Source organism: Podarcis raffonei, chromosome W, assembly GCF_027172205.1.
Source record: "Podarcis raffonei isolate rPodRaf1 chromosome W, rPodRaf1.pri, whole genome shotgun sequence".
In the NCBI taxonomy this organism is placed as follows: domain Eukaryota; kingdom Metazoa; phylum Chordata; class Lepidosauria; order Squamata; family Lacertidae; genus Podarcis; species Podarcis raffonei.
The window spans coordinates 30,448,198-30,520,286 of record NC_070620.1 but is presented as its reverse complement, the minus strand read 5'-3'; the positions used below and the strand labels follow the sequence as shown (position 1 = coordinate 30,520,286).

Genomic DNA, 72,089 nt, shown 5'->3' with positions numbered 1-72,089 from the left:
CATTACAAAGCCAGCCAGCAAATATCTCCCGCTTCTCTCAAAAAGGGGGGAATTCTCATTTTTCCGTTCTGCGTCATATTAGCAAGCGCTGTCTTGTTTCTTCTTTCATCTTTATCAAGTCTTTCAAGTCTAAGTAAAGCTGTGCAATTGAATACTTAATTATAAATAGAAGTCCATCTGTACTTTTTTTTTTAAAGTTTCTTAATGAGGCTTGGCATTGAAAACCAACTGTAGATGTTAAGAAGAGAAAAAAGACACACCAAACACCTCCGTAATCCACACGCCATGATGAGAATCTCTTTGAAGAATCTCTTAAACACCAGGAACTGTACAGTTCTGCAGATTTTTCTTTAGTCTTCTTCAGTGCAGGCTATGTCTGTTTATTGTCCAATTCCAATCATTTTATCGAACAGATATTTCCGGCTATGAGAATGACATCGGAGAGTGCCAGCCGTGTCGTGCTCTGGGACCCAGTGTCCTGCCGCTTGCACCTTGATGCAAGCTGACAATCTCAGATGCGGCAGTTTTGGTGGCCGTGGGTGCCTGAGGACGTCAAGGAGTAGGTTCACGCCTGCAAAACCTGTCAGCGTGCCAAGTGGCCACAAGAAGCCCTGATGGGGCTACTGCAACCCCTGCCTACATCGCAGGGGCCCTGGGAGACCATAGCCATGGACTTCATTACTGAACTGCTGTCCTCGTGACAGCAGACTGTGATCTGGGTGGTGGTGGACCTGTTTACCAAGATGGCACATTTTGTATCTTGCAAGGGGCTTCCAACAGCCTAAGAGACAGCCCAGTTCTTCGTAGATCATGTCTTCAAGCTGCACAGTCTGCCACAGCGAATTGTGTCTGAAAGAGGAACCCAGTTCACCTCCCAGTTCTGTAAGAAGGTCATGCAACTTCTGGACATGGAACTGTGCCTCTCTTCAGCTCATCATCCGGAGACCAACAGAGAGGCAGAGAGAACCAACAACACACTGCAGCAGTACCTGTGTTGTTACGGCAGTTACCAGCAGGATGACTGGGTGGCCTTGCTCCTCTTGGCCGAGTTTGCATATAAAGAAGTCTGACCCATCTTCTTTAACTTTCCATATGCTGGTGGAATCCCACCACTCCAAATGGTTGGCTCGCATTGAAAGCAGAATCAGAACCTGTGGCCTATCACTCGAGTCGCTGCTTATGCTCCCATAATTGGAAGCATTCCAGACAATCAAGTGCAGAATCCTAGAGATTGAATTCCAAGCCCTTAGCAGTACAGCCAATAAAACCTGTTCCCCATTGGGGTTGGGAATTCTACCCTCATTTGGCCAGGGCCCTCCATATTTACATTACCTTTATGCTCCCCACCTAAGCAGAGCTATTTCCCTCTCAAGATTTCACATCTTGCCATCTAGTAAGATGTTAGATTCTTGAAAATCCCTTATTCTGAAAGGTACTGCCCTTGTGGCACAAAACAGGCTGTATCTATCACACACGTTTTATTTCATTGCCCAGTTTATGCAAAAATAAATGATTAGTATTTGGCCCCCTTATTGAAGGAGGGGATCTTCCAGGGTGACCTATCTGTTGAATAACTGTAGGAATGACTTGGAGAATGCGGCAAGATTTTGGAGTGACGCCATGAAATTACGTCACCATAGGTCCTAAGAGCCACCTTTGTATCTCACAACGTCTGGACAGTTTTATCCTAAAGTGCCTCCTACTATGTTTTGTTACCTGTGTTGTTTTCCAATCCATGTATACGACATACTCTTGTTAGGATATTTCCGTTCCACCTTAAAAGGGAGCAGGATGTTTGTATAACAGCCTGCGCGTTTCCTGTCTCACAGGATGTTTATGTTGTCTGTTCCTTTCGTTTTCTGTTGTTTTGCCTGAGCAGTCGGAGCAGACGGTCATGTCTTCTTTGTTCTGACCAACGCCAAATAAACTGTAAATATGCTCTCATGCTGTGCAACTTTTGCTGTGTGAATTCTGCTGAAAGAGTGTGCACAAGTCCAAGAATGTGGCTATCTTTTCTTGAGGCTTTGTGTCGCTAAATTGCTGGTACTGCGTGACTACAGGAGGTCGATGGATCGTCCGGCACCGAGCTTGGGGGCTCAGATGGACTTTATCTCCCTGGCAGTATCCCAACAACAGGTTTCGGGCCCAGATTCACGGCACTTGCAGGAGAGTAAGACAGCGACAGACTGCTGAAAGGTATGTGCTGGAAAAGTGAAAGCAGAGGCTTTTCTGGATGTCGCGGAAAAGGCCTTTGATGTCCGGCAAAGCCTAATTGGCCTGGGAGCCGAGCCAGAGGCATCGTGATTTATGGGCCGCCGAGATAAGACGTCTTTGAAGGCATAAAGACGCACGGCTCATGCTAAAAGCTGGAATGGATGTTTTCCAAGCTTCGGAGGCCACTGAGTGCCCAAAGTTAAATCGGCACAATTATCAGACCTGGGCAGAATGGTGTGAGAGTTTGCTGCATCAGTTTGGAGTCTGGCATACTGTGTTTGAAGCCACTCCAGTTCCTCGGACAGAGAAATGAGAGGCCCAGCATTCGAGGGCCGTTGATATAATAGTCTTATCCGTCTCTCTGGAGGAAATAAAGACGCTTGCTGGAAATCTCACGGCACGTGACATGTGGGATGCTTTGAAAAAGGCCCACCTGCCAATCACCCCAGCCCAGGGTTTGAATGCATCGGAGGTCCTGGCTGTTTCCCAAAATGCGAGTGAATGCAGGGATGCTGAGGGCACCGATTGCAAGCTGCAGGGGGAGCAGACTGCCACGTCATCCCAGGCAGCATTCCAGCCTCCAGGGGGAGCCAAGGAGTCGGCAGCTGAGAGCTCTGTTTCTCGTGAGAACCAAGGTCAGAGCTTTTGCAGAGGCCGGAAGGCCAGATGTAAACAAAGGATTAGGCCTGCAGATGGCCAGGAGCGGGGGGGCAAGTTGCAAAAGCCCACGCCAGTGGAAAACAAGGCTATGTTTGCTGGCACAGCTCCACCAAAGGCTAAAGGCACGTCTGATGGCCAGGAGCAGGGGGGCAAGCTGCAAAAGCCCATGCTGGTGGAAAACAAGGTTATGTTTGCCAGCACACCTGCTCTAAAAGCGAAGGCCAGGTTTGTTATTGACTCTGGGGCGAGTCGCCATCTATCGAAGGACCGCCATCTGTTTATCTCCTTCACACCTCAAGATGGAGAGATCCACCTGGCTGATGGAAGGACTTTGCAAATTGCAGGAGTTGGGACTGTGAAACTTGCAAGTCTGCACACTACCATCAGAAATGTACTTTTTGTTCCAGGAGCTGCGGACAATTTGATTAGTGTCCCACAGCTGACTGGGCGTGGTTTTGAGGTTTCCTTCAAGAGGACTGTCTGTGTCATCAGAAAAGGCAAAGAGGACATGTGGCATGCAAAGTTGATGGATGGTTTGTTCTGTCTAACTTATGATGACAATGCTGTTATATCTAATGCTGATTCTTGTTGTGTTGCACAAACTAACAAGGCTCTTCATGCAGGATGCATTCACGATGCACATAGAAGATTTTGTCACCTCTCTTGGCAAGCGCTAGCCAAGATGCCTGGGTTGGTTGAAGGTTTGGACATCAAACCCTGTAAATTTCACATGAAATGTGTCTCTTGTGCAGAGAACAAGGTGAAGGTTGCTCCAAAAGGCAAGGAGTCTAGCAGGCAGGCTTCCAAACCCTACCAGCTAGTTCACGCAGACCTGGTAGGTCCTCTAGCGCCCTCTTTGGGAGGAGCAAGGTACTTCATGGTTCTAATTGATTCTTTTTCCAGGTACATTCATGTGTTTATGCTCGAGCAGAAATCGCAAGCATTTCCTAAGTTCAAGGCATTCTGTGCTTGGTTGGAGAATGCTCACGGTAAACGTATCGGCTGTCTGTTTACTGATCGAGGCGGGGAGTTCACTTCTCAGCAGTTTGAAGCTTTCCTGACTGAGAAGGGAATCCAGCATGACTTGTCAACGCCTAGATCGCCATGGATGAATGGGCTTGCGGAGAGAGCAAATCAAACGTTGCTGCAAGGGATAAAAACCTTGTTGCATGATGCCAACCTCCCTGAGAAGTTCTGGGGGGAGGCTTTGGCGAATTTTGTTTATTCTTTTAACAGGAGACTGTCATCACCTATTGGTTGCACTCCCTACGAGAAGATGTTTGGTAACAAACCTAATGTCAAGCACATGAGAATCTTTGGTTCTGACATGTGGGTACACACCCCACAAAGCAACAAGCTTGGGAAGCGTGGGGCACATGGTTTGTTCATGGGGTACGAAAAAGGTGCATACAGGGTATGGATGACTAACTCTAAATCCATAAAGTTCACAAGGAGTGTTGAGTACAATCCTAAGTGGGGGGAAAATGTGGGAATTTTCCAGTGTTACCCAGAGGAAGATGTAGGTGATGTGAAGAAAGCAGATCATGCTGAGGCAGCTGAGGAAACTGAGGATGATGATGATGATGATGATGATGATGATGATCAGAGTTCGGATTCCAGTTCAGTGGGTGGCGCTGCTGCTGCTGTCAGTGACAGTGATGACACAGCAGACTACAATAGCGCAAAGGCCTCAGTCAGACCGTCTGATGAGTCTGACAATGAACTGGAAGAACCACTGTTCACCATTGGTCACTCTTCTCCTAAGAAGGAGGAGATGAGTCCAGAAGACTTGCGTCTGGTTCGCAGGTCTGAAAGGGCGACCAAAGGCAAACCTCCGAAGAGATTTGCTGATGAGTTTGCTAAGACGGCAACTGCTGTTCTTAGTAGCTCAGAGAAGGTGTGGGAACCTTCAAGCTTCAAAGAGGTTCAGGAGTTAACCTCTAAAGATGCTGAGCCTTGGCTTAATGCCATGAAGGCTGAAGTTGATTCCTTGAACAGGAACCAAACTTGGGAGCTGGTACCGGTAGTCCCAGGGATGAGACTGGTTGGCAGCAAATGGGTCTTCAAGGCCAAGACAGACCAGAATGGCAAGGTTGTCAGACACAAAGCCAGATTGGTTGCCAGAGGTTTTTCACAGGTACCAGGGCAGGATTACCACGAGACCTACTCACCCACGGTCAAATATGAGAGCATTCGGCTGATGCTCAAGATCGCTGCGGAGGAGAAACTGCATGTTTCCCATCATGACATAAATACAGCTTTTTTGTACGGGATTTTGAACGAGCAGCTGTACATGCTTCCACCTGACGGGATGCAGATACAGAAGGGAATGGTCTGTAAACTGCGGAAATCCTTGTATGGTCTCAAGCAGAGTGCCAGGTGTTGGAACACAAAACTCACTGAAACGTTGCTTTCTCTAGGTTTTCACCAGGGCAAAGCTGATCCGTGTGTGTTTGTCAAGGAGGAGGGGCAAAACAAACTGTATTGTTTATGTTTTGTTGATGATCTTCTGATGTTTTGGAAGAATCAGGCTTTTTACCAAAGCACCCTAGCTCAACTGAAGGAGCACTTTGACATGAAGGATCTTGGTGAGGTATCCAACTATCTTTCTCTGCAGGTGGAGAGGGACCAAGCAGGTAATTTTCTGGTACACCAAACACAGAAAATTGCTGATGTATTAACCAGGTTGAATTTGGTTGATGCAAACCCAGCAGACACACCGATGGTGACAGGTTACCAGGTAGACAGTACTGCTGAAGCGTTTTCTGACACAACGCTATACAGATGCATTCTAGGCAAGTTGAATTTCATTGCTAGATGTTCAAGACCTGACATTGCTGTAAGCACTAACCTGCTTAGCAGACATGCTAACAATCCTACTGTTCAGGATTGGAAAGCTCTGAAGCGCATAGCCCGGTATTTGAAAGGGACTTTGCACTACAGGCTGAGGTTCACCAGTCAGAAGACTGGAGGTCTTGAAATCTTTGCAGATGCGAGTTTTGGAAGTGACACCACGGATGGTACAAGCACTTCTGGAGTATGCTACATGTACAACCACTGTCTGTTTGACTGGCTGTGCAAAAAGCAGACGACAGTTAGCCTAAGTTCCTGTGAAGCAGAACTCAATGCTCTGTCATTTTCACTCATGGATTGTGAATGGTTGATGCAACTATTTAAGGACATTGGGGTTTCTGTGAAATGTCCTATACAAGTGTATCAAGACAATAGATCTTGTTTGGCTTTGCTGAACTCGGAGAGTTGCAAGCAAAGGACCAAGTACTTGCAGATTAAGCTACATCGTGCAAGAGAGTGTGTTCAGAAAGGACTCATTCAGGTGTCCTACATGCCAGGAAATGAAATTCCTGCTGATCTGTTGTCTAAGGTTGTTAACAGAGAACAACTGAAGGTTTACGCGCAAAGGTTGCAATTGGGTTGAACCACAGGTACTACAGGTTACACGGAAAGGGGGAGGATGTTAGGATATTTCCGTTCCACCTTAAAAGGGAGCAGGATGTTTGTATAACAGCCTGCGCGTTTCCTGTCTCACAGGATGTTTATGTTGTCTGTTCCTTTCGTTTTCTGTTGTTTTGCCTGAGCAGTCGGAGCAGACGGTCATGTCTTCTTTGTTCTGACCAACGCCAAATAAACTGTAAATATGCTCTCATGCTGTGCAACTTTTGCTGTGTGAATTCTGCTGAAAGAGTGTGCACAAGTCCAAGAATGTGGCTATCTTTTCTTGAGGCTTCGTGTCGCTAAATTGCTGGTACTGCGTGACTACGGGAGGTCGATGTATCGTCCGGCACCAAGCTTGGGGGCTCAGATGGACTTTATCTCCCTGGCAGTATCCCAACAACTCTTACTATGCCAATAAAGGAGATTGATTGAGAACTAACTTATACTTAAGAGTACACCCATTGAAGTTAACAAACCTAAGTTGATCGTGCCTGTCAGGGGACTGCCATCAAAAGGGGGGAGGGAGGCAGGAACGATAGGGAAACAGACATGCAGCTTCCGTCGCCTAGTTTTCGCAAGGGAATCAAACATAAGGACAAGAGGAGGAGATTGGGGGTGTCCAGGTTCTTATGGGGGGGGGAGAACCCACTCTTGGAATCTGCTACTGACTGAGGCAGACATGAACTTTGGACTTCTCCACTGTACATAGTTTGCACCAAATAAAACCTATAAAAAGGCAGGTCGGAGTCCTGGCTGTTTACTCGTGAGCAACCATACGCATCCTTGACAGCGCCCATCAATTTCAGTGGGCCTGCTCTGCATAGGACTGACACAGGATACAACCCAAAGTAACATCCAAACTGTTCTACATTGTTATTAACACAGTTCTATTTTTAGTAATTCTGCCCAGAATCTTTTTTTTAAAAGGTTGTTGTTAAAAGGTGGTCTCTTGTCCCTCAGTGTCTAGGGTGGTTGGGAAGTGAGGAGGCTAGGAAGTTCACAACCTTCAAATAAGCATTTCTAGAAATAGATATCTAGGCTGTCTGGTTTGGAATTTGAACCTTTATCTTATGCTTTATAATAGTTGCTTTTCATGCCAACTTGCTTCCTGCCCCAATTTGTCTTAACAATTACTGTTGTGATTCCTTACTGTAGTAATTCCTAGTGTCCCTCCAAACCCACAGATTCGCCAGTGGGCCATCCTGAAAGCCAGGAGCCTGGGGAAGGTGGACAGGGACGACTATTACAACATCCAGGAAGTGTTGACGTGCTTGTTCAGAGTCATAGAGCTGGACCACTTTGAAAACTCTGATACTTATAACCTTGCAATAGTCGAGAAGGGGAATCTTATCTTGTTGCCTCGCCATCTGTATGATACCACCAGTTACAAAAACTACTGGCTAGGTGAGTAGAAGCAAGCTGAGATGTTAGGCATGAACCATTCTATAGAGAGCGGTAGCATTGTAGTACAGCAGAGATGGCTAAACCTTTTTGTCTTTTGGCGCATGGGCAACGTTGGCTCATAACAAAACCTCTGAGGGCTTCATGCCAGCACTGTGTGTGCCCCCCAAATGGGCATGGGGTGAGCATGGGTACAACCACCCCACACTCAGTCTGTGTGTCTTCCCCTCCAGTGCGTGCACGCACGCACACACACACACACACGGAAAGCTACCTTACACTGAATTTGACCATTGGTCCATATAGCTAAAAGCTTACTAACCTGTGGTCTTAGATGTTGCTGGAATATGTTTCTCATAATCTTGGACTATTAGCTTGCCAGTTGGGGCTGATGGGAATTGTAGTCTAATAGAATTTAGAGGGCTGCAGGCTTGCGCCCTGAGGCTCCTTTTCTCCTGTTCCTTGTAGAATGAAAACTTTCCTTCCTTTACCTGTATCACACATTTTTTGTGTGGCATTTAACTGTTGCATATATCATTTTTAAAAATCACACCATCTCAACTATGTTTCTGCAACCTGTTCAAAGAAATGTGTAATGAAAAACAGGGGAAGCTAACATGATGCCCTCCAGATGTTGTTGGACTCCCAACTCCCATCAGTCAATATGGTCTGCTGCCAGGGATGATGGGAGTTGTATTCCCAAGCTCTAGAGGGCTCCAGAGATTAAAAGTTTGAGTGGCATGCTAGCAGGTGCAATTACAAATGTAGGTTTTGTTTTGGTTGTGGATTAAGATCGGGAGTTAAGCCAACACCCAGTGATAGCTTCTGAACTTTCTCATTTTCATTGTTGTAGGTATCTGTATGTTGTTGATGGTGCTGGAAGAACAAGCCATGGATTTGTTGTTGTTTGGCCCAGACAAGCAGATTGACTTCATGCCGTGCATAATGAAGGCCATGAAGAAACCAACGGAGGGTAAATAACTAATAATCATTGGGGGCAGTGATACAAGCAAATTAAAAATAGTCTGAGTGTCCACTCTCTTAAGGTAAAATCATTCCTTTCACAGAACTTGTACGCCAAGTAACTTACTTAATGTGGAAATGTTATGGTATAGTATATGATGGCTGACAGCTAGTTTCTTTTTTAAAAAAACTTTTTTATTTATTCAAAATGAAAAAGTAAAAGAAAAATCATTATTCCATTTTGCATATCATATTTTGGAAAAAAATAAAACAAAACCCATATACACAAAAATAAAGAAATACTAAAACTTTCACCTGTGTAGCTTCCCTCCACCACAACTTGACATCCTTTATACTATAAATAGTTTAACATTGTGTCTTGTATTGTCCAATATATATCCATTATTAATTTTACCTTAGTTTGATTCATCTTTACATACTTATTCTACGCATAGCAATATATTATTCTTAGAGCAGTGTTTTTTCATATAGTCCTCAAAACATTGCCATTCCTTCCTTAGAATTTGGTTGGACTGATTTCTTATGGCTGCCGTTAATTTGGCCAATCTTATAAATTCACATAATTTAATTATCCAATCTTCTTTAGTGGGAATGATGTCTCCTTTCCAATTTCTAGCAGGTAGCAATCTGGCTGTGACTGTGGCATATAAAAACATCCTTTTCTTATCCTGTGGGATGTCATTTCCTAAAATACCCAATAGGAACGCCTCCAGTTTCTTCTCTCTAGAAATTTCAAACTTTTTTTTCTTTAATTCTTCATGGATACATCCCCAGAAGTTCTTAACTTTCTCATATCCCCACCATACATGGAACATTGTCCCCTCAATTTTATTACATTTCCAACACAGGTTGGATTTTAGTTTATATACCTTGACTAATTTAGAGGGTGTCATATACCACCTATACAACATTTTTACCAGATTTTCCATAATGGTGTAACAGGCGGTAAATCTGATGTCTGGTCTCCAAAGTTTTTCCCACTGCTCCATCTGCATTGTGTGGCTGATGTCCTGAGCCCATTTTACCATAACATCTTTTACTTGCTCATCTTTCAGGTCCCATTCAAGTAATAGATCTTAAATTTTAGATAATAATTTCTTATTGTTCTTTAATAATATAATTTGTAATTTGGATTCTTCTTTTCCGAAACCTTTTTTTTTATCTGAATTAAATACATTATTTAACTGGTGGTATTGTAGCCAATCGGTGAGATAATGCCTTATCTCTTCAAATGATTTCAATTTCATTTGCCCTTGATCTTCTTTTAGTAGTTGGCTGTAAGTTCCCCAATTGCTATTCATATTTATATTTTTAACTGCGAAGGCCTCTAATGGGGACAGCCGCCATGGCGTTTGAGGTTCAAGTAATGGTTGGTATCAGTCCACACCTTATAGAGGGCATTCCTAACTATATGATTAGTAAACCCACTGTGGACTTTGACTTTATTGTAGCCAAGGTAGGCATGCACACTGTCAACTGGGAAATACTGGCCTGTGAGCGCTCCAGTTGGAGAACAGCCTTTACCAAAGGTGTCCTGGGCTTTGAAGACACTCGAACTCAGGATGCAAGGGAGAAACGTGCTAAGAGGAAGGCACGCTTGGCAAATCCACACCGTGATCAACTCCTGCCCGGAAATCAATGTCCCCACTGTGGAAGGACGTGTGGGTCCAGAATTGGCCTCCACAGTCACTTACAGACTCATTGTTAAAACCGTGTCTATGGAAGACAATCTTACTCTGCTACGAGTGATGGCAAAAGAAGAAGCCACCCATATCTGTTGTTGTAACTCTCCAAGTCCAGTAAATCTGTCTTCTCTAACAAGATCCAATCCTTAATCCACGTCAGGAACGCTGCCTCGTAATACTTTCTTAAATTTAGAAGTGCAAAGCCCCCTCTCTCTTTCTTACCCATCAGTAATTTGTTATTTATACGGGATTTCTTACTCAGCCAGATAAACATTGTCAAATCTTTTCTCCACCTATCTAAACATTCAATTTTCCCTATATTGAGAGCCAATGTGGTGTAGTGGTTAAGAGCGGTAGTCTCGTAATCTGGGGAACCAGGTTCGCGTCTCCGCTCCTCCATATGCAGCTGCTGGGTGACCTTGGGCCAGTCACACTTCTTTGAAGTCTCTCAGCCCCACTCACCTCACAGAGTGTTTGTTGTGGGGGAGGAAGGGAAAGGAGAATGTTAGCCGCTTTGAGACTCCTTAAAGGGAGTGAAAGGCGGGATATCAAATCCAAACTCTTCTTCTTCTTCTTCTTATAATCGGGATCATTTGAAAAAGGAAGATCATTTTGGGGAGCACATTCATTTTTATTACCAAGATTTTCCCCCAAAATGAAAGTTTTAGTCTGGTCCAAATTTCCAATTTTTTAAAAAATTCTTTCCCAAATTTATTATAATTATCATCAAAAAAGGTTAATATTTTACATTGTTATTTCAATTCTGAGATATTTTGCTTCTTTCACTATCATCAAACCCGTTTTATCCTGTAGCTCCTTTTTCTCCTAACCCCTTAAATTTTTAATCATTAGTTTTGTTTTTGATCTGTTGAGTTTAAATCCAGTACAATCCAGAAACCTCACCAAATGCTGATATTTTTTCCAACGCTTTAGGTATACTCGATTCTGGGTCTTCTACTGTAATGATTAAATCATCTGCAAAGGCTTTCACTTTGAAAGCCTTTTGGCCCAGGGTAATTCCTTTAATTTCTTCTTCATTCCTCAATACCGAGTTTAGTATTTCCAAAGTCAATATGAATAATAAAGGAGAGAGTGGCATAGCTGTCAACTTTTCCCTTTTCTTGCAAGGAATCCTATTCGGAATAAGGGAATTTCCCTTAAAAAAAGGGAAATGTTGACAGCTATGGAGAGTGGGCAGCCCGGTCTTGTGCCTTTTTCTATTGATATATATTCTGTTTCTGCATTATTGATTATTAGGTTGGCTTTTTGTTTTTCATAAATAGCTTTTATGCCTTTGGTAAATTGTTCTCCCATTATAGCTAGGTCAATAGCTTTCTTTAAAAATTTCCATGATAAATTATCGAAAGCCTTCTTGGCATCCACTAACATGAAAGCAGCTTTCTTATTCGGCTTTAGGTCTAAATACTCAATTAAATCTATCACTACTCTCACGTTAGTTTTCATGTGATGGTCTGGGAGGAATCCGGCCTGATCTTGATTAATTACATCCTTTAGTACCGATTTCAGTCTGTTGGCCAGAATTCCTGCTTCCAGTTTGTAATTGTCATTTAAAAGTGAGATAGGCCGATAATTGGTAACAGATTCACAAGGCGATCCTTGTTTATGGATTAGAATTATGTTCGCTTCTTGCCATGAATCTGGGATTTTACCATCTTAGATTATTTTGTTCATAAGTGATTTCATTGGTATGGCTGATGTCTCTTCCGATTTCTTATAATGGATTGCTGGTAGCCCCTCTCGATCAGGTGATTTGCCCAACTTTGAAAGCGAAATAATCTGGTGTATCTCCATCATGGTAATTGGCGAATTTAGTTGGTCAATCTTCTCTTCTGGTATTTTGGGAATTTCTTTCCCTTGGAAATACTTTATTATGTCCTGTTCTTCCGCTATCCCTGCCTTATATAAATTTCAAAAGTATCCTAAAAAAGAATTGGTTATTCCTTCTTGGTTGTCAAGGTAAGTGTGGATAAGCCCCAAGGAGCAGAAATCAATTTGGTTGCACCTTCTTCAGATTGCTATTCTATGAATTAATTTCTGCAACTCACATTCATTTATCCATAGTACATTTGTTGTAGCTGCTCCATGAGAAAAGCATCCAGTTCAGCAACATTAACCCCCCCCCATTATAACATTGCCTCATATATATTTACTTCTGCTTAAAATCTTCTGTCAGCACAGTTAATTCTTAAAATCATTAGGTTTTCAGACTTTCTTCATTTCTTACTGTTTGTTAAGCAGTGCTGTTGTATTGCATTCACCACTTGGGAGCACCATAACCATTCAAATGCAGTCATAACAGTGAAAAATTTCCTATTATCTGTTTACTTTGTCAGTTTGCCAGCTCTGTGGGAGGAGGCCGTTACATATTAAAACACAGAGATAAGGAAGCCAGCCAAGCAAAGGCAAGACATATAGCAACATCCGGTTAAGGAGAGTGTTAAAATTGATTGATTGATTATATTTCTATCCTGCTTTTCACTCAAATGAATCCCAAAGCGGCTTACAAACAATAAATAATAACAACATGATAGAACATAAAAGAACAGGATAAATCATACAGAATAATTAACAAATTGTCAGTGAAACATCACAATTAAAGCAAAAGTCATATTATATGCTTAACAAATCAATGCAGCATTTATAATAAAAAACACTATTAACAATAAAAATATCGCAATCAAAAGATAAACTAAGCACTGTTAAATTCATACAAACACTCTCCCCACCTCCATGACTCATAATCATGACTCGATGCAGCTCACTAAAATACAAGTGCCTTGCACCACCCTCCACCCAAATTCTGACAGTGAAAAGTTAAAGTGTGGCTTATATTCACGACTTTACATCGTCAACAAAGCAGCGTGGCTCCCCCCCCCCCCCCAGGAAGCAGCCCGGGTATTGTCTTTTTTTCTCTCCCCCCACCCTTCAATTTTAAAGGTGCAGCTTATTTGCGGGTGCGGCTTATATTCGGGCCAATACGGTACAGCTCTGAATCTCAAGTGAGTTCTTTTCAAGCTTTCTACCTTCAACTTTCCCCATTGACCTGGCGCCAGATTCACCCTTCATGTCCTGTTAAATAGTGTATGGTCCATTATGGAAAATTCTGTGGCATCTTCTAGAATCCATGTGTGTATGTGTACACACACACACACACACACACACACACACACACACACACATGGCTACCACCCCTTTGCCTTTCCCATACACCTGACCACCACACCTCCCTTCACCCCTCCCTCCCTTATCCCCCTCACAGAGCAGTTTGCTAAACCGCTGTGTGAAATAAATATGGATACTGTTTGGCAGAAATTTGCTGGTGATTAGAAATCCTATCAAGTCAAAAGTTGGATGTGTTTTGGCAGCCTTCACCTTTTCAAAATTAATTAAACCAAAGTTCAGTTCTCCCCAATTTCCAAAACAAGACGGGCATTGTTCTGGAATGAAAACGGCTAACATGAAAAGTAAAGTTGAAAACCACTTAAGAGTGGCATTGCGGCAAAACAATCACTGTAAAAGCATAAGACAAATGGGAAAAAAGCAGAAAGTTGGCGCTGTAAAACATCATCCGGTAATACATGGTTAATACTCCTGCTCTACACACCCGGACACTTCTCCTCCACAGGCAGCAAATTTTTGCAGTCAGGCAACAGCTTGATCACCTGCAGTAGGCAGCATGGAAGACTTGCAGGGGTTACAAGTTGCCCATGAATTCAGCATCAAGTCAGTTCTCCACCCCATTATATGTATTATATTTATTACAATTTATCCATCCAATCTCCTGTGTGGGGGTTAAGCAGAGTATTAAAACCCCGTATTTGGCAGCAAAATGTAGAAGCTTTGGAACTAGGCTGCAAAACCTTATCTCTTCTGAGCAATTCCAGCTTATAAACTGTCTTCCCTTTGGTTTCCCTCTTAAAAAAAGAATAGGGGAACAACTTATAATCTTATAAAGTAAACTTAAAATATAGTGTTTACTTACTTAACAGTCTTGCATTGAATCACAGGAATGAGTGAGTCTTTTTGTTGTTGTTTTTGCTGACTGTATAGAGCTTCTCCATCTTTGGCTGCAGAGAATATAATCAATCTGATTTCGATGCTGCCCATCTGGTGATGTCCATGTGTAGAGTCGTCTCTTGTGTTGTTGGAAAAGCGTGTTTGTGATGACCAGCTTGTTCTCTTGACAGAACTCTATTAGCCTTTGCCCTGCTTCGTTTTGATCTCCAAGGCCAAACTTGCCAGTTGTTCCTTTTATCTCTTGATTCCCTACTTTAGCATTCCAATCCCCTATAATGAGAAGAACATCCTTCTTTGGTGTCACTTCTATAAGGTGTTGTAAGTCTTCATAGAATTGCTCAATTTCAGTTTCTTCAGCACCAGTAGTTGGTGCATAAACTTGGATTACTGTGATGTTAAAAGGTCTGCCTTGGATTCGTATCGAGATCATTCTATCATTTTTGAGATTGCATCCCAGTACAGCTATCGCCACTCTTTTGTTGACTATGAGGGCCACTCCATTTCTTTTACGGGTTTCTTGCCCACAGTAGTAGATATGATGGTCATCCGAACTGAATTCGCCCATTCCCGTCCATTTTAGTTCACTGATGCCCAGGATGTCAATATTTATTCTTGCCATCTCATTTTTGACCACATCCAACTTACCCAGGTTCATGGTTCTTACCTTCCAGGTTTCTATGCAATATTTTTCTTTACAGCATTGGACTTTCCTTTCGCTTCCAGGCATATCCGCAACTGAGCGTCCTTTCGGCTTTGGCCCAGCCGCTTCATCAGCTCTGAATCTACTTGTACTTGCCCTCCACTCTTCCCCAGTAGCATGTTGGACACCTTCCGACCTGAGGGGCTCATCTTCCAGCGTCATAACTTTTATATGCCTGTTGTCTTTGTCCATGGAGTTTTCTTGGCAGGGATACTGGAGTGGCTTGCCGGTTCCTGCTCCAGGTGGATCACGTTTGGTCAAACCTGTCCACTATGACCTGTTCATCTTGGGTGCCCTGCTCGGCATAGTTCATAGCTTCTCTGAGTTATTGTGTTATTTGGTTGAATATAAAATTGTAAAATCCAATAAAATTTATTTTAAAAAAACAGCATCATTGACCATATTACATGTATGGGAAACAAAACAGCTTTGACCATAACATTGCAAAAGTGTTTTACACAATAAAATGAACAAGGGCTCTGAGACATATTTTGTTTTTATTAAATAATCAATAAAACTTATTTTTTTTAATACATCAGATGACATTGTAACATCAGAGGGTACAATTTTAACTATTCTCACGAATGTGTGAGTTATTTCAGGCTCAAAGAGACCTTAAACCTGTCCAAAAAAGTAATATATTTTTTTGTAAAAAAACCCCTTCAAAATCAATTTATTTTATAACCACAAAAAACACCCTCCTTATTTTTACAGCATAATAAGTACATGGTTAGCCCATTCTACAACAAAAGTATGATACACGTGTTAGTTGTGGTTTGTACGCTATGGCTTATTGAACATACCGGGAATAAAATGACAAAAATTCACTTTGAATGGTTGGTGACCTTTTTCTGTGGCACCTAATACCATTTTTATACCTTATTTTGAAAGAGACCACAATTAGCTTTATTTTGATACCAAAATAAGCCCAATCGGTTGAAAAATAAGCGAAACAGCAGGTTTTTTCTAAACTGACACAGAAATTGCATTAGCCTAAATTGCACAAAAATTGAAATTTTCAAAAAATTCTCCTGTGCCCAATTTTGGACCAAAAAATCTTTAAATTTTTTTTTGAGGTTATCTCATAGTGGTGATGGCTTGTGAATGCTCTTCACAATAAATACCTCTGATCACTCAGAGATCAGATCACTCTGATCACTCAATCGCCACTTCCTGCCCACCTCCCTCTGCCTGTTCCTGCTCCTCCCTGGCATTCTCCGGCAGTACCATGACACATTAAAAAAACTGAAGAAAACTGAAGTTTTGAGTCGTGAGAGCACGGTCAAATATTAAAATCAGGTGATTTGTGATTTGGCGTGGAATGATCCTCGCTTGAAATTCAACCTGATGGAGCCTTCCAAAGAACTTGTTCACTTATTTTTTGGAAGTTTTGGTTGGTCTGGATAAAAGGTGTTGCCTGATACTGGATTTTTACATTTTTTCTCTTGTCCCCAACAAGTTTTTCTTTACTGTTTTTAAATTTACATGTTTTTATTGTCTTCAAAGTGCTATTTCCCATCTAAGCATGTTTTGATTTGTTTGTTGCTGTTTTTTTAGATGAAAGCATCAATCCTTTCTGGCCTGCGCTCCACTGTTTCATGGTGATCCTGGATAAGCTTGGGTCTAAAGTATGGGGACAGGTCATTGATCCAATCCAGGCATTTCAAACTATTGTCAACAATGCGAGCTATCAGAAAGCAAGAGAAACTGTTCGCCAAAGTTGCATCAGGTTGGTCCTTTATCCTTTTATTATTATTTTTAAAATACAGCAGTTTGCACATTCTCTTTTCACAGAGGTTAATAACTCAGGTAAAATCCCAGTTAGCTGGAAGTATACAATTGTGGTCCCAGTTTACAAGAAAGGACAACCTATAGATCTTGGCAACTATAGGCCAATTAGTTTGCTTTCCATAATGGGGAAATTATATGCCCATTTCCTTTGCTTTAAATTGGCAACATTTCTTGAGGATAATAACATAACCTCTGAAGCCAAGGCTGCTTTCCGTACGAAGTACTCAACATCTGACCACTGTCTTGTGCTGTCACACCTAGCAGAGAAATATACTAGGACCACTCCAAGGCCATTTATATATGGCCTTTATGGACCTAAAATCTGCCTTTGACTCCATCCCTAGATCCAAATTATGGTCAAAGTTGTATTCAGTGATGGAGGACAAGAGACTCCTATACCTTATAAAAGCCTTATATAGTGATAGGAACATGTAGGTTGCTGGGGCAACTCTCTAACAAAACCACAATGTTAAGAGGGGTCAGATAGGATTGTATTCTGCCCCCCCCCGTTGTTTAATCTTTTTAGAAATGACTTAGAGGAAGTCTTAATGGGGCCAGAAGGACACTGTTCAAAGATGGGGGCAAGAAGCACCCAGATTTGTATCTGAATAGAATGTGAAGTCTTTTTCAGTTGGATTTCTCACTCTCCATATGTCTGACAGGTCAAATTTGTCCACCATTTCAACAAAAACCTTTGGTAATCTGCCAGCATTCATTACTTTCTGTGTCTGTGTTTTATCCATAAGCGTTGATGCAACTCCATTCAGGTCCCCCATCAAAATCAATTGATAATCCAAATAGTCCAGAAGTCTTGTTTCCAAGTTCTTAAAAAAATCTGCTTTGCCATCATTTGGTGCATAAATTCCCAACAGCAAATATTTTTTGCCTTGTGCATTGATTTCTACTGCAATATATGTTCCCTCATCTTTGAACATCATTTTGGGATTCCATTTTTCTTTCACGTAAACGACCACTCCTCTTTTCTTCACTTTGTCAGATGAAATGAATTCTTGACCAAGTCTCTTATTCTGAAGGACTTTTCTGTGTAATCTAGTAACATGAGTTTCTTGCAAACAAATTATGTCCAAATTCTGTTTTGCTAACACATGGTATACTTGGTTCCTTTTTGGTCGTGAGTTCAAACCATTAACATTCCATGAATATATTCTCAATACCATCTTAAACTATTCAGGAGCTCCTGCGCCTGCCCCTGGCGTCTGCTCACTTTCCAATCCCAGATCCTTGGCATTTTTTTCCAGGAACCCTGTTTTTTCTTCGACGGTCCTAATTCTTTGTTTCCTTCCTTGAAATTTAAAGGAGAGGCCTTCTGGAAATTCCCACCTAAAAAAGATGTTCTTCCTTCTCAGAGTTCCAGCCAAGTCTGCGTAGTTATTCCTTAGGTTCAAAAAATGCTTTGGAATCTCCTTAAACAAAACAATTGGCTTATCTTTAATCTTCAAGCTTTTTTTGTAATGTAGACCCAATGTCAATCCTTAAGATTATCTTGTTCCAATTGGGGTGCGCCTCTTACTCTCAGTTGATTCTCCCGTTCCTTCATCTGTAAAAAAGCAATTGCATTGAGCGCATCCTATTGAATCTTCTCCACGTCAGGCACTCTCACTGTTTCCAATTCCCTCAATCTTGTTTCGTGGACAGCAACTTCCTCCCTGACCTCTTGAATGCCTTTTTTCACATCTACAAATTCTTGTTTCAACTCCTGTACAGTCTGCTGAGTTCCTCTCACACCTGCTCTTATGTCTGTTAACATTTGCATCACCGACTCTTCAAAAGTTGGTGCTTTAGAAGGTCTTCTATCTTTACTTTTACTTTTCTCAGACTTATCTACCCCATTAGCCATAGCTATTCCAAAGTTTCAAGGTCAGCTCACCCAGTCAGAGTCCACCAGATTTTTAGTGCGCAGGCAGCAGCAGGCAGCCCAACAGCTTCCCTCTTTCAAAGTCTTATTCTCTTTCCTTATTTTATTATTTTATTTTATTTTATTTTATTGGAACCACAAAATTAGTTCAAACACTTATATCCAGTTCAAGGAGGGTAAAAGAAACTCTGTGTGCTATTTTAACAATCTCAGATAGCAGCAGTTACTTTGTAATCCCCAAAGAGGAAAACGAAAGTTGAATGTAACTGCTCCCTTTGTGACATAATAATGGAGTCTAGCCTTCCCCTGCCGGGAGAACCGCTTCTAAAAAGAAAGAGTCTAATCCACTGTCAAGTCTATCTCAAGCAGGGTCTCAAATCAATCAAATTCTCCCCCCTTCCCCCTGCAGAAAGAGGGGTTTGACATATTTCCTTGGAAGTTTTGACAGGTCTTTTAAAGTTACGGCTTCGGTCAGCGGTAACTGCTTTCACTTTTACTTCAGTGGAAAGGAATCGACCTCCGTAATTTAAATCCCTTTCGTTCCAATTAACTGTCCAAACTAAAATCTTTTTTACTCACAATTGTCCAATCCTTGATAATTTGGTCGGAGAAATTGGTCGCTCACAATTGCCGGACTTGGAGCTTTGCGCTATGAAGAAAGTGAGTAAATTCCACAGTACCCGCGTCTCCAACCCCGCTCGCTCTCGGGGCTCTTATTAGAGCTTACCGGGGAGCAGAGGAGTCACTAAGGGTACCTGCCAGAACACCAGGTCCTCAGAAAGCCCGATCTGAGGTTTTTTAGGGGCTCCGCGACACTCTCGCGGTCGCCCCAATCTTCAAAACGCTGGGGCTCTTTCTTCCGAAAGAGCTCCCGTCCGCCATTAATCGAGCGGCCAACCAGAAGCCTTTTCTTTCTTTTTTTCCCTATTATTTACTGAAATTTTATTGATGTTAGCTGCCCTGAGCCCGGCTCTGGCCGGGGAGGGCAGGGTATAAATAAAATTTATTACTATTATTATATCATTTGCTATCTGTACTCCTAGCTCTTTACTCCATTTTTGTCTTTCATATTCTAAATCGTATTTCTTCCTGTTAAGTAAAGTTTTATATAGGGCAAGTGTAGGATTTTTTGTTTTTGTTGCAGAGATTAAATCTTGTAACAGCGTGGGTGTTTCCGATGCTGCTATAGCATCAGGGCCAAACTGCTTTTCCAACATATGTTTCAATTGGATATATTGCCAGTGTATTTCACAGGTTAATCCATACTTTACCTGCAAAGTCTTATATTCCACAAATTTGTAGTTCTCATCAATTAATTGATTCAGTGTCAAAATACCTTTTCCATCCAGTTTTGCCACATTATTACAGTGGTACCTTGGGTTAGGAACTTAATTTGTTCTGGGGGTCCGTTCTTAACCTGAAACTGTTCTTAACCTGTGGTACCACTTTAGCTAATGGGGCCTCCCGCTGCCGCCACACGATTTCTGTTCTCATCCTGAAGCAAAGTTCTTAACCTGAAGTACTATTTCTGGGTTAGCGGAGTCTGTAACCTGAAGCGTCTGTAACCCGAGGTACCACTGTACTTGATTTCCAATTTTTAGTTTTGGGTTGGCCCATATTGTTAATTTCTCATGCTGGTAAGGGTCATCCTTATTATTTTTATATATGTTCATCCAAATTTTTATGGGTGCTTTAATAGTCTCCAGATTAATGGGATATTTCTTATAGTTGTAGCTGAGATTGGTCCACCCCACAAGAGATTCAATGAAACTATATTTGAGAGTAGCCCAACTGGGATTCCTGCTTGCTCTCCAACAATTTGTCTTGCTCAGCAGGTAGGCCTGGTGATATAATTCCAGATTTGGGAGTCCAAAACCACCTTCCTTAGTTGGAAGTTGCATTTTATGTAATGATATTTTTGGTGGCTTTGTACCCCACAGGCACAATCTAAATATTTGATTTATTTTTTGAAAATATAAGTTGGGAATATATATTGGTAATCCTCTAAGAATGTATAAAAGCTTTGGAACAATAGTCCTTAAAGGACATTAATTAAAGGACATTAACCTTTCCCCAAAGGGAAAGGTTTGGAGGTCCCCACCTTTCAATATCAAAATAAATTTCTTTTATAATTTGATTCAAATGTAATTTTACGATTTGGTTAACATCTGATGAAATCATTATGCCCAAATATTTAATAAAGTCTTTGCACATCCAAAATTGATGGTTTTTATACAATGTAGCCTATTTGTATACAATGCCCTATTGGCAAAATCTCTGATTTTGTCCAATTTATGGAATAGCCCAATATTCAGCCAAAGGTTTTTATTTTCTCCATAATTATTGGAATTGTATCTTCTGGTTTTGTAATAAATAGAAGGATGTCATCTGCAAATAATACAATTTTGTAATTTTCTTTGTTGTGTTTTATCTCCTTGATATGCTCATCTTGAATTATTACTCTTGTTAGTGGTTCCAGGCATAGATTAAATAGTAACGGAGACAGAGGGCATCCTTGTCTTGTTCCTCGTTTTAGATTAATCACATTAGATATTCTACCATTTGTAACAGTCCGAGATGTTGGATTTTTGTAAATCATTTTAATCCAGTTACAGTATTCTGTAGGGAAGCCAAATTTACATAACACGATCCCTATGAATTCTTTATAGATTCTATCGAAAGCCTTTTCTGCATCTAGTGACATTATCATAAACTCCTCTTGCTCTTTAAATTTATCAAATCTATTGTTAATCTTACATTATCTGTGGCTTGTCTTGTTTTTATAAAACCTGTTTGATTATTAAGTACCAAGTCTTGGATGACTTTTTGTAATTTTTCAGCCAGTATTGCATTCAGAATCTTTGCATCGACATTCATTAATGAAATTGGTCTGTAATTTGCACATTCAGTGGGGTCTTTGTTAGGTTTTGGTATAATTATTATTAAAGCTTCATTAAATGTTGCAGCATAGACACCTTTATACCTCATAAACTCATATTGTTTCCTCATAAACCTCTAGAAGTCTGGGGACTAATAATTTTTTGAATATTTTATACTATTCTATAGGAAAACCATCTGGTCCAGGTGATTTTCCATTACCCATTGTTTCTATTTCATTCTCAATATCAGGGGGGCTGATAGCATATCTTTGTGATATTCTTCAATGGTTGGTAGTTTAATATCCTGAAAAAAGTTTTCCACCTCATCCTCTGGTATATTTTCTGGCCCTTCATATAGCTTTTTGTAGAATTTAAAAAAATCGTTATTTATATCTGTTGATGAGGTCGCTGTGATTTCCCCCCCTTTCTTATTAAAGGTATTATTTGGTTCATTTTCTTCTGCTTTAGATGATTAGCTAGAATTTCTGTCGGTCTTTCTCCTTGTTCCCAATACGTTTGTCTTAGACATAATAAGCTGAACTCAATTTTTTGAGCTAGTATATTATCCAGTTCTAGTGTTTGTTGTTGTATTCTTTCATATGTAACCCTAGATGGGTTATTTGCCATATTGCCCCATAATGTTTTAAAAGTTTTTTTTAGGTTATTTTCTTTTAATTTTTGCATCTTGACCTTGTTGGCAGAGAAATATATTTTCTTCCCTCTGATATAAGCTTTGTAGCCTTCCCATTCCTTCAGTCTTGGCGTTAATGATTTGGAGTTATTTTTAAAATATATTTGCGTATCTTGCGTTATATATTGAATGAAGTTTTTATCATTTAATAATGATATATTAAGATACCATCTCCTCATACCTTCCTGGGTATTGGATAGATTACATTCCAATATTACTGCTGAGTGATCAGCTATAATGGGAATATCAATGTCACATCGGCTAGTAAAGAAGTGTAGTGATGCTGATGTTAAAAAAAAATCAATTCTGTGCTGGGTATTGTGAATTCCTGCAAAATATGTATAGGATTTTTCCTTAGGATGGTGTAGTCTCCATGAATCCACTAAATTCCAGTATATCATATAATAATTAATTGTCTCTCTCTAACCTTCGTCATTTTTTTCCTAGCTGTAGAAGTGGCGTCCATCTGCGGGTCTAAAATTTCATTAAAGTCTCCACCAATTATCAGATACTGATACAATAAAGAGCTTAATCTCTTAAAACAGTTGTGAATAAACTTAATGGTCATCAGTATTAGGGGCATAGACATCGACTATTGCTATTTCTGTCCCTTCTCTTTTAATTGCAGTTATTAAACACTGACCATCTTCCTCTCTTATTATATCTTGCGTTTCATAAGACCAGCCTTTCCTAAATAGAATCGTGACTCCCTTTGCATTTTCATCTAGATTTGTTGAAAAAACTTCTTTTACCCATTGACTTTTCAAAGTTTGTGCCCCTTGTTCTGTCAAATGTGTTTCTTGTAATAGTCCTATATCAGCCTTTAATGACTGAAAATGGTTAAGTGTTAGGATCTGTTTTTTCCTTTCCTTTAATCCCTTGGCATCCATACCTATAATTCTCATATTATAAATTGCAGCTTTTATCTATAGGGTCTCTTGTCCTCTATTTTTATCTTTGGCAGAGTCTTGGGAAGGCTTAGTATGAACCAAATATATTGCAAATTATTATCACTCTAATTAGAGACATCTATTAACTGTGCTTGTATTTAACATATGGATTGTGAAACAAAGTTAATTCACCTTCTTACATATCTAAATATATATAGAGCAGATACTACCCAATCAATTTAATACACCCTCTAATTAAATTTTAAGTATTTCCAATCAAATAATTAGTATTTGAAAAATATTCAAAGAGGGATAGAGAGAGAAAAGAGAGGAAACTAGGAAATAGCTCTAGCTACAAATAGGAAGAGTTCTGAAAAGGTAGGCACAAATGACCAACAATTTATAATAATAGTAACAGTACTAACGATAAAAAAGGACAAAGAAAACTACTTAGTGTGAAATATTGCTCAGGGTAAAGGTCCTGCAGGCTTCCGTGGTTCATATCTGCTTTCCCCGGACCTCTGAGCACAGCAGAGTAAACACAGCATATTTAGCCTTTTAGCCTTCTGCCCTCTGTGCTTGCCTTTAGTGTGCATAAATCAAAAGTCCAGTCAGCTTCTCTAATCTAGAAGTGTTTATTTACAGCAGTATAAATCATCATCCAGTGTCTGGTAAAAAGTACATCTCTGTTCCGTACAAAAACGAAACCAGAATAACAGAACAAAGAAACAGATCCCGGATGTGTGACGTAGGATCTCTCCGCCCCCTCAGAAGGCAGGACATACGAACTGAGCTGTTTAACCCTGTAAGCTCAGGTTCTCCTCACACTTAGTACACTTAACAATAAAACACAACTAGATAACAAAAGAAAAAAAGAAAAAATGCAAACATTCACCCCTTTGAGCTCCTAATTTCACCAATATAATGGTTGGGAGCTTTTGACTTAGCACATAAGGATTTAAAGGAATTGTCGATTTGCTTCATTTCCCCCTTTTGATTATCAACTTATCGTATTTTTCGCTCTATAGGACGCACATTTTCCCCTCCAAAGATGAAGGGGAAATGTGTGTGCGTCCTATGGAGCGAATGCAGGCTCCTTGGCTTCGCGGCCGACGCACCTGACCTGGAAGCCGGAGGAGGAACAGAAGGGTTTCCTTCTGTTCCTTCTCCAGCTTCGCTGAAGGGGCGCTGCGCCTTCTCCCTCTCTGCGCAGCGCCCCTTGAGCGACGCGCCTGTCATGCGAAGCCGGAGGAGGAAGAGAAGGGACTCCTTCTGTTCCTTCTCCAGCTTCGCTGAAGGGGCAGTGCCCCTTCAGCGACACGCCTGTCCTGGCTTCTGTCTTAGCCCTGCACAGCCTCTTCAGGCAGGGGAAGCCTTCATCCCGCTGCCCTGAAGAGGCTTGGCGCGGTTATCCCAGAAGCCAGAACAGCCACACGGTATCCCCGAAGCCGGATCCCTCTTGCTGTTCTGGCTTCTGGGATTCAGAATAATTTTTTCTTGTTTTCCTCCTCCCAAAACTAGGTGCGACCTATGATCCGGTGCACCCTATGGAGCGAAAAATACGGTATATACATAAGTAAACAACATATAATTACACGGTTTGAGACTTATTGAATGACAAATCAATATTTCCACGGCATTTCGACTTTAATAGTGGTATAAAACCAGTTGACTATTAACCCGAGGGTATATAGAATTCCACCATTATTAAATTACTAATATATCTAGAGTTTCATGGCTCTATGCCAAAGATACTTTGTTCAGATGGTGAGTCAACATGAGTTGGAGGTTCTTCAAGCAGAAAGGTCAAAGAAGAGCTTCAAAATGGAGGACATTACCCCACACCATTTTCAATTAGAGTAGGAGAAAAAGGAAAAGCCCCCCTACCCTTCACCATGGCTCTTTATCCACAATTTATTGCTTGGAGGTAGGATATCGCGTTACCATGGTTTTGAAAACGGCACAGTTCATCATTTATCTTTAAGCAGAAAGTAGCTGGGTATATTGTAAAGTGTTGTATTTTTAATTCCCTTGCTAGCTTGTGAGCAGGAGCAAATAATCGTCTCTTTTCTGCCACCATTGGAGCATAGTCCGGGAAAATAGAAATGATATGTCCCCTCCATTCAAGGGGTTTAGCATTCGACTTTTCCCGGAAAGTTTTAAGGATATAATCTCGCACCCTTGTGCACGCAAATTGAATTATTGTTATATATGTTTCCCCTCTTGCTTTCTTGGTTTTCAGTGGAAAACTTTTAACACCATTTTTCTCCACCTTTAAATCCAGCTGTAGCTCCAGCATTTCCATTAAACAGCTTTCTATATATTCAATTACCTGAATTCCTTCAGGAGGAAGGTTTTTAAGACCTAAAATTTTAAGGTTTTTCCTTCGATATCAGATTCCAACTGGAGTAAGCATTTGTCCATCAGGCTTTGTGTTGCAAATGATATTTTCTCCAAGACATTAACACGCTGTTCAAGTGTGTTCATATGAGATGTTAAAACTTTAGATCTATTCTCATTTGTGATGTATCCTGTTTAATCGCTGACATTTCTGTCTTAAGCTCCCCAATGTCTTCTTTAATAGACCGTAATAAGTGAATCATCTCATGTGACTCTGACATTATTTGGCCTTCCTGCATTTCCGTTGCTCTTTTGTCAAAGCTTTTCTTTCTTTCTGTGGCTTTTGGGGAAGTTAGAGCTGAAGCGTCTCACTTCGTTTGTTTTGTTTTGTTTTTAAAAGATATTTATTAAGATTTTACAAAATGAAAAAAGAAAAAAGAAAAATACAAAATAAAAATAATTAAAAAACAATTCCATCTTTCCATCACTTATTTTACATTTGCTTGTTTCCCGGACCTCCTCACACCTCCCTTTTTTGTATTCCAATTCAATTTATTAGTTCAGCAAATCCTTTCCCTCTTTGTTTATCCTAATCTTTAATCTTAAAATATTATAACATTAAATTTTTACCTGTTAATAATCCATTTTTTCATATTCCTAATAGCGTTATAGCTAAAAACCACTTAACTTTTTATCCAACATCATTTTAACATTCATTAATTTTACAATATTTCTGTAGGTAGTCTTTAAATTTCTTCCAATCTTCTTCCACCGACTCTTCTCCCTTGTCTTGGATTCTGCCGGTCATTTCTGCCAGTTCCATATAGTCCATCACCTTCATCTGCCATTCTTCCAGGGTGGGTAGATCTTGTGTCTTCCAATACTTTGCAATAAGTATTCTTGCTGCTGTTGTGGCATACATAAAGAAAGTTCTATCCTTCTTTGGCACCAATTGGCCCACGATGCCCAGGAGAAAGGCCTCTGGTTTCTTCAAGAAGGTATATTTAAATACCTTTTTCATTTCGTTATATATCATCTCCCAGAAAGCCTTAATCCTTGGGCACGTCCACCAAAGGTGAAAGAATGTACCTTCAGTTTCTTTACATTTCCAACACTTATTATCGGGCAGATGATAGATTTTTGCAAGCTTGACTGGAGTCATGTACCACCTGTATATCATTTTCATAATATTCTTTCTTAAGGCATTACATGCCGTAAACTTCATACCTGTGGTCCATAACTGTTCCCAGTCAGCCATCATAATGTTATGTCCAACATCTTGAGCCCACTTAATCATAGCAGATTTCACCGTTTCATCCTGCGTATTCCATTTCAACAGCAAGTTATACATCCTTGACAAAGTCTTAGTTTTGGGATCTAGCAGTTCTGTTTCCAATTTTGATTTTTCCACCTGGAATCCAATTTTTTTGTCCAAATTGTATGCCTCCATTATTTGGTAATAATGAAGCCAGTCTCGCACTTTGTTTTTTAGTTTTTCATAACTCTGCAATTTCAGTTTGTCTCCTACTTGTTCCAAAATTTCCCAATATTTCGGCCATTTGGCCTCCATATTGAGTTTTTTCTGAGCCTTCGCTTCCATCGGTGACAACCACCTTGGGGTTTTATTTTCAAGCAAGTCCTTGTATCTTATCCAGACATTAAACAGTGCTTTCCTAACGATATGGTTTTTAAATGCTTTATGTGCTTTGACTTTATCATACCACAGATATGCATGCCATCCAAATACATTATTAAAACCTTCCAAATCCAAAATGTCTGTGTTTTCAAGGAGTAGCCATTCTTTCAGCCAGCAGAAAGCTGCTGATTCATAATAAAGTTTAAGGTCTGACAGGGCGAATCCACCTCTTTCCTTTGCATCCGTTAATATTTTAAATTTTATTCTGGGCTTCTTGCCCTGCCAGACAAATCTAGAAATATCTCTCTGCCACTTCTTGAAACAATCCATTTTGTCCAAAATTTGCAATGTTTGAAACAAAAATAACATTCTTGGCAATACATTCATCTTTATCGCAGCAATACGACCTAACAATGAAAGCTTCAAATTTGACCAAATTTCTAAATCTTTTTTCACTTCCGTCCAGCATTTTTCATAATTGTCTTTAAATAAATTCCCATTTTTAGCTGTCATATTAATCCCCAAGTATTTCACTTTCTTAACCACTATTAAACCTGTCACATTCTGAAACCTCTCTCTTTCAATCGCTGTTAAGTTTTTCTCTAAAACCTTTGTTTTTAGTTTATTCAATTTAAATCCTGCAACCTGGCCAAAATCTTGAATCAGTTCCAAAACTCTTTTTGTACTAGATTCTGGCTCCTGTAATGTCAGTACTAGATCGTCTGCAAATGCTCTCAATTTATACTGTTTAGCTCCGACCTGTACACCTTTAACCAACTGGTCCCTTCTAATCATATTTAACAGGACCTCCAGGACTGATATAAAGAGCAATGGGGAAATTGGGCAACCTTGTCGTGTTCCCTTTTCTATCTTAAATTCCTCCGTAACCTCATTATTGACAATTAACTTGGCCTTTTGTTCAGAGTAAATTGCACTTATACCATTTCCAAATCCTTCTCCCACCCCCATCCCCTGTAGGTTCTTCTTCATGAAACTCCAAGAAATGTTGTCAAAAGCTTTCTCCGCGTCCACAAATATCAAAACTGCCTTAGTATTAATATTCCCTTCTAACTTTTCCAAAATGTTAATTATATTCCTCAAATTGTCAGACAAATGTCTACCCGGAAGAAAGCCTGCTTGGTCTTTATGAATCTCTTCCATCAACACTTTTTTTAATCTCTTGGCCAAAATATCTGCAAAAATTTTGTAATCCACATTGAGTAAAGATATGGGGCGGTAGTTCTTAAGCTGGGTCTTTTCAGTTTCTGTTTTCGGTATAAGTGTAATGTATGCTTCTTTCCACGACTCTGGTGCCTTTTTCCCTTCCAATATTTCATTACACACTTCCTTTAAAGGTTGTACTAACCATTCTTTTAAAGTTCTATAATATCTGGAAGTCAGTCCATCTGGTCCTGGAAATTTACCTAATTGCATGTTCTGAATGGCACCTTCTATTTCCTGTTCAGATATTTTGTAATTCAACATTAATTTATTTTTCTTGAGAAATTTTTTGTAATCCATTTTTCTTCAAAAATCTATCTATGTCAGCTTCTTTCTGTGGCCCTTGTGTGTATAGTTGTTTAAAGTACCTCTGGAAACAATTTTTAATCTCGGCTGGGTTCTGTATGTTCTTTCCTTCCACTTCTAAATTTGTAATAGTGTTTAATTTTTGTCTTTTTTTTCATTTGCCAGGCCAACAATTTCCCACATTTGTTGGCTGATTCAAATGTCTTTTGTCTCATTTGTTTAATTTTCCATTCTATTTCCTGATTCATCATTTTCATATATTGTACTTGATATAACTTTATTTCTCTCAGGATCTCTTGCGACTTTGGTTTTGCTCTCAATTTCTTCTCGCTTTCTTTTATTTTCTCCAAAATTTTGTCTTTCTTCTCATTTAGACTTCTCTTCTTTATTGCATTCTGTTGTTTCAAGAACCCTCTCATGACGGCTTTACTTGCGTCCCAGATAACTCTTTTTTCAACATTAGTGTTCATGTTTATCTCAAAATAGTCTCTGATAGTTTTTTGGGCCTTCTTAATCACATTTTCATCTCTAAATAAGGTGTCATTCATCCTCCATCTAAAAGAGCCAGTTGATATTAGTTTCATCTCCATCTTCACAGCATTATGGTCAGAGCAGGTTCTTGGACAAATTTTCGCCTTCTTTATCTTTGGTGCCATTCCTCTAGTTACCCATATTTGGTCAATTCTGGTCCATGTCATTTTGGCTTCAGAAAAGAAAGTTCCCTCTCTACCCAAGGGATTCTTTGTTCTCCAGATATCAACTAAGTCCAAGTTGTCTGTCATCTCAAAAAAAGTTTTCGGTAGTCTACCATCCTTGGTGACTACCTGTCTTTGTGCCTTATCCATGTTTGTAGATACCACTCCGTTCATGTCCCCCATCAAAATCAAATTGTAATCCATGTAGTCCATTAAGGTCTCATGCAACTTTTTAAAGAATTCAGATTTCCCCTCATTCGGTGCATAAACTCCTACTATCAAGAATTTCTCTCCTTGAATTTGAATTTCAATTGCCACAAATCTTCCTTGGTCATCTTTAAAAATAAATTTCGGTGATAGTCTCTCCTTTGCATAGATCACTACTCCTCTTTTTTTTAACTTTGTCAGATGAAATAAACTCCTGTCCCAATCTTTTGTTGATCAATACTTTTCTATGTAGCCTTATCACATGTGTTTCCTGTAGGCAAATCAAGTCCAATTGTTCCTTTTTTAATAAGTGAAAAACATTTTTCCTTTTCCGGGGAGAGTTGAGACCGTTACAATTCCAACTTAATAGTTGCAGAGCCATGATGTAGTTACTTTATTTTTCCTCCAACTGCGCCAAGTGCTTGTTCTTGTTCTGTCGGTGGTGTCACTTTCTCTGAACCATGCAAACCGAAAGATAAGTTTGCTATGTCTAACATTCCTCTTTCCAGTGCTCTTGGCTCTTCTCCAGATTCCGCTTCTTTCTATAAATCTTCTCCGTGGTCTTTCAAAAATCTATCTTTTTCGTCAGGTGATCTTATTTTTATCTTTCTCCCTTTGTATCTAAAAGTCAGGCCTTGGGGGAATTCCCACCTAAAAATGATTCTATTACTTCTCAGCAAAGCGACCAGGTCTCCGTAGTTAAACCTGAGATCCAGAAAGATGTTTCGGAATGTCCTTAAATATCTCCACACTTGACTGATGTATTTCCAAGGTCTTTCGGAAATGCAGATTCAAGATTTTGTCTCTCTCCTCTTTTGTTCGAAGGGTAATAAGGCAGTGTGATGGGATGATGAGCTGCTTGTGCGTGAAATTCCTAATCCCTCAGAGTTTGGCTAAGTCCACAAACCTCTGTCTGTAACGGAGCTCCTTAAGCATGGCTCCGTCAGTCGCTCGTAGAATCCGACAGTGGGCGTTTACGGAACTTCTTCCAGCATAAAAGTTCCTTAACGGAAACGCGTCTTCTGGACTCTCGGCGCGACAGTTTCCGGCGAGGAGTGGGTGTCCCTATAGGAGGTCCTGAAACCTTCCCACTGTTTTCGCTGGAAGTATCTCTGAGCCCTCCCTCCGACTCACTTTCCCTTGGAGCTCCTCCTCTCCCCCTGCTGGTTCCCTCCCCAGCTGATAAGTCTCTCTCAGCCTCTGTGAGCCCTTTCACCTCCTGTTTTTCCGATGGCAGTTCCCTGACATCCACCTCCCCTCCAGGGCCCCCTTCACCACCTCCCCTCCCCTCCTCTGCGGGCGGCGAGGGAGCAAAACCCCTGAAAGAACCTCCCTCATCTTCCGAAGTCTCGAACACTTCCCTCCACCGGTTGCTGTTTCTGGTTTCTAAGTACTCCTCCTCATCGGAGTCTATTCCTTCTTCCAACTCCGATTCCGTGAATCCTTCCAGTTCCTCCTCCTCGTCGGTGGTGCCAAAGTACTCCCTCCGGAACCTCGCTACTGACTGAGGTTTCCTGGGGAACCTTTGGTGGAACGTTTCGATCAAGATCTCGTCATTGACCTCCTCTGCCGTCACCCAGGCGTTTTCTGACTCCGGTTCCCCTTCCCACGCTACCAAATACTCCACCTGATTACCCTTCCACCTGGAGTCGATGATTTCCGCCACATGGTTGCTGCTTTCCCTCTCTTCTAAGACTGGCCCCCGTGTGGAGACCCCTTCACCTTCCCCCCTATACGGTGACAGTAATGACCTGTGGAATACTGGGTGCAGTTTCATGTGGTTCGGTAACCGGAGTCTGAAAGCCACTGGGTTGACCTGTTGAATGACCTCAAATGGTCCCAATCTTTTGGGTCTCAATTTCTTGCAACCCCCCTTGAACGGCAACCCTTGGGTTGACAGCCACACCTGACTCCCCACCCTAATGGTTTCAGGGTGCCTGGCAGTCGAAAAATTGACCTCTACGTGCAGTAAGCTCATGAGCTTCCTCCAGAACCTGGACGTGAACTGTTTGCCTCTGTCTGAGACCACCCTCAAGGGGGCGCCATGCAGCCAAAAATATGTTCTACAAACAATTTCGCTGTCTCTTCCGCTGTGACTGCATGTGAGCAAGCTACAAAGTGGCCCATCTTAGTTAACAGGTCTACTACGACCAGGATGGCGGTTTTCCCCTTGGATTTCGGCAGATCAGTCATAAAATCTATCGATACCGCCTCCCACGGTCGTTCTGGTGTGGGTAACGGTTCTAATAACCCCGCCGGCGCCCGCCTTTCTCCTTTGGCTCTCTGGCATTGGTCACACCCTCTTACATACTCCCGTACATCTTCCCTCACCTTGGGCCACCAAAATTCCCTGGTAACCAACCACATGGTCTTGTGTTGCCCAAAATGCCCCGCTGTGGGGCTGTCGTGCAGCTGTTTGAGTACTCTCCCTCTCAATTCCCCTTCGGGTATATATAGTGCCCCTTTGTAATACAATGCCCCGTTTCTTTCTTCAAAACCTCCTGGGTTTTCTCCCTCTCTCCTTAAACATCTGAGCTTATTCTGGGCGTATTCATCATTCTCCGTTCCCTCTACCAGTTCCCTTTGCCCCACCAAGGCCGCCCCACACACCCAGCGGTCCTCTGGGATGATATGTCTTCCTCGTGTCCTTCAGGATTTCATTATTCCCTGCCATCAGGGGTCTAACCCAGTCTCTCGCCCCCCCTTCGAGATGGCCAACCACAAACGCCACTCGCGATTCCTCGTCGGGAAAGTCGTCAAACTGCAGATTGAGAGCATACTGCATCTCTGTCCTAAAGGCTTGATAGTTCCTGGGGTCCCCCCCAAACTTCTGCACCAATCCTGGCATCTTTCTTGCCAGTGGGGCGCCTTTTGCCTTTTCTGCATCCTGCGCCCTCCTCTCCTCGAGCCTCGCCGTTTGCAGCGCTAGCTGGACCTCCAACACCCGGTACCTTTCTTCCAGGCTTGGACCCGCTCCAGCTCCTCCCGCTTCTCCGGTTCCAGCTGGGTTGCTCATGATGCCTCTCTGCACAAGCTGCTTTCAGGGACTGTCGAATTGCTGTGATGGGATGATGAGCTGCTTGTGTGTGAAATTCCAAGTCCCTCAGAGTTTGGCTAAGTCCACAAACCTCTGTCTGTAACGGAGCTCCTTAAGCATGGCTCCGTCAGTCGCTCGTAGAATCCGACAGTGGGCGTTTACGGAACTTCTTCCAGCATAAAAGTTCCTTAACGGAAACGCGTCTTCTGGACTCTCGGCGCGACAGTTTCCGGCGAGGAGTGGGTGTCCCTATAGGAGGTCCTGAAACCTCCCCACTGTTTTCGCTGGAAGTGTCTCTGAGCCCTCCCTCCGACTCACTTTCCCTTGGAACTCCACCTCTCCCCCTGCTGGTTCCCTCCTCAGCTGAATACTCTCTCTCAGCCTCTGTGAGCCCTTTCACCTCCTGTTTTTCCGATGGCAGTTCCCTGACAGGCAGTCTCTCACCTTGTTCTTCTTTCCTCCTCTTCCAAGCCTGAATGCACTCACTATCTTAAATTCTTCCTTCCCCAAGTCTAATTGCCAGAAGTCTGCAAATTCCTTCGTAAGAAAGTCAGTCAAGTTATCTTTCTCAAGTTCAGGTACAGCCCTGATCCTCAAATTCGTTTGTTTCTCCTTCAATTCAATCATAGAAAACATCAACCTGTAGTCGTCAAGTTGCCTATGTATCGGTGGAATCTTCTCTTCAGTGGCAGTTGCTATTTCCTTTGCTTCTTCAGCTGTCTTTCGAGTCAGAGTAGATTCCTGAAGCAATTTCTCAATAGTCTCTGTATTAGTATTCACCTTCTGTCCCAAGTTGTTTATGCTTGTGGTGTTTTGGTCAATTTTAACTGATGCTTCAGCTACTTGTTTGTTTGTTTCCGCCACCTGTTTGTTTGTTTCAGCTACTTGTTTGCTCAAATTTTCCAAAGATTCATTAATTATCCCTAATGCCAGAGCTAAAACATCTTCAGACGACATTCCTTTTGACTTCACTTGTACCGGTGCAGCCCCTGATAGTCCAGGTGTTCCAGAGGAGCCAGATGCTGTAGCCCAATATCTGTACGAAAAGATTTACCAGACCTCGTTGTTTTTTTCTTGAAGCAACTCTGACTTTTCTTTTCCATTTGCCATAACACTCTAGATTAAGTCCAAGGTCGGTCCCACAGCTAGGATTTGTTTTGAAGTGGAAAATTCCCCTGGCCCAGTTGTTTTTGTAACAATATCCAACTCCCTCTAGGGAGTTGTAACAGTCAATTTTGTAACTTAAAAAAAAAACACCTTTTTAAATCCCCCAATTCACCAAAGAACGACAGTTTCAATTCCAGTTACTTTAAAGTTACTTTAAAACCAGGAGAAGTCAGCCAGAAACACTGTATCTCTTTTGCAAAGTTAGCTGTCAAAAGCACTCTATTTACCAATAGTGCCTTTCATAATACGGCATTCCCGTTGTCTATAGGCAGTCCGTTCCCAGGGTCTAAGCGGTGAATTTTAGCTTCCTTTCCTCTCTTTTTTGCAGGAAAATACAGTTCAAATCTTTTCCCCTCCTCTCCTGCAGTCCGGAGGGGAGATCTCTTGTTTGACGTTAGGATTTGAGTCCTTTTAAAGACGTCTTTCAAAGTTTTAGCTTACAGTCTCTTTGCTTTGATCTATATACAAGAAACGGAAGGCGGACTTCCTGTTTATACCTCCCCACTGTGCTGGTCCCGGGGGGAAGGTTACTGTTACCGTCGTCAAAGTTCAGTCCTGAGTCACTAGCCTGGAAATAGTTCACATGGTGCGAGGCGAGGTCCGAAGCAGGGAGCCGGGCGGGGACAGGAACACTCGAAGATCAGAAGCAGGAAGCCGGGCAGGGAACAGGAACGCTGGAAGGTCAGAAGCAGGAAGCCGGGCAGGGAACAGGAACACTGGAGGAACAGGACTGGATGCTGGCCGAAACAGCTCTTCAATGACGACGTTGCTCCCGCAACCTGGGACCGGGCTGACTGGCCTTTATCTTCTCCGAGGCCAGGGGCGGTCCCGGCCCCCAGGAGCCCTGCCTCTCCTGGCCTTAAGGCGAGCACTCCTCCTGGGAGAAACCAGTTCCCTTCGCCTCTCTGCCCTAAGCCTCTGCAGTTCAGGAGAGGCTGAAGCGTTACTGGGGCCAGGGGGAGACTCACCTGTAGGCACTGAGTCCTCAACCACCTCTGGAACCAGAATGGATTCACCTGGTGCCTGCTCCTGAGCATCAAGGCCCTGCCCCAGTTCAGCTGGCCCTGGAGGCGGGGACTCCTGTGCAGGCTGGGATTCCTCCGATTCACTCTCTGAATCGGATTCCCAGGCCATCACACCCGTTTCAGTACCAAATTAGCTCTTTTCCTTCGTTTAAATCCAATTATCCAATTTTATCCTACTCACGGGTAGTTGCTTTTTGTAGCCAAATTGTCCCAGGAAGAAGTCAGCGCTCTCCGATAACGGCTGTGCGGCTTCGCTCCGCAGAAGAAGCAGTCCACTCACAGCACCGCGCCACTCACCCCGCTTCGCTCCAGAGCCCAAAAAAAAGGGTTCCTTCGCAGTTTGGGGGGGCGCTGAAGGTGCCCGCTGAGTCCCACGTTCACAGGCTTCACCCGCCTGTGATTTCTAAAGGGGTCCCTGCTTCGCCGCAGCGGTTAGACCCGATCCTGCAGAGCTGGTCCCTCAGAGGCAGAGGGAATCCGCCATTACTGATGGCGCTAACCCAGAAGTCCCTCACTTCGTTTGTTTTGAGACTGTATTATTTTTTTTGACATGCTCTTCTAGCCCTCAGCAAGCCCTCCGCGTCTTTTTGACGTTTGATATTGCCCAGCTGCTAAAATGCTGATAAGCTCAGATATAATTGTTCTTAAGTTCCCTCCAAAACCTTCCTCCAGTCCATAAATCCTTAAATAGGTTTTAAGGACTGGAGGAAGGTTTTGGAGGGAACTTAAGAACAATTATATCTGAGCTTATCAGCATTTTAGCAGCTGGGCAATATCAAACGTAGGTTTTAATCACCTTTAATTTATACTTCTCCTTGCATTCACGCTGCGGAGCTTCTCAGCGTGCCTGCTCACGCCTCCTTCCCAAGACCAGAAGTCCTCAGGACCCCAGCTATGTCACCCCTTGTCTGCAGAGCCGGCAGCCTCTCACCCTTTTTCAAACACCCTCCCTTGTGGAGTGTTCCCTCAGCCTCCTTTCCCCTCTCCTTGGGAGTTCTCCAGGCAGCTGCTGCTGCCGCCCCGGTCTTTTAGCTGCCCCCCTGCCCCAAAGAGAGATGCCTTCTCACACTGCCCCACAGAGGCCTGGGAAGTACCCCCCCGACTAACTCCGGGAGGCACCATTTGCCTGGGGAGCTTGTAGCCAGGGCTGCTGCAACAAACAGCTCTGCAAGCCTATGGGAGGCAGAGATGCGAGGGAGTGAAGGAAAGAGGGATAGAGGCCCATGTTGCTCTCTGCACCCCTGACCATCATCCAAGGCACCCCAGGGTGTCATAGCACATTGTTTGAAATCACTGCAGTAGACCAACATTGTGGTTGTTGTTTTGTCGTTTAGTCGTGTCTGACTCTTCGTGACCCCATGAACCAGAGCACGCCAGGCACTCCTGTCTTCCACTGCCTCCCACAGTTTGGTCAAACTCATGTTAGTAGCTTCGAGAACACTGTCCAACAATCTCGTCCTCTGTCGTCCCCTTCTCCTTGTGCCCTCCATCTTTCCCAACATCAGGGTCTTTTCCAGGGAGTCTTCTCTTCTCATGAGGTGGCCAAAGTATTGGAGTCTCAGCTTCAGAATCTGTCCTTCCAGTGAGCACTCAGGGCTGATTTCCTGAAGAATGGATAGGTTTGATCTTCTTGCAGTCCACGGGACTCTCAAGAGTCTCCTCCAGCACCAGAATTTAAAAGCATCAATTCTTTGGCGATCAGCCTTCTTTATGGTCCAGCTCTCACTTCCATACATCACAACTGGGAAAACCATGGCTTTAACTATACGGACCTTTGTTGGCAAGGTGATGTCTCTGCTTTTTAAGATGCTGTCTAGGTTTGTCATTGCTTTTCTCCCAAGAAGCAGGCGTCTTTTAATTTCGTGGCTGCTGTCACCATCTACAGTGATCATGGAGCCCAAGAAAGTAAAATCTCTCACTGCCTCCATTTCTTCCCCTTCTATTTGCCAGGAGGTGATGGGACCAGTGGCCATGATCTTCGTTTTTTTGATGTTGAGCTTCAGACCATATTTTGCGCTCTCCTCTTTCACCCTCAATAAAAGGTTCTTTAATTCCTCCTCACTTTCTGCCATCAAGCTTGTGTCATCTGCATATCTGAGGTTGTTGATATTTCTTCCGGCAATCTTAATTCCGGCTAGGGATTCATCCAGCCCAGTCTTTCGCATGATGAATTCTGCATATAAGTTAAATAAGCAGGGAGACAATATACAGCCTTGTCGTATTCCTTTCCCAATTTTGAACCAATCAGTTGTTCCATATCCAGTTCTAACTGTAGCTTCTTGTCCCACATAGAGATTTCTCAGGAGACAGATGAGGTGATCAGGCACTCCCATTTCTTTAAGAACTTGCCATAGTTTGCTGTGGTCGACACAGTCAAAGGCTTTTGCATAGTCAATGAAGCAGAAGTATATGCCTTTCTGGAACTCTCTAGCTTTCTCCATAATCCAGCGCATGTTTGCAATTTGGTCTCTGGTTCCTCTGCCCCTTCGAAATCCAGCTTGCACTTCTGGGAGTTCTCGGTCCACATACTGCTTAAGCCTGCCTTGTAGAATTTTAAGCATAACCTTGCTAGCATGTGAAATGAGTGCAATTGTGCGGTAGTTGGAGCATTCTTTGGCACTGCCCTTCTTTGGGATTGGGATGTAGACTGATCTTCTCCAATCCTCTGGCCACTGCTGAGTTTTCCAAACTTGCTGGCATATTGAGTGTAGCATCTTAACACCCCTTCATGGATCACAGACCAACATAGAAGCAGATAATAACAGTAGATAAAAACACATAAAACATGTAAATCAAGCCCTTTGTTTTAGACCTGTGGGGCACATACCATCCTCTGACGTATGTAAGGAGCAGTAAGGAGATATTGAACTGCCTTGTGTGTCCTGGGAATTTGTGTATGATCGGCAGAATAAAACTAACACGTATGTTTGTGTAATACTGGCAGTGGAGGAAAACATGGTCAATTGTTTCTCTGTGTCCAGAACTGCAGGGGCATTTTCTCTCCTCATAAGGTGTCAGAGTGAAAGCTCTTCGCTGTTTTGGTATTTCAAGATTGGTTAAATATGCTATTGGATGAGGCGTTCCCAAAGCAAAGGAAGGATTAGACTCTGATAATAAAATACACACAGAGGCTTGAACCAGCAAGACTCTGGGAGGAGTGTGTATCTCACCGTTTTTTATGTATTTAAAATTTATTTATTTTTTAATTTTAATTTTTTTTTGTAAGAATAGTTTAAGATAGTAGAGGTTAAGGTAGCAGGGGTACTGTGTTCTCTTCATGTTCATGTATGTGTTCTTGTATCACATAACGATGTCTAGCAGATATTCCTAAAGGAGAGCGTAACATCCTCTGCCTATTCTTTTCTAAAATTGAGCAACGAGGCAGGACCCATGTCAGTCTGCTGAGGCAGCACTGAGTATCAGATAAATTTGCAGGAATGTAATTATAACTTCTTTGATTACACGTGAAAAACCAGCTATCTGGTAAGCGCACATGAGCATAATTAAAAGTAATCTGTTGAACACGTGAGCAAGTCCAAGTTGGCCTTCCTGTGTCCAGACAGTGAGTTGCTTTCTCACTGCAATTCACAATCTGAGCACAAGAGGTGTCTGGTGGTGCTGCAACTCTAGGTGTGTATAATGAGATTGCATTGAGGGGTAACTTTTGTGTCACTGTTCCCCAATCATGGAGATTAGTATAACCAATGATACCTTTAGAAAGCCAGCCGGAAAACCACTTTCCCATGTGTCAGGGAACTGCCATCGGAAGAACAGGAGGTGGAAGGGCTCACAGAGGTTGGGAGAGACTTATCAGCTGAGGAGGGAACCAGCAGGGGGAGAGAAGGAGCTCCAAGGGAAAGTGAGTCGGAGGGATGGCTCAGAGACACTTCCAGCGAAAACAGTGGGGAGGTTTCAGGACCTCCTATAGGGACACCCACTCCTCACCGCAAACTGTCACGCCGAGAGTCCAGAAGGCGCGTTTCCGTTAAGGAGCTTTTATGCTGGAAGAAATTCCGTAAACGCCCACTGTCGGATTCTACCAGCGACTGACGGAGCCATGCTTAAGGAGCTCCGTTACAGACAGAGGTTTGTGGACTTAGCCAAACTCTGAGGGACTTGGAATTTCACGCACAAGCAGCTCATCATCCCATCACAGCAATCCGACAGTCCCTGAAAGCAGCTTGTGCAGAGAGGCATCATGAGCAACCCAGCCGGAACCGGAGAAGCGGGAGGAGCTGGAGCGGGTCCAAGCCTGGAAGAAAGGTACCGGGTGTTGGAGGTCCAGCTAGCGCTGCAAACAGCGAGGCTCGAGGAGAGGAGGGCGCAGGATGCAGAAAAGGCAAAAGGCGCCCCACTGGTAAGAAAGATGCCAGGATTGGTGCAGAAGTTTGGGGGGGATCCCAGGAACTATCAAGCCTTTAGGACAGAGATGCAGTATGCTCTCAATCTGCAGTTTGACGACTTTCCCGACGAGGAATCGCGAGTGGCGTTTGTGGTTGGCCATCTCGAAGGGGGGGCGAGAGACTGGGTTAGACCCCTGATGGCAGGGAATAATGACGTCCTGAAGGACACGAGGAAGTTTTTTCGCGCCATGGACCTGATGTTTTCCAGCGACATTGAGCAGGGAGTGGTGCGCAGACAGTTGATGGCTTGTAAACAGGGGAGCCGATCTGTCCGTGAGTACTGGACTGAGTTTACCATGTTGATACATAAATTGGGGTGGGATCTATCGGCGGAACCCATTCAAATGCTATTCGAAGAGGGGCTTTCTTCGGCGGTGAAAGACGAACTTTCCCGGGCGCCCAGGGCGGAGTCTATGGACCAGCTGACCAAATCAGCGCTGACCATTGGAGCGCGCCAGGAGGCGAGAGCCTTGGAGAAGCGGGAAGGGAAAGGGGAGCGTTGGAGGGATTTCCGCATTCCAGAGATTCCGGAGCCAACCTTCCCGCCAGGAGAGCCGATGGAAATTGGAACAGAGTGCGCGCGCGCGCAGTTTCAAATCCCAGTGAAGGGCGGAAGAAGGAGGGGAAGAGCGCCAAGAAATGTTATCTCTGCCAGCAGCCAGGTCACTTTGCCAGAGTCTGCCCGCAAAGAAAGGAATGGCAAGGGATGGCGGGAGCTGTTGGGGGAAAGGAGGAGGAAGTCCAGGAGCAAGTAAAAGCCAACGCCTGGCTGACACCGTCAGGGCACAGCAGCCAGGCCAAGGAGCAGTAAAAGTGCCCACGCCGGAACCTCCAAGACCAGCCCTAGTGATAGAGGTGTTGCTAGAGCTGCCAAACGGACACCCACTAAAGATAAAGGCGCTATTGGACTCAGGCAGCTCCTGTAATTTTATGAGTAAGGAGTTTGCAGCTGAACACCAGATACAGACAATCCCTTTAAGTAACCCCCTGCAGGTGACCACGATCGATGGGAGGGAGCTGTTGGGAGGAGAAGTTAGCCTACAGACCGTCCCAATGGTAATGAGGGTGGCCAGGCACACCAAAAGAATAGCGTTCAATGTGGCCACCTTGGGAGGGGCTCCCATTATTTTGGGAATGAGCTGGCTAGCGTTGCATGATCCGCTAGTGGGCTGGCATCAGAGAGTGGTCTCCTTTGGGTCAGCACATTGCCTGGAACACTGCAAAGAGGGGAAGGCTCCGGAAGGGGCAAAAGCCTTTCTAGCAGGGACGGAAGTAACGGACAAAGGGAAGGTGCCCAAACAATACGCTGACCTGAGCAATGTCTTCAGCGAAAGGGAAGCAGACAAACTACCACCGCATAGAGCCTTTGACTGCCAAATCAATCTAGTCCCTGGGGCCCAGCTCCCAGTGGGCAAGCTGTACGCCATGTCAGACAGGGAAATGCAGGAGTTAAGTGAGTTTATTGATAAAAACCTGAAGCGAGGTTTCATCAGAGAGTCCAGAGCGGTGGGGGGCAGCCCAGTGTTTTTTGTGGACAAAAAAAACACGGATAAACCGAGACTTGTAGTGGACTACCGGGCCCTAAATGCAGTGTCGGAACCAGTGGCTTTCCCCATGCCCAGAATTGATGACATTTTGACCAGGGTGAGGAAGAGAAAGATTTTTACTAAACTGGACCTGAGGGGGGCATACAACCTGATACGGATAAGGAAGGGGGATGAATGGAAAACCACCATGTTCACCCCTTTGGGGGCTTTTGAATATCTCGTTATGCCCTTCGGATTACAAGGAGGCTCCGCATGTTTTCAATCGTTCATGAACCACGTCCTGGGACCTCTGCTCTACAAGAATTGCGTGGCCTTCCTAGATGACGTGTTAGTATATTCAGAGAATGAGGAGCAGCATGTAAAGGACGTCAGGGAAGTGTTGAGCCAACTGCAAGCAAACCTGAATATTTGGAGGGGGAGGGAGCACCCGAAGAGAGACATATCATCCCAGAGGACCGCTGGGTGTGTGGGGCGGCATTGGTGGGGCAAAGGGAACTGGTAGAGGGAACGGAGAATGATGAATACGCCCAGAATAAGCTTAGATGTCTAAGGAGAGAGGGAGAAAACCCCAGAGGTTTTGAAGAAAGAAACGGGGCATTGTATTACAAAGGGGCACTATATATACCCGAAGGGGAATTGAGAGGGAGAGTACTCAAACAGCTGCACGACAGCCCCACAGCGGGGCATTTTGGGCAACACAAGACCATGTGGTTCGTTACCAGGGAATTTTGGTGGCCCAAGGTGAGGGAAGATGTACGGGAGTATGTAAGAGGGTGTGACCAATGCCAGAGAGCCAAAGGAGAAAGGCGGGCGCCGGCGGGGTTATTAGAACCGTTACCCACACCAGAACGACCGTGGGAGGCGGTATCGATAGATTTTATGACTGATCTGCCGAAATCCCAGGGGAAAACCGCCATCCTGGTCGTAGTAGACCTGTTAACTAAGATGGGCCACTTTGTAGCTTGCTCACATGCAGTCACGGCGGAAGAGACAGCGAAATTGTTTGTAGAACATATTTTTAGACTGCATGGCGCCCCCTTGAGGGTGGTCTCCGACAGAGGGAAACAGTTCACGTCCAGGTTCTGGAGGAAGCTCATGAGCTTACTGCACGTAGAGGTCAATTTTTCGACTGCCAGGCACCCTGAAACCAACGGGCAGGCGGAGAGAGCAAACGGTATCCTCCAACAATACCTGAGGTGTTATGTCAATGACAGAGAGAACGATTGGGTCGAAAAGTTGGCGCTGGCGGAATTTGCCTACAATAATGCGGAGAATGTGTCCACCGGGATGAGCCCCTTTTTGGCTAATTATGGGTGCCACCCCAGGGCATTTCCAGGGGGAGGAGGGGAGAGATGGAGCGTCCCGGCCGCCGAACAGTTTGTAGAAGAAATGGAAGCGATCCATCGTCAACTCCAACTCAACTTAGAAAGGGCCAAAGAAGAATATAAGAGACAGGCAGACAAGAGCAGAAGAGAAGGGGAAACCATAAGGGTGGGGAGTCAGGTGTGGCTGTCAACCCAAGGGTTGCCGTTCAAGGGGGGTTGCAAGAAATTGAGACCCAAAAGATTGGGACCATTTGAGGTCATTCAACAGGTCAACCCGGTGGCTTTCAGACTCCGGTTACCGAACCACATGAAACTGCACCCAGTATTCCACAGGTCATTACTGTCACCGTATAGGGGGGAAGGTGAAGGGGTTTCCACACGGGGGCCAGTCTTAGAAGAGAGGGAAAGCAGCAACCATGTGGCGGAAATCATCGACTCCAGATGGAAGGGTAATCAGGTGGAGTATTTGGTAGCGTGGGAAGGGGAACTGGAGTCAGAAAACGCCTGGGTGACGGCAGAGGAGGTCAATGACGAGATCTTGATCGAAACGTTCCATCAAAGGTTCCCCAGGAAACCTCAGCCAGTAGCGAGGTTCCGGAGGGAGTACTTTGGCACCACCGACGAGGAGGAGGAACTGGAAGGATTCACGGAATCGGAGTTGGAAGAAGGAATAGACTCCGATGAGGAGGAGTACTTAGAAACCAGAAACAGCAACCGGTGGAGGGAAATGTTCGAGACTTCGGAAGATGAGGGAGGTTCTTTCAGGGGTTTTGCTCCCTCGCCGCCCACAGAGGAGGGGAGGGGAGAGGGTGAAGGGGGCCCTGGAGGGGAGGTGGATGTCAGGGAACTGCCATCGGAAGAACAGGAGGTGAAAGGGCTCACAGAGGTTGGGAGAGACTTATCAGCTGAGGAGGGAACCAGCAGGGGGAGAGAAGGAGCTCCAAGGGAAAGTGAGTCGGAGGGATGGCTCAGAGACACTTCCAGCGAAAACAGTGGGGAGGTTTCAGGACCTCCTATAGGGACACCCACTCCTCGCCGGAAACTGTCGCGCCGAGAGTCCAGAAGGCGCGTTTCCGTTAAGGAGCTTTTATGCTGGAAGAAATTCCGTAAACGCCCACTGTCGGATTCTACCAGCGACTGACGGAGCCATGCTTAAGGAGCTCCGTTACAGACAGAGGTTTGTGGACTTAGCCAAACTCTGAGGGACTTGGAATTTCACGCACAAGCAGCTCATCATCCCATCACACCATGTTTGTGGCATGTGCCATATGGAAAGGCGGTGTACAAACAGGGAGTATACAATTTCCTAAGGTAGTGTGCATATCATATGTTTCACTCAGACAAAAATGAGAGACGTTAGCCACTTTAGCTAAACGCATCCACCAGTTATAGCTATGACTAGAAGAAGTTTCAGGGGGAAGATAGATACATTGAGTACTAAGGTATCAAGAAAACAAATAATATAAAATCAGCATAGAGTTCATATTTAGCTGAGTAATCAAGGCTATGAAAAAAGTCTCCGATTCTGCTGAAACATCATGATGCTGAAATTGTGTCCTGGCATCAGAGGTCAAGGTCTTCAGCATTCCCCATGTCACCTTCGGGCAACCCTCAGCCTTTCAAGGATGAGGACAGGTGCGATGGACTTTCGCATGGGGTTGCTGAGCCTGTAGAGGCGGAGTCGGGGTCATGATCCTTGCAAAGTCCAGAATGGGGTTCTGCAGGCCTTGGTACCAGCGCATGTCTGGGCCGATAGGGATAGATACAGTGACTTGGAATCCACACAGGACCTGAGGAAGTAAGAACAGTAGGGTATCCCTGCCCCCAGGTAATCAAAGGAATGGGTCCCTTTCACTACGGGTTGGGGAGCTGCTGGTACGTCACTAGAAGGTGTTCTAGCAGTACCTCTTTCCTACAATGGCATTTCATAGGAGAAAATTTATTAAGAAAGGAAACAGTTAATTGATTTAAGGTAAAGTTAACAGGAGTTAAAGCGCATGAAGGACATCCACCAACAATATCCTTAGCTCGTGTCAGAGGAATGGAAAAAATGTTTTATGCAGCTGCTTAGCTCTGGTGAAAAAATGTATGGCTGTCAATTGCATTAGAAAATAATGGTCAGAGAGATTTCAGAGCAGAATCAGCATGTTGATTACCTTCTGAAAGTGCATCTTTGCATCCTGTATGGGAGCAAACGTGAGAGTAAACATGAGCAGCATAGAAAGGCATAGTTCTATTTGTCAAGAGATATTTCAGTGTCAAGAATTAAAATCTAGCATCGGAGAAAGATCGGAATTAGCCAAATGTGATAAAAAGATATCCCACTTCACACAAAATCACAAAATGCAGTGGACGTGTAGGCTGGTCTCTGTCAGTTTTCTGATTAGCTGCAAAAAAAAATGCCAGTTATTTTCAGAGTCCTTATACGTTAAAATGCTCTAAAGGTGTTGAATAGGAACCTGTTTGAATCAAAACCAGGCATGAATCTTTTAGGAGGGTTAAAATAAACTATCCCAAATATAATCAGGAAATGCAAACTGATAGGAAAGAGAAGAACTCATTAAGGATTCGTGTTCCTGTTTAGAAAAAAGCAAATAACAAGCAGCAATATCAAATCCAGTGTTAGGCAATTTAGAGTGTAGCCACTCTAAAATCACTATTCTGTCAGCAGTGTCTGGGGGGAAAAGGAGTCCTGTAGGTGAAAACATTGTATTTAAGGAAAATCACGCGTATGAAGTGACCCCAAAACTCTGCAACTGCTGTAAAGTAAATTCATTAGGAATTTTAAGTTCAGGGAGGAAAGGAGAAAAAACAGTCTGCAATAGTGATGAAGAATGAGTCTCACTGTCTGAGGTGGAAATCAGACCTGTATGCTATGTCTTAATTTTATAAACCACCATAGGGAACTGGAACTGAAAAGTAGCAAGTTCTGCTGTCAGTAGATTCAAACCAGCACTGCCCTTAGCGGCATGGCGCAGATTTGTCACAGGAGACGTGTGTGTTAAAAGCAAGTGTGTTAGAAGAGCCAGCTATTGCTTCTAATTTAGCTTCAGTAAAAGACTGACAATCAGCTGGCACAACAGTCTTTGTTCTCCCATTTAGACTCAGGCTGGAAGGCCACCGGTCGGTCGGTCGGTCGTGGCATTGCCTGTCTTTAGCAGGATGAGCTGAAGGAGACAAAGCTGCTGCTAGGAGGGCAGATTTGTGAGTCTCGGTGTCAATGAGGCTTACTCATTTGAGCAATCTCTGTTTCTGACTTCTGGTACATCACTTTAAGAGCAGTCTTGCAATCAGCATTTTCATAAGACAATTGTTTCATTGAAACTTCAGAGGCTTCAAGGTTTGGAATTAAAGTACTGGCTGCTCTTAGCCCATCAAGAATGCCATGCAAGCCATTTTCTGTCACACTTCGCTTCAATTTGTTAAAAACTGCAAAGGGCAATGATTCATGGGCTCTCTGTCCCTGTGCATTCTGAGCAACAGGACAGACTGCTAATAGTGGCAATGTAACAGCTATTTTTTCTTCTTCACTGCTTCCTTCTGCCATATTTGGAATAGTCAATTTTTGCACTGTAGTCTGAGCCCTTTATGGAGCATTGCCCACTAAATAAGTAGGTGACATGGCATTTACCCAGGCAAATGAAGGTGCCGATGGCAATGGAATTACCTTTGGCATGACCTCAGAGAGAGGCTGAGATGGGAGGAACAATATTACAGCATTTTTAAAGGCAGCTAGGGTGACAGCAGCCACAAAATTAAAAGACGCCTGCTTCTTGGGAGAAAAGCAATGACAAACCTAGACAGCATCTGTCTAAAGGAAGGGAGATAGTAGTAATGGGGGACTTCAATTACCCGGATATTTGTTGGATGACAAACTCAGCCAAGAGCATAAGGTCAAACAGATTCCTCACTGGCCTTGCAGACAACTTCATTGTCCAGAAAGTGGGAGAAGCAACAAGAGGAACAGCCATTTTAGATCTGGTCCTAACCAATGTTGATGACCTGGTTAGTGGGGTAGAAGTGGAAGGATCATTAGGAGCGAGTGATCATGCTCTTCTGAAGTTTACTATACAGCGGAAAGGAGCAGCCAAGCATACTAGGACTCAATTTCTCGACTTTAAGAAAGCCGACTTCATAAAACTTAGGGAAGTGCTGGGTGAGATCCCATGGACAGTAGAACTAAAAGGAAAGGGAGTTCATGATGGCTGGGAGTTTAAGAGGGAGATAGTAAAAGCACAACTTCAGGCAATACCAATGAGACGGAAACACGGAAGGTGCCTAAAGAAGCCAGGGTGGCTATCTAAAGAACTTTTAACTGAGTTAAGATTAAAAAAGGATGTGTACAAAAAATGGAAAAGGGGGGAAACCACCAAAGAGGAATTCAAACAAATAGCCAGCACGTGTAGACACAAAGTCAGAAAAGCTAAAGCACAGAATGAACTCAGGCTTGCTAGAGAGGTTAAAAGCAACAAAAAAGGCTTTTATGGGTATGTTCGTAGCAAAAGGAAGAACAAAGAAACAGTGGGGTCACTCAGAGGAGAAGATGGTGAAATGCAAACAGGGGACACAGAAAGGGCTGAACTCCTCAATGCCTTCTTTGCCTCAGTCTTCTCCGATAAAGAAAACAATGCCCGACCTGAAGAATTTGGAGCAAATGATTCAGCAGAGGAAACACAGCCCAGAATAACTAAGGAGATAGTACAAGAATACTTGGCTAGTTTAGATGTATTCAAGTCTCCAGGGCCAGACGAACTGCATCCAAGAGTATTAAAAGAACTGGCAGATGTGATCTCAGAACTACTGGCAGTCATCTTTGAGAATTCCTGGAGAACAGGCGAAGTCTCGGTAGACTGGAGGAGGGCAAATGTTGTCCCTATTTTCAAAAAGGGGAAAAGAGAGGACCCAAATAATTACCGCCCAGTCAGTCTGACATCAATACCAGGGAAGATTCTGGAGCAGATCATTAAGCAAACAGTCTGTGAGCACCTAGAAAGGAATGCTGTGATCACCAATAGTCAGCATGGATTTCTGAAAAATAAGTCATGTCAGACTAACCTGATCTCGTTTTTTGACAGCATTACAAGCCTGATAAATGAAGGGAACGCAGTGGATGTAGCCTACCTTGATTTCAGCAAGGCATTTGACAAGGTGCCCCATGATATTCTTGTAAAGAAGCTGGTAAAATGCGGACTTGACTATGCTACCACTCAGTGGATTTGTAACTGGCTGGCTGACCGAACCCAAAGGGTGCTCATCAATGGTTCCTCTTCATCCTGGAGAAGAGTGACTAGTGGGGTGCCACAGGGTTCTGTCTTGGGCCCGGTCTTATTCAACATCTTTATCAACGACTTGGATGATGGACTCAAGAGCATTCTGATCAAATTTGCAGATGACACCAAACTGGGAGGGGTGGCTAACACCCCAGAGGACAGGATCACACTTCAAAATGACCTTGACAGATTAGAGAACTGGGCCAAAACAAACAAGATGAATTTTAACAGGGAGAAATGTAAAGTATTGCACTTGGGCAAAAAAAATGAGAGGCACAAATACAAGATGGGTGACACCTGGCTTGAGAGCACTACATGTGAAAAGGATCTAGGAGTCTTGGTTGACCACAAACTTGACATGAGCCAACAGTGTGACGCGGCAGCTAAAAAGGCCAATGCAATTCTGGGCTGCATCAATAGGAGTATAGCATCTAGATCAAGGGAAGTAATAGTGCCACTGTATTCTGCTCTGGTCAGACCTCACCTGGAGTACTGTGTCCAGTTCTGGGCACCACAGTTCAAGAAGGACACTGACAAACTGGAACGTGTCCAGAGGAGGGCAACCAAAATGGTCAAAGGCCTGGAAACGATGCCTTATGAGGAACGGCTAAGGGAGCTGGGCATGTTTAGCCTGGAGAAGAGGAGGTTAAGGGGTGATATGATAGCCATGTTCAAATATATAAAAGGATGTCATATAGAGGAGGGAGAAAGGTTGTTTTCTGCTGCTCCAGAGAAGGGGACACGGAGCAATGGATCCAAACTACAAGAAAGAAGATTCCACCTAAACATTAGGAAGAACTTCCTGACAGTAAGAGCTGTTCAGCAGTGGAATTTGCTGCCAAGGAGTGTGGTGGAGTCTCCTTCTTTGGAGGTCTTTAAGCAGAGGCTTGACAACCATATGTCAGGAGTGCTCTGATGGTGTTTCCTGCTTGGCAGGGGGTTGGACTTGATGGCCCTTGTGGTCTATTCCAACTCTATGATTCTATGATCTTAAAAAGCAGAGACATCACCTTGCCGACAAAGGTCCGTGTCAGGGAACTGCCATCAGTACTGGAGGGGGAGCGCAAAAGCCAGAGGCATCCAGGGATCGGGAGGAGGAGCCCATCTTCTGGGGAAGAGAATCAGCGTAGCACCAGTGGAGAAGGGGGGCAGGTGGGGGAAGTGGCGAGGCGGTCCCATGACTCCTTGCCTGGGCCCAGCGGGGAGAGTAGGGGTCCTCCGTTGCCCACGCCCTCCCTGCGCAGAAGGCTTTCGCGCAGAGAGGGTAGGCGGAGACTAGGCGTCAAAGAACTTATTTGCTGGAAGAAGTTTAAGAAACGCCCACTCACGGATTCTGCCAGCGATTGAGTCAGCCACGGGTGAGTGGCTGTCCGGACAGAAGAGGTTCACTTTGGCAGCCCAGCCAGGTGTTTGCACCCAGCCAGGGAGATAGGCACCTGCTTACGCACGAGCAACCCCTAGAACCATTACAGTCCATATAGTTAAAGCCATGGTTTTCCCAGTAGTGATGTATGGAAGTGAGAGCTGGACCATAAAGAAGGCTGATCGCCGAAGAATTGATGCTTTTGAATTATGGTGCTGGAGGAGACTCTTGAGAGTCCCATGGACTGCAAGAAGATCAAACCTATCCATTCTGAAGGAAATCAGCCCTGAGTGCTCACTGGAAGGACAGATTCTGAAGCTGAGACTCCAATACTTTGGCCACCTCATGAGAAGAGAAGACTCCCTGGAAATGACCCCCTTTCTCAGGCTGTGGAAACTTCGAGCAGTGAGAAAGAGTGGGTTGACTGAGCAGTGAGAAAAAGTGGGTTGTTGGAAACAGTTGTCTGGAAACATCAAGTAAGATGGGAGCACCATGGGAAGGAGCTAATGAGAACTTTCAAGAATCTCTGAGAATACATCTCCACCCCAGCTACACTGGGAGACAACAGCAACCGTGGAAGAAATTCAAGGATGGGACAGCAGATAAAGGCCAAGGAATCCATAACTGGACCTAATTAGACTGACACATGTAGTGAAAAAGAAAATAATTAGAGCTTCTCATTTGAAAGCCTATGAAAAGTTAAATAATGACACGCAGAGAAATTACGAAGAATACAGCTGTTATTTAAATCTTTAATATAAGTTATAAGAACACGAATCACAGTAATATAAGAACTGGATAAACACATTGATCACAGAGCACGGGAAAGCACTAATTAAAATTTCTAAATCTGGAAATAATTGGAATTAATTTGATATTAATTGGTATTTGTATAATTGGGGGAAACTAATAAAAAATTAGGGACGCGGGTGGCGGTGTGGGTAAAAGCCTCAGCGCCTAGGGCTTGCCGATCGAAAGGTCGGCGGTTCGAATCCCCGCGGCGGGGTGCGCTCCTGCTGCTCGGTCCCAGCGCCTGCCAACCTAGCAGTTCGAAAGCACCCCCGGGTGCAAGTAGATAAATAGGGACCGCTTACTGGCGGGAAGGTAAATGGCGTTTCCGTGTGCGGCTCTGGCTCGCCAGAGCAGCTTCGTCACGCTGGCCACGTGACCCGGAAGTGTCTCTGGACAGCGCTGGCCCCCGGCCTCTTAAGTGAGATGGGCGCACAACCCTAGAGTCTGTCAAGACTGGCCCCTACGGGCAGGGGTACCTTTACCTTTACCTTTAATAAAAAATTGTTGTTGCTTAAAAAAAAAATTAAAACAGAACTCCACTCTGGACTTGTGTAGGCCTTTTCGTCTCCTGAAGATGTTCTGCAAGGCAGCAGAGGTTTAGGATCAGAGTTTTCCTTCTCCTAGATGGGCTACCTTCCCAGGTTGACAAGCCCCATCTGACCCTCACTTCCCTCTACAGCACATGCAGAAATTGCCTTCTTGACCATTGGACCTACTATTTGTCTTGTCCGCGCAATCTGTTGCAGCCTGTCTTTGCATGCAAGGGAAGTCCCTTACTCACTCTGGGTTTGAGACCCATCAGCTACCCTTACCTCATTCAGCTGGCCAGTGAAAGCCAGCTCCGTATTGCTCTCCTTTACTTTGGATCACATCAGCACTTTACATTCTTGGCACAATTTGAATTCCAACAGATATTGGGGAAGTTGAAGTCTCCCATGACTACTATACCTCTCTACCTCTCTTTTAAATTGGAACCAGTGAAGGCAGTGAATGTCCTGTGTGAGTGTCTGGAGGCGGCTGGAGGATGGATGGCGGCTAACAGATTAAGGTTGAATCCTGACAAGACAGAAGTACTGTTTGGGGGAGGCAAGGAGCAGGCGGGTGTGGGGGACTTTCTGGTCTTGAACAGGGTAACCGTGCCCCTGAAGGACTAGGTGCGCAGCCTGGGAGTCTTTTACTTTTTCATCCTTAACCTCCCATGCCAATAATGTTCCATACATTCTTGAGATCACCTTGTTCTTATTTTGTAATAACTCTGTCTACTAATGAGATTTCATTTTTAAAACCGTTTTTCTTGTCTGCCTTAAACACTTCATTAAGTTGGTGATACTGAATCCACCCCTTTAGGTGATGTCTTATTTCCTCGTACTCTTTTAATATCAAATTACTATCTTTTTCTTTTAGTAAATCCTTATATGTAGCCCAATTTAATTCCATGTTTTTCTTTTTTACCGTTATCGCTTTTAAGGGTGAAATCCACCAGGGTGTCTTAGGCTTTGTATTTTACCCATACTCTATATATCAATTTTCTTATGATAGTATTAAGAAATCCCCTGTGGACCTTCACCTTTTTGTATCCTAAATACTCATGCCACCCACAGCAGTTATTAAACCCTTCTAGGTCTAATAAGTCCCCGTCTTGTAATATTATCCACTCTTAAGTCTCTGACCCACTCTTAAACCTTTAATTTCTTGATTACATCTTATTATTTATGCTAATACTTCTAAAATAATCATTGTTTAATAAAGATACTGGTCTGAAATTCTTTGGGTATGGGGTTCCTTGATCCTGTTTGGGGATTAGTGTTATATGTGCTTTTCCCCATGAAGATGGAATTTCTTCCCCTTGAAGAATTCGGTTCATTACCTCCATCAATGACAATGCCAATGTTCCTTGGAATACTTTGTAATACACCAAGGATAGTCCATCAGGTCCTGGCGATTTCCCTAATTTGGCTTGGTTCATTGCCGTATTGACCTCCAGCAAGGTTATCAGTGCATTGAGATTTTTGATTTGCTATTGGAGAGGTGTGGTGGATTAGATTCTAGGATGTACCGGTAGTTCTCTATTTTGGAAACTACAACTAATCCAGAATGCGGCAGCTAGTCTTGTGACTGGGAGTGGCTGCCAGGACCATATCACACCGGTCCTAAAGGATCTTCACTGGCTCCCAGTACGATTCTGAGCACAATTCAAAGTCTTGGTGCTGACCTTTAAAGTCCTAAATGACCTTATCCCAGTATACCTGAAGGAGCGTCTCCACCCCCATCATTCAGCCCGGACACTGAGGTCCTCTTCCGAGGGTCTTCTGCTGGTTCCCTCACTGTGAGAGGTGAAGTTAAAGGGAACCAGTCAGAAGGCCTTCTCAGTAGGTGATGCCTTCCTGTAGAATGTCCTCCCTTCAGATGTCAAGGAGATAAAGATCTACACAACTTCTAGAAGACATCTGAAGGCAGCCCTGTATCAGGAAGTTTTTAGTGTTTTATTATGTTTTTATATATGCTGTAAGCCACCCAGAGTGACTGGGCAGGGTATAAATAATAAAATTATTATTATTATTATTATTATTATTATTATTATTATTATTATTATTTGTTTGGTAATCTGCTCTAGTCATCCAAGTCTTCAGTCTGGCATGGTGGTCTATAGCAGACACCCATAATAATAATAATAATAATAATAATAATAATAATAATAATAATTTATTATTTATACCCCGCCCATCTGGCTGTGTTTCCCCAGCCACTCTGGGCGGCTCCCAATCAGTGTTAAAAACAGTACAGCGTTACATATTAAAAACTTCCCTGAACAGGGCTGCCTTAAGATGTCTTCTGAATGTCAGGTAATTATTTATCTCTTTGACATCTGATGGGAGGGCGTTCCACAGGGCGGGCGCCACTACCGAGAAGGCCCTCTGTCTGGTTCCCTGTAACCTCACTTCTCGCAATGAGGGAACCGGCAGAAGGCCCTTGGCGCTGGATCTCAGTGTCCGGGCTGAACGATGGGGGTGGAGACGCTCCTTCAGGTATACAGGACCGAGGCCGTTTAGGGCTTTAAAGGTCAACACCAACACTTTGAATCGTGCTCGGAAACGTACTGGGAGCCAATGCAGATCTCTCAGAACCGGTGTTATGTGGTCCCGGCGGCCACTCCCAGTCACCAGTCTAGCTGCCGCATTCTGGATTAATTGCAGTTTCCGGGTCACCTTCAAAGGTAGCCCCACGTAGAGCGCGTTGCAGTAGTCCAAGCGTGAGATAACTAGAGCATGCACCACTCTGGCGAGACAGTTTGCGGGCAGGTAGGGTCTTAGCCTGCGTACCAGGTGGAGCTGGTAGACAGCTGCCCTGGACACAGAGTTAACCTGCGCCTCCATGGACAGCTGTGAGTCCAAAATGACTCCCAGGCTGCGCACCTGGTCCTTCAGGGGCACAGTTACCCCATTCAAGACCAGGGAATCCCCCACACCAACCCGCTCCCTGTCCCCAAAAAACAGTACTTCTGTCTTGTCAGGATTCAACCTCAATCTGTTAGCCGCCATCCATCCTCCAACCGCCTCCAGGCACTCACACAGGACCTTCACTGCCTTCACTGGTTCTGATTTAAAGGAGAGGTAGAGCTGGGTGTCATCTGCATACTGATGAACACCCAGTCCAAACCCCCTGATGATCTCTCCCAGCGGCTTCATATAGATATTAAAAAGCATGGGGGAGAGGACAGAACCCTGAGGCACCCCACAAGTGAGAGCCCAGGGGTCTGAACACTCATCCCCCACCACCACTTTCTGGACACGGCCCAGGAGGAAGGAGCGGAACCACTGTATGACAGTGCCCCCAGCTCCCAGCCCCTCTAGACGGTCCAGAAGGATGTTATGGTCGATGGTGTCAAAGGCCGCTGAGAGATCCAGCAGAACTAGGAAACAGCTCTCACCTTTGTCCCTAGCCCGCCGGAGATCATCAACCAGCGCGACCAAGGCAGTTTCAGTCCCATGGTGAGGCCTGAATCCTGATTGGAAGGGATCCAAATGGTCCGTTTCCTCCAGGCGTGCTTGGAGTTGTTCAGCAACCACCCGCTCAATCACCTTGCCCAAGAATGGCAGATTTGAGACTGGGCGATAGTTGGCCAAATTGGCCGGGTCTAAAGATGTTTTTTTAAGAAGCGGTTTAATGACCGCCTCTTTCAGCGGGTCTGGGAAGGCTCCCTCACAGAGGGAAGCATTCACCACCCCGCAGAGCCCATCGCCCAGCCCTTCCCGGCTTGCTTTTATCAGCCAGGATGGGCAAGGATCAAGGAGACAGGTGGTCGGTTTCACTTGTCCAAGCAGCCTGTCCACATCCTCGGAGGTAACAGATTGGAATTGATCCCATGTAACAGGACCAGACAGAACTCTAGCACTCTCCCGCCCTGGCCCTGCTCCCACGGTGGAGTCTACCTCCTTCTGAATCTGAGCGATTTTATCTGCAAAAAACTTGGCAAAAGCATTGCAGGAGATCTTGGGGTCCCTACCAGGCCCCGGTGGTACAGGTGGTTCCGATAGATTGCGAACCACCTGAAAAAGTCTCCTGCTGCTGTTTTCTGCAGATGCAATGGAGGCGGCGAAGAAGGCCCTCTTCGCCGTCGCCATTGCCACTTGGTAGGCTCGACGTTGAGCTCTAACCCGTGTCCGGTCTGATTCAGAATGAGTTTTCCGCCACCGGCGCTCTAGCCGTCTCAACGATTGTTTCATCACCCTCAGCTCTGGGGAAAACCACGGGGCTGTCCGGGCTCCATGCAATCGGAGAGGGCGCTTCGGAGCCAGACAGTCAATAGCCCTGGTTAACTCCGCATTCCAGCGTGCCACCAGGGAATCAGCTGAAAGGCCATCAACTTGGGATAAAGCATCCCCTACCACTCTCTGGAAGCCAATTGGATCCATTAAGTGGCGGGGGCGGACCATCCGAATCGGTCCCACCTCCCTGCAGAGGGGAAGGGTTGCGGAGAAGTCCAGTTGCACCAGGAAGTGATCTGACCATGGCACTTCTTTCGTTTCGCTTTTAGTTAGTGTCAGATCACCAACATCCATAGAGGTGAACACCAAGTCTAAGGCATGTCCACGGCTATGAGTTGGGCCAAACTTATTCAGGGACAGCCCCATGGAGGCCATGCTTTCCACAAAGTCCCGAGCGGCCCCTTGTAAGGTCGTGTCGGCATGGATGTTAAAATCCCCCAGGACAACCAAGCTAGGTGTCTCCAGGAGCATATCCGCCACGACCTGAAGCAGCTCGGGCAGGGAATCCTTGGTGCAGCGGGGAGGTCGGTACACCAGTAGGAATCCTGTACTGCCCCTATTGCCCAACTTCCAGAACATGCACTCAGAAAACTGGGTCTTCCCAATAGGACGCCTGGTGCAGACTAATGACTTCCTAAAAATCACTGCAACCCCCCCTCCCCGCCCACATGACCTGGGTTGCTGTGCGTAAGAGAAACCTGGTGGGCAAGCAGCGGCAAGGACAGGCCCATCTGCTTCATCCAACCAGGTCTCTGTCACACATGCCAGGTCAAATCCTCCATCCACAATCAGGTCGTGGATGGCAGTGGTTTTATTCATCATTGACCTGGCATTGCACAGCAACACTTTCAGGTCATGTGGGTTTCCCTTGCTGATTACTGTATCCTTCCGGTCAGGACCAGACCTGGAGGCAGGGATAGTCCTCAAACAACGACTAAACCAGCCTCCTCGGTAATGACATGGTCTGGTCTTAGCATAACTCCTCCTCCTGCCCGTGATCACTGAGATCGGGTGTCCCAATACATCCCCCCCTGTGGAACCTGCCCCACCCAATCTATTGGCTGAGGCCCACTCCCAGGCAGCCATGACCCTTCCCCTTAAAAAGCAAAATACAAACTATATAATAATTTAACAGAATAATAATAATAATAATAAAACAAAACAGAACAAAACAAAACAAAACAAGAAACAATAGTGAATAATAAGGTCACTGTAGTTTCTCTCTCCTACAAGTTTTACCCATATACTCTCCTGATCAGGTTTGTGAGAGTCTTAGCAAACACATTTTTGCAAACCACTGTGAGATGCAGCTCAATCTCTTGCCAGAAGTCCTTGCTTAAGAAAGTGGAGACCATGATCCAAGAAGCCAAACCCTTCCTGATGACACCACCTGTGCAGCCAGTGGTTTACCTCCAGTATTTCCCTCTCTCTTCCTGGGCCACAACCTTCAACAGGAAGGAGTGATGAAAAGACCACCTGTGCCCCAAGGCTCTTCAGCTTCCTGCCCAGAGTCTCATAGTCCTATGCTATACATTGAAGGCTTTGTGTGGCATTATTTATTTGTACCCACATGAACCAGAAGGAAGGGGTAGTGGTCAGTGGGCTGTATAAGACTTGGCAACTTCTCTATCACATCATGAATCACTACACCTGGAAAACAGCACCCCCCCCCAGGACATACCTCCACACACTGCTGACTCTGTCCCCCTCAGTACCACCATCACACATCTCAGTGGCAGGAAGCATTCTGTACACTGTACCATCCACAGCCAACTTGGTGCGTTTTGAATTCTGCAACTGCTGTACTTGATCCACTGGCTCAGAATCAGAAAATAGACTTCTAGCAGGGTAGGAGTTTAATGCCTCTAATCTGGGTTATCAGCATACTCATCCATGATCACCAGCCTTAGATCTGAAGGGGTTAGTTCAAGAATGGAAAAAGACTCCTCCAAGTCACTTTGGTGCTGCTAACACAGTGGTTTGGCTTAATCCCCAGAGGCGCACACCCTTGTCTCTCCAGACCAGGGCTTTTTTTCAGCCAGAACTGAGTTCCACCACCTCTTCATAGCATACTGGCAGCTGTATAGCGTCACGGCACCCAGAGCTGCGTGTCAGAGGCTTTGGGCTGCATCCTGCCACTCGTGGCTTTGTGTCGGAGGCTGTGGGGCAGCACGTCAGAGGCGACTTTGTAATGTGGCAGTGGGGCAGAGAAGTGTGCCCCCCAAAAAGTGTTTTCTCCCTAAAAAAAGGCTTAGCAACTTTGGCTCCCCCCTAAAATAAGCTCAACAATTTAGTATTGTCCATCAAAAAAAGTGGGAGTTCCTGCACCTCTTTTTCTAGAAAAAAAGCACTGTTCAAGACAGACTGATGCCAACAACAACATCATAGGGTCAGTCTCCTAAAAAATTCCTGTGTTTTGGTGCTCTCAAACATAATCTCTTATACACTTCTAAACTAACATGTGATTTCTACTTCACCAATCACAGGATTATAGAAAACTTTCCCACAACTATTGCAACCCACTGACATCAATCTCGACCAGTGGTTTCAAAAACTGTGTGTCGTGACACCCTGGGGTGCCTTGGATGATGGTCAGGGGTGCAGCGAGCAACATGGGCCTCTGTCCCTCTTTCCTTCACTCCCTCGCATCTCTGCCTCCCAATGGCTTGCACAGCTGTTTGTTGCAGCAGCCCTGGCTACAAGCTCCCCAGGCGAGTGGTGCCTTTGGGGCTGGTCAGGGGGTGCTGGTTGCCAGGAGCTGAGGCAGCCTCGGAGTAAGCAAGCAGACTCAAGGGGCCCAGCCAGTCAGTCCACCAGCTCTTGCTGTTGGGAATGGACAGTGTGAGGAGACACTTCTCTTTGGGGCAGGGGGCACAGCTCAGACCAGGGACTGCAGCAGCTACCTGGAGGACTCCCAATGAGAGGGAAGAGGAGAGGAGGCTGAGGGAACACTCCATGAGGGAGGGTGTTTGAAAAAGGGTGAGAGGCTGCCAGTTCTGCAGGTAAGGGGAAATGTAACTGGGCTCCTGAGCCCCACAGGGGTGCCACAGAAAGAATGTAGTTGGTCAAGGGATCCATGGACTCAAAAAGGTTGAAAACCTGTTCTAGACCAGTGAGAGAGCCCACCCCAAACTCCTCCTTTTAACAATGTCTTCATTAATCATTTATCAATGTCTTTTGGTTAATCACTCTGTTTATCATTTGTCTATCAACATCTGCTTTCCATTATCTGTGATTAATACATCAGTCCTATTGACCTAAGGTTAAATGCAAGTTCTGTTATGCCTAGCATTCTTTTATCCATTGTCACAGTGATTATATGCTTACATGTGATGGTTTGTGTATGCTATTCGCAATAAGCACCCTCTGCTCACTCAGAGAGGTATTTACAGTTCTTTATTTTGCATATGTAAAAGCAGCACAGTACAATCATGCATCCGAATCGTCTGGTTCAGATTCGGGGAGTGGTCTTGTCCTGCTTCTCCTCCAACAGAAGAGGCGGCTGTCTCTGATCCCTGAGCTCCCTGTGCGGTGCTGGGGCTCTGCTTCAGCACCGGAGAGCCTTGCCTCCTCCTGGCTCTCCCCCTCTTCCCCTTCACCGTTTCCTTCTGACTGTTCCCCCTCTGACTCTTTTCTTCCCCCTGACTCCAAGGCGTCCCTTGGCAGTCCCGTGACATTACATTCCGTCAGAGTTAGTTCTCTCAGTGTACCAGGACACTGGGCACACATAACTTCTTGGTTAAAAATAATGCTTTTTCTCTGTTAGAATAGGTTAGTCAAAGTTCATACACAGATGATAAAACTAATACAGCATATGGAGTCCTAAAGGCTCAAAATGGATCCTGACAAGATGAAGGAAAATGGAAATTTCTCCTTCATGTAAACTATATCTTAGTGTTACATTTGAAGCAGGCATTTGAGCAGAACCTGGGTCTCAATTTAAGTTTGAGAATAATTTAAGTGTTCTTTGTGACAAATTACGTTGTAAGACCATAATCATTCCCATAGCCTTGGGACTCCAAGTCAGTGAGGAAATAACACTGAGCTTAATTACATTTTATTCTGTTCTTTTCTGCCCGCCCCGCCCCCCCCATCTTGAGCTTTCAGAATAGTGTGTACTACACATTTAAATAAGTAGCTAATGGTTTAAACCTGTCATGGACTGTCTGGATGCGGGGGAGTGGTGGGAGGTGCCAGCTGGAGAACCCCCAAGGGATCCTCCAGGGGAAGAAGGCTCAGAGCCAGGGGACTGATGGTGGGATGCTGAAGAGTGGTCAGAGGAAGAAGAGGGAGCGGACTGGGAGTAGGTGGTGTTGGAAGCTGAAGAGGTAACAGGGTTTAGTGAACAGGAAGAAGCTGGGGCAGAAAGTCATAATTCAGAGGCTGGAGAGGAAGGGGGCCAGTAGACCAAGAAGAGGCAGGCTGCTGAAGGACTAAGGAGTGTCTCCCTTCTATGACCAGCTCCGCTCCCCCCGGCCTCCCAGAACATGCAGAGAAATGAAAAGAGCAGAGGAGAGATTGGTTGCGTGCAGACGTAGTCTCCGACTGCTTGGAAAAACCCCTGGAGAGGAGAGACCATAGGCAGCTGTGGGAGGGCAGGGACCTTCAGTCCTTGCAACTTCTGCATTGGGCCAAGACCTACTGGGAAGAGTTGCTGGGATCACTAGGCCTGCACTGTTTTTGTTTCTTTGAATAAAGAGTTAACTTCACTGACACCAGTGTTTTTTTATTGCTGACCTTCACATGACTGGCTCCTGACAAAACCCTTGGCTTTCTTAATATTTTTGAAGGACTAAATCTGAGCCCATGTCGGACTATGGAGATGAATTTGTCACTTGCAGCCAACTGGCGTATGACTACCACATTGAAAAGCCCCACAAGGTAACTTGCTTGTTGATCTATCTTACTGTCTTCTTCCATGCTTGAAACATGGCTATGTGGACGGTTCTGGATTATAGTTATAGAGAAGTATCAAATCACATCTGTCCTCTAGAACAGAAGCAGTTTTCCTCCTCCATGTTTGTTTGAAGGGTGGTTTTTTATTGGCGACAGAATTCACCCCCTTGAAAACCTTGTCTTTTTTTCATTTTTTAAAAAAATGTTTCTAGGCTTGTTGGCTGGCAATACCCCCCCCCCCAAAAGATCACTGTATAGTGACTAGTATAGGGACAGGGGACCTGTGGCTACAACTCCCATATCTCTGATTGTTGGCCATGCTAGCTGGGGCTGGTGGAATTTGAAGTCCAGCAACACTTGAAGGGTGACAAATCCCCCTTTCCCATCCTAGTGAAATCCTTGAAGTGAGGCGGGTTGTTGTTGGATATGCAGAGCAGGAAAGTTGAGAACATGCTGCTAAACATTGACTTCCTGTTTCCTGTTTCAGGATACCATTTGTCCTGATTACTGCCTCTACTTGTACAAAGATATGCAGACTCTGACCGACCTGTTACATTCTGACATCGGCCAAGACATGCAGTTGCACAACAGCACTTTTTTATGGTTCATCCCTTTTATCCACTCCCTTATGGACCTGAAGGACCTGGGGATTGCCTACAGCATAGTGGTCATTCATCACCTGTGTTTGGAAATCCAAAATGTCCTCAGTGGCACTGTTGAGACTTGTGACAAAGTGTCTGAGTTCTTCATCTGGATCTTGGTGACTGTTGTTGAGTGCAGCCTTAAGAAAAATTGCCTTCATTTTCTGTGGATCAGCTCAGAAATGTGGGTGTGGATAGTGGTGAAATGTGTCATGCTTCCAAGTACGGTGTTCATGCCTGGCATTGAGAGAAGAGTAGTCAGGAATAGCTTAAGAAGCACAGTGACATCACCATCTTGGGAACCTGAGCCCATACAGTTTGCCTGCATGAAACTGATCCGTAACATCCTGAAGGAAGGGTATCAGGTTGTGCAGTCACCCACTTGTAAGCAGTTCCTTGATGAACTCAACTTGCTTCGCCGTAGCCACAAGCACTGGGAGCTGAGTTCCCCGCAGGCTCTAGAATTACAGAACACTCTGAAGGAGATCATATGGAGCATCATGAGCAAATCGTTAAATCCTTCCTCCCTTGTGAAGAGCCCTCCTGTTTGTGTAACTTCACCTACTTTCCTGATGAACCACAAAAGGCAGGAAGACAGGTGTCCAATGAATATGGACAATGAGCACCTACCCTGCTTGTCTGTGTTAGCAAACAGACACATGGATGCCCAGAAAAATGTGGTGTCTCATCAATGGCCAGGGGTCCAAAACAAGCAAGATCCCTTCTACAAAAGCGTTGGCCTCGGTTTTCAAGACCTGGAGACCAAAGACTTCAGCACAAAGGAGAAGCCCAGTTCTTCCAGATCTCTTACAGAAAAGAATGGTAACAGCAGCAGTGCTTTGGAGAGAAAGGTTGGTCTAAATGACCTTACAAGCAAAATCAGATCTCTGAAACCAGACAGCACCCTGCAATTAAAACTGTTACCTGAAAGCAGTAGGAGAGGAAATACCAATCTGGAGCCAGGAACAGAAAAGCTGCAGTTGGTCAGAGACAGAACAAAGAGCCAGGAAGGGCAGAGGAGTGAAATCATTGTAGCCAGAGGCAGCACATCAGACACATTGCCTTGCAAATCAGAGGCAAGCTCAGGCAAGGCCTCTGTTGTGTGTGCTAAAGGAACCAGTTTACCCATTGACTCTAGCCAGGAAAGCATCATCCGTCACCAAAAATGCATTAAGAGGAAAGCTAAAGGCGCTGTTCAAACTTTGTCTGCCCGAGAGAGCAACAAGTTGTCTGCTGGTGCAGATGATTCCCCAAACCAAGTCATTATTTCTGACGCTTCTTCAGATGAGGATGAAAACAAAATGAAAGCTGGTAGAGAGAGCAGGAAAGGGCAAGTGGACGTGTGCCTTGAGAAGAAATTCAGTGCCCCAGAGCAAGAGCCATTGACTACTCCAGACCTCATACATCATACAGCAGCTCGTGAAGGCCACATCGGCAAGGGAAATGCAGTGGTATGCTCAAATTTCACAGGGATATGTGCTGGCAATGGAAGCTGTTCCAGGTGCACAGATCCAGTTCTGCCCAGTACATCAGCATCTGCCAGTCCTTCAGGGTCAGCACCTGCTGTCAAAGAATCCACTATTCAGCCAGGGAAGAGCTCTGCAGAATATGGGCAGGTTAAAACAGCTAGAGAAAGTCCCAAGGGAAGCATCAAGCCAAGCATGCACAGTAAAAAACCACTGCTGGCAAAACTGGCAAGATCTACTCCTGCTCTGGTCCCACCCAACGAAATCCAACATATGCCAGCCCCAACCTTAGTGACAGAGAAACATGGCCTATCAGAGAAAGTCCAAAGAGCAGCTGAACTTGCTCAGTGCACACAGGACAGTCTTGCTGAGTCGCGCAGTTACAGGGAAATTGTTGGCGAGGTGGATGTTCCCCAGGAAAGGACATCAGAATTAGTAAATGCTCAGCAACTAACTACTAGAAATAAGAACAATTTTGCCTGCCAAAAACGTCAGCTCTATAGGCAGACAAACCCCAAAGAGAGAGAGAATTGTCAGTGTACTCACGGAGAAACTCAGGAGGCTCAGCCAGCCAAAAAACCCAAGGCGGCAGAGCTAAGACCTGTGCAGTCTGCCAGTATGGTGGGGGTGGAAAATCAGAAGGAAAGTTCTGCTGGAGCTAGTAAAACCAGTCATTTGACCTTTCCAGATCCCTCCTCTAGCCCATGTGACGAGGATGTGGCTTTGAAAAAGAGAGAGCCCCAATTGAATGAGAACAAAGATGGTGACGGCTTCTTTCTTACACAGTTGGATCCAGTGGACATGGAACTGTGTTCACAAATAGAAGATGGCAGTTACCTCTCAAACATGGAAGTCAATATATCTGCAAGCCCACTGCAGGGTAGTAATGATGACTTGCAGTTCAAGACCCCGATGCTGAGCAGCATTCTCCAGCCTCGGATTTCAAACAACACCCCTCAGTTGCTGAATGTGCAAAATAACCATATTGTCATGGCGCTGCCCACCCCCAGAGCTGGTTCTTGGAACAAAGTGCACCAACCCTTTGCACAAGCAAACATTGTGAATGCCCAGCAGAGACACCATGGGATTTTCACCAGAGAGGTGCTGAAGTGGAACTATGACATGTTTGCAAACTTTAAACTGTTTGGGCCACCAAGCCATCTCCTTCAGTCTATTGTTGCCCCTGTCACAGCCAAGTTTGAGGATTACAATGACTACTTCAATACTTTCTTCCCCTTAATGATGCTAAATGCATTTGAAACGGTAAGCTGGCAACAGACCATCTCATTTTTCTCTTTCCTCCTCAAAGGAAATCCTCCCACTAGCTGCAATTAAACTCACTCTCTCTCTCTCTCTCTCTCTCTCTCTCTCTCTCTCTCTCTCTCTCTCTTTCAAAAGTTGACACGTTTCCAAATACACATCCATTTTGTGTTCAACTTCCCCGCCCCCCTCTATGGTTTCCCCCGTAATTTTTAAATTTGCTGCATATTATCAATATTCTATACCTTGTCTTTTCCACACTGTACTCAACAACAAGTATTCAGTTGCTGTTCTTCATTCAAATCCTACCTACGTTTTAACATGTTTACAATAATTCTTTAAATATTCAACAAAAGGTTTCCACTCCTCCTTAAAACCTACCTCTTCTTGATCTCTAATTTCCATAGTTAAGTTTGCCAATTCGGCATATTCTGTCAGTTTAAACTGCCACTCTTCTTTAGTAGGTGTCTCCTGATTTTGCCATTTTTGTGCATAGAGTACTCTTGCTGCTGTTGTAGCATACAATTGGTTCGTCTGTCTTCTTGAAACATCTGACCCAGTTATCCCTAAGAGAAATGCCTTGGAGTTTTTTGGGAGCATCACCTTATGTAATTTTTTAACCTCATTATAAACCAGCTCCCAAAAACTCTTAGCCACTTTACATGTCCACCACATATGGTAAAAAGTGTCTTCTGCTTCTTTACATTTCCAACATAAGCCTGACTCTGATTTGTACATTTTTGCTAGCTTACTCGGTGCCAAGTACCATCTGTGAGTCATTTTCATAAAGTTTTCTTTCAAAACATAACACATTGAGAATTTTATATTCAATTTCTACAGTTTTTCCTATGCCTTCATCTCTATATTGTGCCCACATCGCTAGTTCAGTGGATCATAGCAGATTTATCTATTTCTTTTTTTAAATGATATTTATTAAGATTTTTCCATTATCAACAATCAAAGAAAACACAAAAATACAAAAAAGAAAACAAAACAAAAAAAAGAAAAAAAATTAAAAACATATAATTCAAAGTCTTCACTTTCAATAACATATTTTCCTGACTTCCCCTCACTTCCCCCTCTTGTATTCCAGTTCAAATTGTTGGCTCAACAAGTTCTTATCCCCAATTTCTGACCTTTTTACATTTCAGTCATTTTAGAAGGATCAATTTTAACTTTTAAACTTTTACCTTATAAATTTATAACTTATAACTCATAAACATCAATAATTGCACATCTGTTCTCATACTTAAAGCCTTTTTTCTAAAGTCGACCTAAGTTCCCTTCCACAATTTCCCCCATTCTCATACAGATAACAAAACAAGATAAAAACAAAACAAATTATAATTATGCCCCCTTTGGATTCCCCAACTCCACCCCCCCTTTCCCGGTTCCAATCCCAATAATCGTCCATCAGTCAATTTACTCTCTCAGCCTGGGGATCTCACGTCCGAGGCTCTCAATTCTCTCTCAGTTCCTCTCTGCCGGCTTTTTAGATAGTCCTTAGTATTAAACACCAAATCTCGGAGAAGCTCTAGTCCAATAAAGTCCATATTTCTTCCAACCAGACCTCCATACTCAAAAGTGGAGCCTAAGTCTTGTTTCTTACTCTTTTTTTATCCAAATGTCCCAAAAGCTCCAACTTCCTTCTTAATCAGATTTGTAATCCATAGGTCTTCAGATCTCCACACAAGAAGATCTTTCCATTCTTCAGCCTCCAATTCAAACCAAATTTTCACCATCAAGTTCTTATTTTCCTTTACAGCCATCATGCCAGGCCTCTGGCTCTCCTTTACCATCTGTAAAATTACAGCTCCTCCTTCCTTTTTCTCACGGACACCATATATCTCTTTCTTCCCACTCTCAAAGCTCTCCAGTTTCTCTTCATGTTCAGCTGCATGAACTTCCTGAGTCGGTTCCTTGTCCGATTCAATGAATTTGTTTACTGTTAAGTCCAGAGTTGTAACATTTGTAGCCAAAACATCAATTTGGCCTTGTAACTTTCCCAAGAGAACAAAGACTCTGTCCAGTTCAGCTTGAATTTCCCCTCCTTCAGCCATTCTTGTAATGTCCCAAAACCCCCTCTAGAGGGATTTTGGTTACTTAGTATTCTTTCCAGTTCAAATCCAAAAATCAAATTAGTTTGTATCAGTTCTTCCTTGTTTTCAACAAAATATAGTCAAATTGTAGCAAATATAGCCAGCAGAAGCAACAGAAACAAAGTTCTCTCTTTCCGTCTGACAGCTAATTTGACAGCTGTCAAACTCTTACAATACCTTCAGCAGGCTCTCTCGCGGATCGCTCCCGGGTCCGGGGGGGTAGCACTTCAGCTCCCAAAATTATCTCTTATCCTCCAGTAAGATTTCTTCTAATGCCAAATCGTGAAATTAATGTCTTTTGCCAAATGATGCAAGGAAAAAATTCTCTCGACCTTAGTTAGCAGGTCCTTGCTTTAGATTATTTACAGGAGGAGGAGGCTGACTTCCTGTTTACACCTCCCCCGATCGTGCCTAATTCTTCAGAAAATTTTCTTTAAAAAATCCAATTTCCGTACTACTCACGGGTTGTTATTTTGGAGTCCAAATCACAAGAAGAAGTCAGCGCTCTCTGGCCATGGCACGCGGCTTCACTCCACAGGAGAAGCAGACGACTCACAGCACCGCGCCGCTCACCCCGTCCCCCGTTCCGGAGCCTTTAAAAAGGCTCCTTCGCGGGTCGGGGGGGCGCAAATGGTGCCCGCCGAGTCACCAAGTTCACAGGCTTCTCCGCCTGTGATTTTTAAGGGTCTCCGCGTCGCCGCAGCGGTACAACCCTGATCCTGTGGAGCCGATTCCCTCCGGAGCTCGGAGGGAATCCGCCATTAGCCGTTGGCGCTAACCCGGAAGATTTATCTATTTCAATCTTTAGTTTCTCATCCTAAAAGCCTCTTATACATCTTTGAAATTAGTTTTTCTCTGTTCTCTAATAACTCTTTTTCAAACTGAGAGCTTTGATTAATAAACCCATGCTTCTTACCTTGTTTAAATACTTCAATCAGTTGATAATATTGCAACTAATTGATCAACCAATCCTTTTTATCCTCTAACTTCTGAAGCAGCCATAGGCAAACTCGGCCCTCCAGATGTTTTGGGACTACAATTCCCATCATCCCTAGCTAACAGGACCAGTGGGCAGGGATGATGGGAGTTGTAGTCCCAAAATAGCTGGAGGGCCGAGTTTGCCTATGCCTGTTCTTAAGCATCACACCCTCTTCTGTGAGGGCCAGTAGGTCCCTATAGGTCACCCATTTCTTCTCCATGTTTTGTTTTTTTCTGTGAAATTGCTTTTTTAATTACATTTTTCAAAAATATTTTGACAAAAATACAGATCCAATATTTTCAAACAAATACCGTATTTCTCGCCCCATAGGACGCACCGCCCTATAGGACGCACCTAGGTTTTTTTTGGGGGGGGAAATAAAGGGGGGGGGGAAATTCCCCCCCAGGCACAGGGCTGGCGCGGGGGAAACCCGAGCTTCCCCCGACCCCAGCCCCCAGAACAGCCTGCTATCCGCAAGCCTAGGAGCCGCGCCAGTCTGTTTGGTTTAAGTTAATCCTGCTAATGAACTTACATGTGTACAATAACATTTCCAGTAAGTCTTTATACTTCTCTCAGACTCTATATAAGTTCTTCCTGAGTACATGATTTGAGAACTTTTTATATATCGTCGCTTTACCATACTGTAAACATACGTCCCAGCTAAATTTATTACCGTATCCTTCTAGATCTAGCAATTGTGTATTATCAATACAATCAAAAGTCTGGCATTGCAAAGCCACCTCTATCTTTAGTATCCATCAAAATGTTATGCTTTATTCTTGGCTTTCTCCCCGCCAGACAAATATTGAAATATCTCTTTGCCATTCCTTAAAGCAGCTTGTGTTATTTATTATTGGTATTGTTTGGAATAAGAATAACATCTTAGGTAAAATATTCATCTTTATGGCTGAATCCTTCCTAAAAATGAAAGTTTCGTCCTCCCCAATTAAACTTAAGCCACACCTGCACATACATTTAAATCAGTATTGTACCACTTTAAACAGTCTTGGCTTCCCCCAAAGCATCTTGGGAACTGTAGTTCATTAACGGTGTCAAGAAGAGGCTCCTATTGCTTGATTGTTAAACCACTCTAGAAATTGTAGCTCTGTGTGAGAGGAAAAGGGCTCTCCTAACAACTCTCAGCATCCTTGACAAACTCCATTTCCCAGGATGCCTATGTCAGGGACATGGCTGAATTGAATGCCGGGGAAGAGTCCGACTCTGGAGACCAAAGATCGCAGACAGAGCAGGAGGAGGTGGGCTCGACCCCCTTTCATCAAGAGTTCCCTGACTCAGCTAGAGAAAGGGGAGGGGGAGAGATAGACGGCAGTGGGAGGGTTGCTAAGCAACCAGCAGAAAGGCAGCGGACAGGGAGTTCTTCTTTTGAGAGCTGAAAAGGTTAGAATGCAACGGAAGTGCAAAAGGGGAAAGGCTGGACTTTGGCATCCTTCTTGGTGTGACAAGGGCGGAGACTTAGAGTGACTAACTTGTTTCAAGAGTGTCAGGCTGGGAGCTGCACTCTGGATGTAATTTATTATAAATGTACCATAAAACTGACAGGGAGTCATTAAATCTTATCAAGGCTTGCTTGCCTGTCTGAGACCATTACAGCCTATGCGGGAAGGAGCCATGGCTGTTTAAAGTGGTATAACAGTGCTTTAAAATGTAGGGTGTGGATGTTGTCTTAGGACAGGAGGTGGGGGAACATCTGTGACCCTCCAGATGTTACTCAACTACAACTCCCATCAGCCCTAGTATATGGCCAGTGGCACCAGGGATGGATGGATGGGCATTGTAGTCCAGCAATATCTGGAAGGCCAAAAGTTAAATTAATAATAATAATAATAATAATAATAATAATAATAATAATAAAAATAAAAATAAAAAAAATAATTACCACCCCACCACTCTGGGCGGCTTCCAACAAAATATTAAAAATACAATACAACATCAGACATTAAAAACTTCCCTAAACAGATTCCCCACACCAGCCTTTGAAAGGCGTGTCTCGTTCATGCAAAAGGGATTTTTGTAAGCCTAACTGTTGCACTAGTGTAGTAGTGGACTCTAGGGTTTTTTGGCAAGGGGGAGCGGGGTTAAAAGTGTCCCATTTGGGTTTTTTTTGGATGGGGCAGGTGTTGAATGTTTTTATTTAGTTTTACAAATGTACGCGTCAAAATTATGCTAATACATCAATAGACATTTTTTTAAGCAATACAGTCCTCCCTCCCAATCCCACTGAGCAAGAGCATGTGTATTTAACAAAATACATTGCATCACAATTGTCCATGAGTAGATGGAGGCTGCTAATTCGATGGATTCCCAAACAGGAAAGTAATAACAGAACATCATATGTCCATAAAATGGTTGGAGTCTTATGTTCAATATAGAGCTTTCATATATTTGGTAAGTTTCTTCATTAATATCACTGTCCATATCTTTTGTCCTCATAAGAAAAGTTGCAAGTTTGCTAAGTTTTGTGCCACCAGTTGTTGGGCTGCTGCAAGCAGGGATTTTATTATTTCCTTAGACTGTAACTCCTTTTGCTCTCTGTGAAAATCAGTCAATAAAGTTAACTGTGGTGAGCCACAGACTCTCTGGGCCCCATTTATGAGCAGGGAATCCTGCCCAATGGTTGTAGCAGCCCACATGTGGTGGAAGAGCAGTCTCTTAAGCCTATGCTTCCATTTCCCTGCAGATGGCACAGGAGTGGCTAGAGAACCAGAAATCAAAAGAGCAAAGGCCTTTTGAGTTGAATTTGCTGAACTTCAATGCAGACACAAATGAAGCAGATTTTACAAGTGAGTGAGTGAGTGAGTGAGTGAGTGAGAATTTCACTGCATATAAACAAATGGGAAGTAGAAATGCACTCCTGTTTTTAATGGTGGTTGTAGTAGATAACAGAAGTGCTTGTGTTAACACTAGACTGTTGGGGTGAGCAGTCAAGGGCTATTATACTTTATTCTGCCTGTATCTTTTTTGCTTTTCTGCCCAACACAGAATGTTGATGTGTATTTTAGCCTGTTTTCAGTTTCTCGTTGATTTGATTTTTAAAAAATGTTTTAATCTTTTGGTAAACTGCTTTGAAGTTGTGAAAAACCAAACAAGCGGTGTATAAATTTTATGAAATAAAATAAACCAATATCTGTGACAAACAAACTGATATCCAGGTGCTGCAAATAATTAAATGAATAATGAATAAAAATCAATTTTATTTGATTAAAAAGAAAAAAAACGAGGATTGAGGCAAGGTGTGCCTGCTTTATCTCAGTACCCAGAATGCTTTCTCTCTCCAAAATGGACCTCAGCAGGTCTCACCAATGAAAAAGCTCATACAACTAAATTGAGTGAATTATTTATTAGAATGTGTGACTGGGTAACCAAAAACATCTGGAATTCAAAGTTCAGCTGTAGCAACTTGTGCTCGACATGCCTACTGTTTAATTAAGAGCTTTTGGTAACAACGTAGTTGTATCTGTATGTGGCTAAATGCTTGCATATTTTTGTTCTGCGTTCAAATTACTTCTCCAGTTAACATCACAAGAAGCAATTTAGAGAAACAGCTGCACCCAAAGGAATGTGACTTGGTGTTCTTAATATTGTCTGAAAAGCAAAGCTTCTATAGCAAAGAAGGCAAGGCAGAGAGCTGTCCATTATGCCATGTGGGCTATGTGACTCAGTTTTATACTGGTAGGTGTTTTTTTTTAAAAAAAACTAATAAGTAAGTGTACAAAACAATTATGTTAGCCAACCCTTGGTGTCAGTAAGTTATTTGATTTGGGATGGGGGACCCATTTCTGCTATTTCAGCATGAAATTCTGGCTCAGTCCAGGTATTGCACCAAGCTTTGTGGTTAAGAAAGCTTAACTATAGTTTGGCATGAAGTTTTGAGTTGACAAACCATGGTTTATCATCCACTGGCAAGCCAAGAAGCCATGGATTGAGATCAGAAGCCATTGTTTGAAGTGGGGTTACAAGCCACGGTTTTGGGAAATGGAAGCAGGCAAAGAACTCTAAACAATGTACAGTCTGTTAATATGTATGCTAGAAAAGCTCTCAAATCATGATTTGAATGCTAGATGATAATGAATGCATACACTGTGGTTTCTGAATTGTACCCCTGTCTCTCTCTCTCTCTCTCTCTCTCTCTCTCTCTCTCTCTCTCTCTCTCTCTCTCTCTCTGAGATGAAAGAGCAGGATGCCTGTCTCCTGTCTGTCAAGACACAAGGAAATTTGTCCGGTGTTGATAAGAATGTCAGGTGTGTGGTGGTCAGTTCTTTAGTGACAACGGAGCAAATGTTCAAGGCCCTCCTTCTTCTGAACCGAAGCCCTCTAGCCAAAGCCATAATCAGCCCACAAAACTCTGACTTCTGTCTGACAGGCTCAACTGTGGACTTGGAGACTTCTGTAAGTGTTTGTTTTACAAGGCAATATAACCCAGTTCTGACTTGGGGAGGTATAAGATATTTTGCTACCCATTACACAAATCGTATGCCAATGAGCCAGGTGTTAAGCTGAAACTCCCTCAGAGATGGGCAGAGAAGACCAGAGAGAGGCAAGAGAATATTTCTACTCCAGCAGCCAACTTTCCGGAGGTGGAGGCGGGGGATAGGAGGAGAGACAGTTAGCTGTTAAGATTAGCAGCAGATGGAAGCTTTCTCCTGCCATCTCCAGGGAAGCCTTCGGAATTATGGTTCACACACTGCCGCTTTTCAAGTGTTGCCCGTAACATGTGGCCACAAATCTGCATCTCTTGGGAACATGGTCTTTTAGATGTGAGACAAGGGTGGGGACCTCAGTCCCAGGGGCCAATTGCCACCCTCCAGGCCTCTCTGTTGTTGTTTTTTAATAATTTTTATTAATTTTCCAACACAAATAAACAATCATATCAGAATTTCCACAAATTTAACTCTATTTGGACTTCCTTCAGCTTCTCTGACAATCATCCATATTTGCCTCCCAGTTACGCATTTCTTCTGTTTATATTGCCATTAACCTTCCCTCCCACTTCTATTTCTTTCAAACAATATATCTCAACTTTCACAGTGCTTCTTGGAACCCCACTAGCATTGTTTGCACATCACACGTACTTTTCAGATATTCGACAAATTTCCCCCAGTCCTCGATGAACTTTTGGTCTCGAAGATATCTAATTTTCCCAGTTAATCTGTCCAGTTCTGCATAGTCTGTCAGCTTCAGTCTCCATTCTTCTACCGTCGGTATTTCCTCTTGTTTCCATTTCTGGGCCAGTAGAATTCTTGCTGCTGTAACTGCATATTGGAAAAGTTTACAGTCCTTTCTTCTTATTTCATTTCCTGTAATCCCTAAAAGAAATATCTCTGGTTTCTTTGCAAATGTACATTTTAACATCTTTTTCATTTCATTGTATATCATCTCCCAAAATCCCTTCACTTTCTTACACTCCCACCACATGTGATAAAACGTTCCTTCTGTTTCCTTACATTTCCAACACTTATTACACATCTTATACATTTTTGCTAATTTTACCGGTGTGATATACCATCTGTAAAACATTTTCATAACATTTTCTTTTAGTGCCATACAAGCAGTGAATCTTAAGTTCTCCTTCCACAGTTTTTCCCAATCCTCAAACTGTATATTGTAACCAAAATCTTTGGCCCATTGTACCATTACCGATTTAACTTCCTCATCTTTCATATTCCATTCCAACAATATTTTGTACATTTTTGACAGAATTTTAGAATCATTATTTATCACTTCTGTCTGGAACTTTGAGTCTTTTTCTACATAACCCTTTTCTTTGATATCTTTTTTAAACATTTCATTAACCTGAAAATAATGCAACCAGTCATAAACATGTTCTCTAACTTGTTCGTATGGCTTTAGTTTCCATTTTCCTCCTTCTTTGATTATCAATTGACCATATGTAATCCAGTTAACTCTCATATTTATTTTCTTTACACTCATAACCTCTAATGGAGACAACCAGTGTGGAACTCTGGGTTCTAATATGTTTTTGTACCTATCCCATATTTCTATTAGTGAGCTCCGAAATATGTGGTTCCCGAAACCTTTATGAATTTTATTCTTTTCACACCATAAATACGCGTGCCATCCAAATCTGTTGTCAAATCCTTCTAAATCTAATAACTCCCTATTCTCTAATTTTATCCATTCTTTCAACCAGCAAAGACATGCTGCTTCGTAGTATAGTTTCAAGTCCGGCAGGGCGAAGCCTCCTCTTTCCTTTGCATCTCTTAAGAACTTAAATTTAATTCTCGGCTTCTTACCCTGCCAGATATACCTCGAGAGCACTCTTTGCCACTCTTTAAAAATTACTACCCCCTTTATTATGGGGATAGTCTGAAACAAAAATAAAATCTTTGGAAGAACACTCATTTTAA

General features: G+C 43.8%; 1 protein-coding gene across 1 annotated transcript; it reads left to right on the top strand.

Annotated features, from left to right (window-relative positions):
• The first annotated feature begins 16,848 nt into the window (after positions 1 to 16,848).
• On the top strand, positions 16,849 to 68,512 carry LOC128406012 (probable helicase senataxin). The gene is made up of 4 exons (XM_053373061.1): positions 16,849 to 16,864; positions 59,153 to 59,243; positions 59,746 to 62,628; positions 68,402 to 68,512. The coding sequence occupies exons 2-4, from the start codon at positions 59,169 to 59,171 to the stop codon at positions 68,510 to 68,512; spliced, it is 3,069 nt and encodes a 1,022-aa protein (XP_053229036.1). The 5' UTR covers positions 16,849 to 16,864; positions 59,153 to 59,168.
• The last annotated feature ends 3,577 nt before the right edge of the window (positions 68,513 to 72,089 follow it).

Coding starts and splice junctions, on each gene's coding strand:
- LOC128406012 (XM_053373061.1), top strand. CDS start 59,169: ATGTCGGACTATGGAGATGAATTTGTCACTTGCAGCCAACTGGCGTAT. Junction 59,244..59,745: donor ACATTGAAAAGCCCCACAAG/GTAACTTGCTTG, acceptor TTCCTGTTTCAG/GATACCATTTGTCCTGATTA. Junction 62,629..68,401: donor TGCTAAATGCATTTGAAACG/GTAAGCTGGCAA, acceptor ATTTCCCTGCAG/ATGGCACAGGAGTGGCTAGA.